This window comes from Schistocerca americana, chromosome 8, assembly GCF_021461395.2.
Source record: "Schistocerca americana isolate TAMUIC-IGC-003095 chromosome 8, iqSchAmer2.1, whole genome shotgun sequence".
NCBI lineage: Eukaryota > Metazoa > Arthropoda > Insecta > Orthoptera > Acrididae > Schistocerca > Schistocerca americana.
In genome coordinates this window covers 75899459-75969096 of record NC_060126.1, presented here as the reverse complement: position 1 = coordinate 75969096, position 69638 = coordinate 75899459, and positions in this window count along the sequence as shown.

The window sequence follows — 69638 nt, the reverse complement described above, 5'->3', positions numbered from 1 at the left end:
GATTGCCGGCTGGCGAAAGGTGCGCCATCGGCGGGGTGGGTCGCCGGCACAAGTAGAGGCGGCGGCGTTGTTGCTGTTGTTGTGTGGTGTTTGTTTTGTTCGGCTGTGTCGGCGAGCTGTGTTGCGGTGCGTGTGAATGGTGGTGCAAAAGTGCTGGCGTTGGGGCTGCGGCTGCGACGGCGGCGAGCCGCGGGCGCGCATGATAGTGATGTTGTGAACAGCGGCTGTGTACGGTAGTGGTGTTGTTGTAGCACGACGTGCATCCGGGCCGGCGCGGAAAGCGCAGTTGCGGGCGGTTGCCCTTCGGTGCCAGCCATGTCGCGTGAGCGGCGGGTTGCTCTGGTGTCGACACGTGGTGCTCTGGGTTGTTGTGTGGTGCCCTTTGGCCGGTGGGGGTGGTTCGCGTGTGTCTCGTTCGCGCTCGGTATCTGGTCGTGGTCGTGCTGCTCCCCCGTCTGTCGGCGGTTTTCGACGTCGTCTGTACGTTTTTGTTCGTTTGCGGCGTGCCTGCCGACGTCGTCCCGTCGCGACCTTTCAACCGAAAGTGTGGCGCCCGAAGGTGAACGAACGTAACCCTGACCTCGGCGCTTTACGCTGAGCCGAGCGAACCGAACCTAACCCGTGGTGTGGCGAGGTGAGCTCAGCCTGTGAGCCCCTAACGTCTACGTAAGGTAAGCTGTCCGGCTCACGCCTCACGTTTGAACGCTTTTTTTTTTTTTAACCTACGTTTGACGCTTCTTAACCTAGCACTGACCCCTTAACCTAACGTGTAACCTAACCTAACCTAACCTAACCTAGCCTGTGACGCCTGACGTGTTTGAATGCTTAACCTAAGTTTGACGCTTAACCTAACCCAAGTCCCCTTAACCTAACCCACGTCCACCTAACCTAACCTAACCTAACCTAACCTAACCTAGACGTGTAAACGTAATGTGTAACGCGTAACGTGTAAGGTCGGCTGTCGTGTGTGCTGACGGCAGATTGGGTTGGTCTGTAGATTCGGATTGCGGTTTGCCTCGGTCGAGGGGTTGGGTCGGAAGCGGCGAGGGGCGGCGGCGCCTGTTGCGCAGGCGGCGTCCGTTTGCGGCGGGCAATTGTTGAGAAACGGCTGTGAATGTTGGCGGGCGAGAGGAGGAGGACGGCGCGCGATGTGGCCCGACGGCTGCGGGCCGATCGGGAAACGGCGGGAGGGCGACGGAAGGCGATGGGGCGGCGGAGGCGCGTTTGCACGGCCGTCATCGCCGCACGCCTCGGCTTGTGTGGCTGTGGCGCCGGCCGCGCTGGCCGGGCTGCCGCGGCGACGGTGTGGGAGTTTTGCCGAAGGTTTGGCCATTGTGGCGGGTCGTCGGCTGGGGCTGTGGGGGCGGCATTTGGGCGGGGGCGGCGATTCTCGGCGGGCCGACCCAGGCTGTAGCGCGCGGTAGCTGCAGTTTGGCCGTGGTTTGCGGCGCTGCCGTGGCGACTGGTTGGCGACTGTGGTGTGGCTGTGTGTAGCCCCATCCTCGGTGGTTTGAAAGGCGCGGGCGGTTGTGGCGCAGGTTTGGGGCTGCTCCGCACAGGCTGTCGGACGTTGGGCGGTAGCAAGCGCGGGAGGCGCGGCGCGGCGGCGCGCAGAGTGGCGGCCGCTCTCTCGGCCGTCCGCGCCCGCCCGCGACACTGGCTGGGCCTTGTGATTCTCTGCTCTCTGCTGCTGTGCTGTGCTTGCGTGCCTGCCTGCCGTCCCGCTCGCTCTCGCTGTGTGTTACGCGCGTCGTCGAAATGGCAGATCAGGCGGCTACGAACGAGACTGCTGCGGCACCCGCCGCCACCGGCACTACGAAGAAGGCCAAGTCTGCGTCGTCTGCGAAGAAGCCGCGCGCCAAGCCTGCGCACCCGCGCACCTCTGAGATGGTGACGGCCGCCATCAAGAGTCTGAAGGAGCGCGGCGGGTCGTCGCTGCAGGCGATCAAGAAGTACATAGCCGCGCACTACAAGCTGGACGCGGAGAAGCTGGCGCCGTTTATCAAGAAGTACCTCAAGTCGGCCGTCGTGGCGGGCGAGCTGGTGCAGACGAAGGGGAAGGGCGCGTCCGGCTCGTTCAAGCTTGCCGGCGCCGGCGGCGGGGGGGCGGCCGAGGGCGGCAAGGCTCGTGCTGGCGGTGCCAAGAAGAAGCGCGCCGCTCCGGCCAGCAAGGAGAAGAAGGGCGCCCGTGCGGCCGGCGGAAAGAAGGCTGGTGGCGTGAAGGCGGCGACCGGTCGGAAGGCGGGCGCCGCCAAGAAGGCGTCTGCGCCGTCGGCCGCTCCCGCGGGTGCGAAGAAGGCGGCTGCGGCCAAGCCGGCCAAGGCCAAGTCGCCGTCGAAGGCGAAGAAGGCCGCCAAGGTTCCGACGAAGAAGCCGAAGGCGCCGCGCCCGAAGAAGGCGACGACGCCGTCTAAGGCGAAGGCTTCGCCCAAGAAGAAGAAGTAGAGTAGAGGAGAAAGAGATGGGAGAAAGGAAGGGTTTGGCGCTTGACTCCGTCGTCCCCACCCCCCATCGTCGTCTAGTGGCGCGCAAGAGACGCGCGGCCCAAAACGGCCCTTCTCAGGGCCATCAAAGCACGTCGGGGAAGGTTTTGATTGTCGTGTTGCGTCTGGTGTGGGTGTCTGTCTGTCTGGCGTTTCTGTATGCCCGTGGGGATGCTGTTTGCGTGCCGTGGTGGTTGGATTGCGGGGGTCGGTGGCGGGTGTGGGCGGCGGTAGCGGTAAGCGGTGTTGTTGTTGTTGTTGTCGTGGTTGATTGTCGCCGTGTTTGTGGCGGCGGCCGACGGTTGGTTTTCTGTCACGTTGTTTTGTTTGAATACGTTGGTTGGCTTGCCTGCGTTCGTTCTTCTCGGATGTCTGTCTTGTCGAGTCGTGTCTGGTCTTTGTTTTGTTTCTTTGTGTGTGTGTGTGTGTGTTATGTTTTGCAACGGGGGGCACGTTGAGATGTGGAAGGAGTCGGCGGGGGATTTCGGTGGCGTGTAGAGCGAGCGAGCGCGCCTGCCTGGCCGTTGGCCGTCGGAGTTGGAGTGCGGGTTTTTTTGTTTTCGAAACGAAAGCGGCGGCCGGCCAGCCACCCACCCGTGCGGTGTGACGTCGGCCGTTGGGTATTGTGCGCTTTGAGCGCCGGGGAGGGATGATGTGTGATTGTTGCGCGCTGCTAGCAGGCAGGCAGAGTGAGCGGGTGTGGCGGACGGACGGGAAGTGGTGGTTTTTGTTTTTGGGTTGCGGGGCGAGAGGCAGGCGACCGACAAAGTTTGCTCGCGACGGAGAGATGTTAGTGGCCCTGAAAAGGGCCGTTTTTGTTTGTGCGGTGCGGTGCCGCGGCGCGGTTTAGGCGCGCTCGCCGCGGATGCGGCGCGCGAGCTGGATGTCCTTGGGCATGATGGTGACGCGCTTGGCGTGGATTGCGCACAGGTTGGTGTCTTCGAAGAGGCCGACGAGGTAGGCCTCGCTGGCCTCCTGCAGGGCCATGACTGCGGAGCTCTGGAAGCGCAGGTCGGTCTTGAAGTCCTGGGCGATCTCGCGCACTAGGCGCTGGAATGGCAGCTTGCGGATGAGCAGCTCTGTGCTCTTCTGGTAGCGCCTGATTTCTCGCAGGGCGACGGTGCCCGGCCTGTAGCGGTGGGGCTTCTTGACGCCTCCGGTGGCGGGCGCGCTCTTCCTCGCCGCCTTGGTGGCGAGCTGTTTGCGCGGCGCCTTTCCGCCGGTGGACTTGCGGGCCGTTTGCTTTGTGCGGGCCATAGCGGTAGCGGTAGCGGAGCGGCGTGCGTGGAGGTTAGGTGCGGCGCGGCGTCCGGTGCTGCCTTGACAACGGGCCCGCTCACTCACTCACTCACTCACTTTTACTTGCGAGCGTTCCTTTGCTCGTGAAGGGGCAGGGTGAGCATCGGGTGCTATTCCTGCTAATATTTACTTATAAGATGTGGGAGGGAACTGGCTTATTTCGGGCTGGCCTATCGGATGCGTTGCATCCATTGGTTGTTGCAAGGTTTTTATGCTTGCAACAGGTCGGGCCAACGTGTGGTCGGCCTGTGGTGGATTTGGTGGCCCAGTGCCTGGATGAGCCTATTGTGAGACCTGTGGGCCTCTTGATAAAACTGTCGCGCTGATTGTCGGAAGCGATCTCTCAGCAGAGGTATACCAGTTTGTTGGTGTAGCTGGGCAGTTGGGTAGCGCCAGGGTAGACGGAGGGCGAGCCGAAGTGCTCGGTTCTGCACCCTCTGGAGCTCAACAATGTGGGTTTCAGCCGCATTTCCCCACACCACGGCAGCGTACTCCAGCACCGGGCGAACCAGTGCCAGGTATAGGGTGATGCCGTGGCGAGGGGGAAGCGTCGAAGTCGGGTTGAGTAGAGGGTACAGGACACGAAGACGCCCTGCAGCCCTACCCTTTGCCTCCTGTATGTGGGGGCGCCATGTTAACCGCTGGTCTAAGGTTACCCCGAGGTATTTCGCGGTTTTACACCACGGGATGGGGCCTCCCGTGATCGTCACCGGCTCTAAGTCACGAGGCAGCATTCTCTTTGTGAATATTACTGCCTGACTTTTGGCAGCATTAAATTTCAGCCGCCATTTCGTCGACCAGCTTCCTAAAGCCTCACACCCTAGCTGGAGACGCCGTCTCATTTCTTGCAGGTTCATGCTCCGGACGAGCAGCGCAGTGTCGTCGGCATATAATGCGAGCGACACCCGCGCCACTCGCGGAGCATCTGCGGTGTAGAGGGAGTACAGCAGGGGGCCGAGTACGGACCCCTGCGGCACTCCAGCCTGGATCGGTCGTTGAGTAGACACACCCTCCTCAAGGCGCACATGAAAGGTCCGGTCTTCGAGGTAGGATTTCAGTAGCACCCCGTGCGACGTCGGGATCCCGTGCACGAATAGTTTGTACACGAGCCCGTCGTGCCACACGGAGTCAAATGCCCTAGAGACGTCCAGGAACACCGCCCCAAGGTATTCCCGGGTCTCCAGGGCTCTCATGGCTTCCTCCACGACACGCATGAGTTGGTGTACTGTGGAGTGGCCCCTGCGAAAACCGAACTGTTCATCTGGAAGCAGATGTTCGGCCTCCACGTGCCTGAGGAGGCGTTTGGCGTAGAGGCGCTCGAATACTTTCGAGAGTGTGGGCAGGAGGCTGATCGGGCGGTAGGAGGCCGCCAGACGGGGGTCCTTGTCTGTCTTAGGGATTGCTACCACTTCCGCGTGTTTCCACTCGGAAGGGTAGATTCCCGTGCGTAGGATGGTGTTGAAGATGTCTGCGAGCGTCTGGTATGCCTCTGCTGGGAGTTCGCGCAGGAGGATGCCGACGATGCCATCATCCCCTCCCGCCTTTTTTGGGCTGATTGTCTGTAGCTGCAGGGCCACTTCTTCCACTGTTATCAGCTCAATGTTGTCTCCGTCTTCTCTGGCCGCTAGGAAGGTGGGGAGCTGTGTTTCTACCAGGCGAACGTGATCGGCGTCCACGACGTCCGCCACGGGCGTGAAAGACGCCGCGAAGTGGTCGGCCAACACGTTCGCCTTTTCATCGGGGTGGCTGAAGACCTCCTGGCCTACCTGAATTGGTGGGACGCGCCTACGTCGTCTCAAAAATGATTTTGCGACGCGCCAGGCGTTGCCGTCAGCAGGGTCAAGGGTTTCCACTAGGGCCGCCCATTCCCTGTTTCGGTGGGCCTCGACTGCAGCCTTGATCTCCCGGCGCATGTGGTTCAGCCGGGCCTTCGTGTGACGTTGGCGTGTAATTTGCCACTCTCGGAAGAGCCGGTTTTTCTCCCGGATCGTCTCCCTGATTTCGGGCGGGAGGCGACGGGAGTTTACCAGTGGATGTTGTGCGGGAGGCGGTGAGGCTGCCTCGGCGGCCTGGAGCAGTTTTTCGCTCAGGTACTGCAGGGCAGTGTCCGTGCCAACCTCAGAAGGGTCTGGGGCGTCTGTCAGGAGAGGGAGGACCTCCTCCTGATAGCGCTCTCGATTTAGGTGCCTGAAGTTCGGACGACGTGGCGGGAGGGCCGCACCGACGATGTCCACGTCATAGATCACTGGGACGTGATCTGATGACAGTGCACAGCGCGTCGATGCGGAGATGTGGTGCCCTATACCTTTGAGAATTGCTATGTCCAGCACATCAGACAACAGATCCTGGCGAGCTGGGAAGATGGTATGTTCGAATGGTCCCAGAGCTATGGCGCCGTTTCTCTGGGCAGCTCTGAGGAGACGGCGGCCATTGGCATTTGTGAGGCGGGAGTTCCATTCCGCGTGCTTCGAGTTGAAGTCACCCGCAATGAAAACCCGCCCCCCAGCCGCCAGTAGCGCGTCGATATCCTGGTCGGCAAGAGTAGCGCGTGGGGGCTTATAGGCAGCAACGAAGGTTATCTGTCCTATTGCGGTGGACACGCTGACTGCTGTGGCTTCCACCGATACTAGGTCAGGGAGGTGGGTGGTATGGTGCATCAGTGCACGTCGAACATACACAGCTGTCCCACCACCGGCAGTCGGCCTATCATAGCGGTAACAGGCGTAATTGGCTGCCCTGACTTGGACTCCAGGCTTAAGGTGGGTTTCGCAAACGAGACATATATCAACTGCTTCGTCCTGCAGAAAGTTGCGAAACTCACCTTGTTGCCTTACCAGGCCGTTTGCGTTGAATCCGCAGACGGTTAGCCCATGTATGTGCGGGTTATCCATGGTGTGGGGCTGGGACGGTGCTGGCCTGGAGGGCCGCCGTGACTGCCTGCACTAGTACTGGGAGTTGCTGGAGCATTGACGTCAGCGAGTGCATGAGGGCATTTAGCTGTGTTGTCTCCAAACAGGGTTTATTGTGGGGTTCAGGAATGGCTGTTGCAGTATTCCGAACCGGTGGGATGTGTGCAGCAGGTGCTGCGCGACTGGCCACCTGTGCGTTTGCCTGACATGTTTGGTGTGGGGAGCTGGGGGTGGGACGCAGTGGGCCCTGACTGCAGTCTTTGGTGCTTGTTGTGGGTGGTGTGGGGCCTGGCTGGGCTGCTGGTGACTGGTTTGTGGCAGCCGGCTTGTTCGTGGCGTCTGGGGGTGCTTGCTGTCGCTCCTGGTGGGCTGGGGCCGCGCCTTTTGCGGCTGTGGCATAGCTGGTGCCTTGCTGGACTGGGCGTGACGTTCCACGTCCGCGTCCGCGGCGCCTGGTCTTTTTAAATAGGTTGCAGCCCCTGTAGCTGGCCACGTGTTGTTCGCTGCAGTTGCAGCATTTCGGCGGTTCATCTTTGCTCTTTTTGCAGTCTCTGCTTTGATGGGAGCCCGCGCATTTGACGCAACGGGCAGGCATTGTGCAGAAGTGTGCCACATGATCCAGGCCTTGGCACGAGAAGCACTGTGCTCTTCGCCCCTTGGCCCGGAGCGGCTCAACTTCTACGTCAACTGTGGCTATTGTTTTAAGTTGAAATATCTTTCTGGCCTCGATGCTGTCCACCAGGACAACGAGGAACAGTGGCATGTCCCTCCGTGTCCTGGGTGACTTCATGAGGCCTGCTGATCTAACGCTGTACCCCAGGGCGAGGAGTTCCTCCTTGAGGTGATCAGGTTCCATACTCATGGGCAAACGGCGGAAGACTACCTTCAGGAGAGGGAGCCGCTCTGCATCATGAGTGTAGCAGAACAGCCCCTCCTCCCGAATCTTACTCATGGTTGCGCGGTAGTCGTCCATGTTTGCAGGTGTGATGCGCAACATCTCGCGCCCAAGGGACTTTATTTTGGGTGGTGCAGACACACCATCAGAGAATTTTTCTAGGAAGGCTCGAAAGGTGTCCTTCCAAAGGACATTGATTGGTGGTGGGGCCACCCTTTTGGGCGGCCTTGGCGCTTCATCCATAGCCTCGGTGTCGATTTGGGCGGACTCGAACGAGTTTGCCGTCGGGAGCGGCTGAACCTGCTCGAGCTTCCTTGCCCGAGCCGTGTGCTTCCGCTTGGGGACGACAAACTCATCTTCTTCCTCCTCTGCGGCTTCAATGTCTTCTGTGGCGCCTTCAGGCGCGGTTTGCTTCTTCTTCTGCTGCGGCATTCTGTGGGCAGAAGAAGGGGTGTTTTCGGACGACTCATCGTCGTCCGCCGGCCTTTTTCGCGATGGGAGTGAGACTTCCATAGCCTCGCCATCGTGGATTAATTTTTCCAGGTTGGCTTCTGGAATAACGTCCTCGTGAGGTGCTGCTGGCAGGTCAGCAGCCTCTTGACTGGCCTGTACCGTGGGGGGAGCCAGCAGGGCAGTGGGTGCATGAGACGCCACGCCTGGTGGCTCCGCTCCCTTCGGGGCCGCCTCCGGCAGTGCAGTGTCCTCTTGCGTGGACACGCCTGGCGGGGCTCCCGGCGGTACCTTGGCCTCTTCACTGGCTGCGCCTGGCAGTGCGGCGGCGAGGTCGTACTGTAAGAACCTTATGTAAGCCTTTTCCGCGGCCTCGCGTTCTGAGGCGGTGGCGGCTTTGGCCATGCGGTTCATTACAACAAAGAGTTCGACCGGTGTGAGTGGGCGATACCCTGGAGGAGCGGTCGCGGGGATCGGGGCATTGGAGGCCGCCGCCAGAGCGTGCTCTGACGCGGCGACCACCGCCGCGACGTTCGCAGCGATGTTATTGCCTTCCATGGGGAAGACAGGAGCTCTTGTGGGTGGGTGCTAAGCGAGTGAGCGCGGACTGGTCCCACGTGAAGGGGGTCCTGACTCACGGCGTGCCCTAACAGTCCCTAGGCGCAATACAAATTGATACTGATCAATTTGTATTGCAGCCACGATAAACGTAACACACAATTTTGCCGCTAGACGAACTCGCAAGCGAGTCGTTAGCTGGAAAAGTCCGCTACCGCTTCTGCCACGTGGCCGCCTTCGGCCCGCGTGCCTTGACAAAGGCGCGCGGAAACAAAGGCGCTCGTGAACAAAGGCGCGCGACGGACAAAGCGCTGCGAGGAGCCCAAGCGACCTGACGCTGCGGCGGCTCGGCGCAGACTGCGTGCGTGTGTGACAACGGGCCCGCGCGCCTCCGTGCTGCGCTTATATGCCCTCGGTTGCGCGTGGTGGGGGGAGGGCGGGCCAGAGTCTATATAGGGGGGCGGCGGGCGCGCTGGGCGCAGACCGTAGCCGACTCGCCAGCCGCTGCAGCTGCTGTTTGTGCACGTTTTGCTTTGCCCGAGGAAGGAAGGATGACAGGCCGCGGCAAGGGAGGAAAGGGGCTCGGCAAGGGTGGCGCCAAGCGGCACCGCAAGGTGTTGCGCGACAACATCCAGGGCATCACGAAGCCCGCCATCCGCCGCCTGGCTCGCAGGGGCGGCGTGAAGCGCATCTCTGGTCTGATCTACGAGGAGACCCGCGGGGTGCTGAAGGTGTTCCTGGAGAACGTGATCCGCGACGCGGTGACGTACACTGTGCACGCCAAGCGCAAGACTGCGACGGCCATGGACGTGGTGTACGCCCTGAAGAGGCAGGGGCGCACCCTGTACGGTTTCGGCGGTTAGGCTGCGTCGCAGCGGGCGCTGGCCTTCCCGCGGCCGTGCTTGTGGGTGGGAGAGACTAGAAAACGGCCCTTTTCAGGGCCACCACACTGTTCGGAAGTTGAAAAGTGCGAAAGAGTCTGTGTTGTTGTTGCTGCGTGTGTGCGCTGTGTTGTTTGTTTCTTTCCGTTTGAGCGACGTGATGTGGCTGGGAGGGGAGAAGGAAAGGAAACGTGTCATGTGGCTGGCTGGCTGTGTGTGTGTGTGTGTGTGTGTGAGAGTGGAGCTGCTTCGTTTGTGTGTTTGTTATTGTGTGTCTTTGTATCGATCGCGATGGAGATGGCGGGCTGTGTGTTGTTGTGCGAGAGGCGGTGATTATTTGCTTGCGTGGTTTGGCTCTGTGTGTTAGGCGTGTGGGCATAGGCGGCCGGATCAGCTGTTTCGTTCGTGTCGACGGCCGTTGCGGCGCGCGGGAGTGGAGGGCGGTGTGTCGACACGCCTCCCTTTAACAATGGTCATTATTGCTGCCGTTGTCGTTTGGAAGGCGACTGCGACCGTGCAAAATGTGTGTGTGTGTGTGTGTGTGTGTGTTGGGCCACACGGGCTGTGTGGACGACAAGATGGCGGACGTGCGCCGGCGGCGGCTGTGCTGTGAAAGTGCAAAGTTAAAAACAAAACAAGGTGCGGCGAGGACGACTGAAATTTTGCTTTGGACGTAGGTTTGTGTGGTGGCCCTGAAAAGGGCCGATTGTTGTGGGCCGAGCCGAGCCGGCAAAGCGCGTTGCGTGCAGGGGAGCACGCGGCGCTGCGATTGCCTGGCCTCCTTTAGGCCTTCTTCTCGGTCTTCTTTGGCAGCAGGACGGCCTGGATGTTGGGCAGGACACCACCCTGTGCGATGGTGACGCCCGACAGGAGCTTGTTGAGCTCCTCGTCGTTGCGGATGGCAAGCTGCAGGTGGCGCGGGATGATGCGCGTCTTCTTGTTGTCGCGGGCCGCGTTTCCGGCCAGCTCGAGCACCTCAGCCGCGAGGTACTCCATGACGGCGGCGAGGTAGACGGGCGCCCCGGCGCCGACGCGCTCTGCGTAGTTTCCCTTGCGCAGGAGGCGGTGGATTCTGCCGACCGGGAACTGGAGCCCAGCCCTGCTTGAGCGGGACTTTGACTTGCCCTTGACTTTGCCTCCCTTTCCGCGTCCGGACATGGCGATTGGGCTAGCGACGGTGCACACGAAACGGAAACGGAAACGAAAACGACCGGTGCGAGCGGCAGCGAGTCGAGCAGCGGAGTGCGCGCCGGCGCAGCAGGGGTGGGGGTGCTTTATGGGCTCGGGTGCGGCGGCCGGTTGCGCGCGCGCCCCATTGGTCGGCGGCCGCAACAGGGCGAGCTGGTAAAGGTGCGGCGGCGGCTGGCGGCGGGTGCCACTGTGTGGGGAGACGCTGACTAGAGCGGAGCGCTTGCTACTGGTGTTGCTGCTGCCGTACGTTCGTTCGAGATGCCGCCCAAGACTAGCGGGAAGGCCGCCAAGAAGGCTGGCAAGGCGCAGAAGAACATTTCGAAGGGCGACAAGAAGAAGAAGCGCAAGAGGAAGGAGAGCTATGCCATCTACATCTACAAGGTGCTGAAGCAGGTGCACCCTGACACGGGCATCTCGTCGAAGGCGATGAGCATCATGAACAGCTTCGTGAACGACATTTTCGAGCGCATTGCGGCCGAGGCTTCTCGCCTGGCGCACTACAACAAGCGCTCGACCATCACGTCCCGCGAGATCCAGACCGCTGTGCGGCTGTTGCTGCCTGGCGAGCTGGCCAAGCACGCCGTGAGCGAGGGCACGAAGGCGGTGACCAAGTACACGAGCTCCAAGTAAGGAGGTGGCTCTGGAATGGAAGGATGGAGAAGGCTCCTCCGTTGCGAGAGCGGCAAAACGGCCCTTTTCAGGGCCACCAACTTGCCTTTTGCGGGAAGGGCGGAATTGTTGTTGTTGTTTGTGTGGACGGCTGTGATGTATGTGTGCATTTTGATTGTGGGTGGGGGGGGGGGGGGCGCGTCAAAGCGTGTTGCGGGGTACGGCCACGAGGTTGGTCGCCGTGGCGTGGAATGGTGGCACGCCTCGTTGGAGTGGTTTTTGACCCATTGGTGTTGGGGTGTGTGTGTGTGTTACCTGTCTGCGAGGGGGGACAGTGCGATCGGCGACTTTTGTGTCGCCGTAACGACGGCCGTTTGCGGGTTTGTTTTTTGCACATCATACATGGCGAGGGTGAAATGTGAAATGTTTTTGTTTGGTTGTTTTTGCCGCCCACTATTCCCTTTGCTGTACGCCGAGTTTGACAATGGTGCGACGCAACTGCAGCGTGGAGGTGTGTGAGTGACGTTGAAATGAACGTGCCATTAAGACGCATTGTTGTTGTATTGTACTGTACGTGTACGGCGACACGCACGATGATGTACCATTCGACTCTGATTTTTGATAGCCGTGTCTGACTGATTGCGTACGACGCACGCACACCGATGTCGTCATTCAAGATGCACGCGTGTCCAGTGCAGTACAGTAAGCGCGACGCTAGACGACGACGACGGCGGCGGCGGTCGTCGTTTGTTTGGCGAATGTCTGTACACGTGTTTGTCTGTGTCCATCCGGTATGTATGTATTTGTTTGTTTGAAAGTGTTTTGTGTGTCGGTGACGTGGTCCGATCCGTCGCCCCCTGAGTAACTGTCGATCGGCGCGATAGACCGGCGTCACGCAACTGAACCGAAGTCTTGGGCACACCCGTCATACTGTTGTACACCGTCGCGCTGAGAACGGTAACGAAAGGTTGACTTTGATCGGTCGAATGTCTGGGCAGAACGTGAGGAATGAGGCAAGAGTGCAAGGAGGAAAGGACAGAGGGGGGGCAAAAGAGAGAGGAAGGGAAAAAGGGGAGAAACGCATTCGTAGAGCAACGGAACGTTCCCGCGTCGGAGGCGTATTGGAGCCGCACTGAAATGCGTTTAACGGCGGCGCGGCTGCAAGTGTCTGCCGTGGTGAACGTTACCTTTGACGGCTGCATTGGGCTTTGCCTTTGCTTTCGCTTTCGCTTTCGCTTTCCCGGATGTACGTAACGTTTGTTGATATGGTTCTGAGGAAGAGTGTATGACAGTGCCGTGCCGTCCATGTTCGTGTGCCCTCCCATTGTGTGTATGCTATTGTCTGTGTACTTGAATGATGTATGTAGGTGTTGGTGGACATGTTGTACCAGTGGGGGGAAATGGATCGTCGATAGTTGCCGTCACTCTGTCACGGTCGAGATGACGCACCCTCCGTACAGAAAGGTGTCGAGAAAGTGTGTGTGTGTGTGCGTCCGTGAATTGGCAGTGTTTGGAGGTGGGCGTGCCCTGCATGTGGCCCGGAAGGCTGTTCGTTTGGCGGTAGTGTTGTGTGGACAGGGGAGGGGCATGCGTAACGCTGCTGGCATGGCATTTCGGGAGATGGGAGGGGGCAAACGAGGAAACGAGGAGCGGCGGCCAACGACGGGACGGGGAGGGGCGCGGTGTGGGTGGCTTGCGCCTGTGCTCGGCGTTGTGGTTTGTGCAAAAGAGGAGGAGAAAAACAATGAGTTGCCAGGGAGGGGAGCGGTGTTGTGGTGTAGCCGCAGACGCGGCTGTCAGTGAACGTGGCGAGACGGACGGATATGCGCGGAGGGGCGGGGGCGGCGCATTTCGCCGGTGCCGTGCCGTGCCTGAAAGCCGCGTGGTCGCTGTGTTGTTGGTGGCGTGGGGGCGAGGAGAGTACCGTACGGGTGTGCTTGTGCGCCGGAAATGGCACACTGCGCCTGCCCGTCTTGGAGGCTGATGGCTGTGGTGTGGAAATGGGGCGCGGTGATGTTGAAGCAGTTGAAGAACAGAAAAGAAACCAAGAAAACGGAAGGCGTGATGCGGCGGTGGTGGTGAGAGCGGGAAAAACAAAACAAAAAAAAACAACAAAAAAAAAAGAAGGAAAAACAACAAGAAACAAAAAAGAACACAAAACGTCTATCAATATTAAAATGTAAATGGAAATGGAAATGGACCCAGGTATAACCTCCCTGCACAAATAGCAGAGAGTCCGATGATAATAAAAATGTGCCAGAAGAATGTTAACGTCCCTACAAAACAAACCCAACGATAAGATTAATGAAAGAATGAACCGTATGTAACATTGCAACAGACATAATGAAACGTGATAAATTGTGTAAGGGCAGCAGCGTTGACCTTTGGCCCTGTATTCAGAATAAAAAGAGCCAAAGATCGTTACCCCAATGAAAAAGACACTGAAACACGTATGTAATGTAACATAGCAGCGATGGCGAGACATTGTAGCATCTGTGACCAGAGAGTTTGCGCTGGACCGCGCGAGTGTTGCGAGCGGTTCTCAGTCAGTCAGTCAGTCAGTCAGTCAGTCGTTGCGAGTCTGTAGCTCTGTCTAGTTGAGGGCTGTACTCTGTCAGTAGTCGTCGCGTGCAGTACGCTAATAGTCGTCATGCAGAGCGGTCGGTCAGTAGTAGCAGCCGAGTGCGGTTGTGTGATGTAGGCGGTCGGCAACACTGGTCAAGATGGTGAATAAGGTATACTGTTAATTAATATAATCATTAGATAATGAAGAATTTTATTTATTGTAATTATTCTCCAACAAGTTCCCCAATAATAATTTCTATTTCAAAAGCATTTTTCAAACATTTAATTTTTTTATTGAACTAAAGAGTTCGTTGCACTTCACATTTCATTCCACTTCTTTGAAGAAAAATTTCACTAGAATCACAAAAAAAGAGAATATTATTATTTGCAATGCAGTTCCTCCAAGCGCTGCGCAACAACAAGAGCAGAAATGTGACATCCATTTATTCTGAGGTAAGACTTTAATTCTGATTGTTTTGCACAGGGCCAAAGACCGATATTTCGGTTTAATTGAAGTTTCCTGTCGCTGAACGGACTTTAAATGTTGTGAAGAATTTATATTTGAGTCAGATTGCGAATGTCACATTTTTGTTGCCATTTTCAATACCTCTCATTGTGGGCGAGGTTACAATTAGCGCAATGTCCATTAGCGTCCGTAAATAACATTGTCCATTAGTTTAAATTTTGCGGGGAGGTTACAACACACAAAAAAAAAAAAAAAAAAAAAAAAAAAAAAAAAAAAAAAAAAAAAAATTGCATTTATATCCGCCCCTCAATTGTAGATACCCCTTACACAGCTGTGTGCAATGAATGAGTGCTGGCTGGTAATTAATTGCACTCCTTGGAGGGAAATGCCATAGGAAGTAGTCTTTAAAAAGTGAATGTTTTTCGTTAAAAGACAAGAGTTACTTTAGAAAAAAGTAATAGTGGGGCTTTTGTTGTTGAACAAAATAAGTACAATGAACATACGTTATCAGATTTGCGCAATGCAGCTTCACACTACCTTTTGATTATAACACAATATACTATACATCGTCCCGAACCGTGACCAGAGTCGCGAGACGAGCAGAGCACGCCGCCGACGCCCGCTCAGTACAACCGTCCACCCGCTACTACTGTCGACCGACTACTACCTCTCCCGACTCGCGCTACAATATATATAACAACTGTTCCTGGCGACCCGGTGCGTGCCACTACTGTCGTCTGGCGCGGTCCAAGCGCCGACTAGCAACGATAAATAACTCTCTGGTCAGACAGAGATGCTGTCATGCCTCGCCATCGCTCTGGTAATGAATACGTACGTGTTGCAGCGTGCGTACCACCGGAACACGCAGTGGCGGAGCCAAAGACTGTGTTGTCGAGGTCGAGTGCGAGCGGGAAGAGAGGCAGCGCCGGCACGGAGATGCAAGCGAGCGCGAGACGCACGGGGGCTGCGGCGTGGCGCGTTTGCGGTCGGCGCCTTTGGTGGCAACGGCCGGGACAAGCAGCGGTGTATGGTGTGGTGCGGGGCGGACAGGGGCGGCGGTGGACGGGGAGGAGGCGGCGCGACGACGGCATGGGGGCGAAAACGGGACGGGGGACGGCGGATGTTGAGAGGCGTCACGCGCGGACAGGACACAGAGACACACAGATTGGAAAGGGAGGGTGCGCGGTAGTAGTTGGGAATGTGCGTACCGTGCGGGATGGGAGTGGGCGAGGAACACGGTCGTGGCCCCTGTTTTGGGTGCGTGTGGTGACGTCGGTGTGTTGTGGGAAGGGAAGGTGCTGTGGCGGCGGCGCGTAATGGGCGTAGGCCGAAAAGAGAAAGGAACGTGGGCAGTGTGTTGGCAAGCGTCGGTTCGACTGCGACGTTGATGGGCAGGGCAGGGCAAGGTTAATGGTGGTAGGAGTAGGCTTGTGGGCGCAAAAAATCTGCCGCTGCAGGCGGTGCCGTAACCGCCATGGCGGGAAGGAGAGAGGGCCAAAGAAAGAAAGAAAGAAAGAAAGAAAGAAAGGAAGAAAGAAGAAAACAAAAAAAACAAAAAAAAGGAGGGGGGGGGGGCGAAAGTGGAGAGGCGGTGGTGTGAGAAGGGCGGGGGCGGAAGGAAGGCAGGAAGGACAAGAGGAGAGGCGACGGCTTGCTTTGTGTACCGGTCGGTCTCTGGCTATGCTTCGTTTTCTGCAGCAGGGTCGGTGCGCGGCGTGGCTCGCGGCAGTGGGAACGCCTGGCGGCTGGACGGCCAGCAATGCGGTTGGATGGGCGGCCACAGCACCGCACCTGTGCCCGAGGAGGAGACGCTGGCGGCGGGCCCTGAGGTGAGGCCGGCTCGGCTGGGGCTGTGGATGTGTAGGTGTGCGCCGCTGCTGCAACAACGAGTAAAAACGCGAGAAGAAGGGGTGGCGGTAGAGAGGAAAAAAAAAAAAAAGGTCGTGTTGTGTTGATGCGCAGGCAGACGCGTACAGAGAGACGAGCCCGGTCTGCAGCAGGGTGTGGCCGTGCCGAGTGCAGAGCAGCGGCGGCCCGGTTCGGTTCGGTTCGGCCCGGCCCGGCGGGCCGCGCTGTTGTCGCGGACGTGAGCGCCCCCTGGCGGGTGGCCGGAGGCGGCGCGGCGTGTTGGACGTGTGGCTGGTGGCAGTGCACAATTTGCGAGTGGCTGGCGGTGTGGTGTGGCGGTTGGCGCGTCGGGCGGCGGAGAGAGAGAGGGAGGAGAGGTATGTGTTGCGGGCGCCCTTTGCTGCGCTGCGTCGTTGCGTGTGCCGTACAGGGCGGGCGCTTGTCGACTGTGTGGGCGGTGTGGCGAATTGGCGTGAAACGGCTGCCGAGAGGTGTGTGGTAGCGAGCCGGTCGGTGTCAGTGCGAAGGGGAATGTGCGTGCGTTTGGCGGTTTCGGTGTGCTTTTTGCGGCGTGAGAGTGGGAATTAGTGGGGCCGGCTGTTGTGTTGGTTCCTTGTGTCTTGTGTCGCGTAGCTTGATGGCAACGTGGAAGGACGCCGGTTTCGTTTCGAGCCGTGCGTGTGGTTGTCGACGTTGACTGGTTGGCGTGTGCCGATGCACGTGCATGTGTGGGTCGCGAGTGCGTTTTTGGCTGGCTGTGTGTGTGTGTGTGTGTGTGTGTGTGTGTGTGTGTGTGTGTTTTGGGGGGGAAGGGGGAGGCGGTGGTGGAAGTGCAGTCGTTGCCACGGGCGTCGTCGGGTGGGGCTGGGGCTGTGCGTCGTGGCGGAAAGGTGGTAGGTTGCGGGAAGCGAGCCCGTCGTTGACGGTGTCGCGTGAGTTGTGAATCGAGTGGGGCGCGGGGCGCGGGACAGGAGCAGCGTGCCGCTGCGTCGTGGTCGTCAGCAGAGGCTGTGCGTGTGCTTGTCCTTTTTGTGGGCGGTTCGTGCGAGGCGTTTTTGTTTTGTGTTGCCCTAGTTGTTAGTTTATTTTGTTTGTGTTTGTTATTTTGAGACGACGACTGGTTGGTGGCGTGCGCGCGAAGTGGCGGTGTGCGCTTCCCGTGTCGTTTGTGTTGTTTTGTTTTTGTTGTGTTTTTTTGTTTTTGTGTGTTTTTTTTTTTTTTTGCACTGGGCCCCGGGGGGGTGGGTGGGTGGGTGGGTGGGTGCGTGTGTGTCGATTGCCGGCTGGCGAAAGGTGCGCCATCGGCGGGGTGGGTCGCCGGCACAAGTAGAGGCGGCGGCGTTGTTGCTGTTGTTGTGTGGTGTTTGTTTTGTTCGGCTGTGTCGGCGAGCTGTGTTGCGGTGCGTGTGAATGGTGGTGCAAAAGTGCTGGCGTTGGGGCTGCGGCTGCGACGGCGGCGAGCCGCGGGCGCGCATGATAGTGATGTTGTGAACAGCGGCTGTGTACGGTAGTGGTGTTGTTGTAGCACGACGTGCATCCGGGCCGGCGCGGAAAGCGCAGTTGCGGGCGGTTGCCCTTCGGTGCCAGCCATGTCGCGTGAGCGGCGGGTTGCTCTGGTGTCGACACGTGGTGCTCTGGGTTGTTGTGTGGTGCCCTTTGGCCGGTGGGGGTGGTTCGCGTGTGTCTCGTTCGCGCTCGGTATCTGGTCGTGGTCGTGCTGCTCCCCCGTCTGTCGGCGGTTTTCGACGTCGTCTGTACGTTTTTGTTCGTTTGCGGCGTGCCTGCCGACGTCGTCCCGTCGCGACCTTTCAACCGAAAGTGTGGCGCCCGAAGGTGAACGAACGTAACCCTGACCTCGGCGCTTTACGCTGAGCCGAGCGAACCGAACCTAACCCGTGGTGTGGCGAGGTGAGCTCAGCCTGTGAGCCCCTAACGTCTACGTAAGGTAAGCTGTCCGGCTCACGCCTCACGTTTGAACGCTTTTTTTTTTTTTTAACCTACGTTTGACGCTTCTTAACCTAGCACTGACCCCTTAACCTAACGTGTAACCTAACCTAACCTAACCTAACCTAGCCTGTGACGCCTGACGTGTTTGAATGCTTAACCTAAGTTTGACGCTTAACCTAACCCAAGTCCCCTTAACCTAACCCACGTCCACCTAACCTAACCTAACCTAACCTAGACGTGTAAACGTAATGTGTAACGCGTAACGTGTAAGGTCGGCTGTCGTGTGTGCTGACGGCAGATTGGGTTGGTCTGTAGATTCGGATTGCGGTTTGCCTCGGTCGAGGGGTTGGGTCGGAAGCGGCGAGGGGCGGCGGCGCCTGTTGCGCAGGCGGCGTCCGTTTGCGGCGGGCAATTGTTGAGAAACGGCTGTGAATGTTGGCGGGCGAGAGGAGGAGGACGGCGCGCGATGTGGCCTGACGGCTGCGGGCCGATCGGGAAACGGCGGGAGGGCGACGGAAGGCGATGGGGCGGCGGAGGCGCGTTTGCACGGCCGTCATCGCCGCACGCCTCGGCTTGTGTGGCTGTGGCGCCGGCCGCGCTGGCCGGGCTGCCGCGGCGACGGTGTGGGAGTTTTGCCGAAGGTTTGGCCATTGTGGCGGGTCGTCGGCTGGGGCTGTGGGGGCGGCATTTGGGCGGGGGCGGCGATTCTCGGCGGGCCGACCCAGGCTGTAGCGCGCGGTAGCTGCAGTTTGGCCGTGGTTGCGGCGCTGCCGTGGCGACTGGTTGGCGACTGTGGTGTGGCTGTGTGTAGCCCCATCCTCGGTGGTTTGAAAGGCGCGGGCGGTTGTGGCGCAGGTTTGGGGCTGCTCCGCACAGGCTGTCGGACGTTGGGCGGTAGCAAGCGCGGGAGGCGCGGCGCGGCGGCGCGCAGAGTGGCGGCCGCTCTCTCGGCCGTCCGCGCCCGCCCGCGACACTGGCTGGGCCTTGTGATTCTCTGCTCTGCTGCTGTGCTGTGCTTGCGTGCCTGCCTGCCGTCCCGCTCGCTCTCGCTCTCGCTGTGTGTTACGCGCGTCGTCGAAATGGCAGATCAGGCGGCTACGAACGAGACTGCTGCGGCACCCGCCGCCACCGGCACTACGAAGAAGGCCAAGTCTGCGTCGTCTGCGAAGAAGCCGCGCGCCAAGCCTGCGCACCCGCGCACCTCTGAGATGGTGACGGCCGCCATCAAGAGTCTGAAGGAGCGCGGCGGGTCGTCGCTGCAGGCGATCAAGAAGTACATAGCCGCGCACTACAAGCTGGACGCGGAGAAGCTGGCGCCGTTTATCAAGAAGTACCTCAAGTCGGCCGTCGTGGCGGGCGAGCTGGTGCAGACGAAGGGGAAGGGCGCGTCCGGCTCGTTCAAGCTTGCCGGCGCCGGCGGCGGGGGGGCGGCCGAGGGCGGCAAGGCTCGTGCTGGCGGTGCCAAGAAGAAGCGCGCCGCTCCGGCCAGCAAGGAGAAGAAGGGCGCCCGTGCGGCCGGCGCAAAGAAGGCTGGTGGCGTGAAGGCGGCGACCGGTCGGAAGGCGGGCGCCGCCAAGAAGGCGTCTGCGGCGTCGGCCGCTCCCGCGGGTGCGAAAAAGGCGGCTGCGGCCAAGCCGGCCAAGGCCAAGTCGCCGTCGAAGGCGAAGAAGGCCGCCAAGGTTCCGACGAAGAAGCCGAAGGCGCCGCGCCCGAAGAAGGCGACGACGCCGTCTAAGGCGAAGGCTTCGCCCAAGAAGAAGAAGTAGAGTAGAGGAGAAAGAGATGGGAGAAAGGAAGGGTTTGGCGCTTGACTCCGTCGTCCCCACCCCCCGTCGTCGTCTAGTGGCGCGCAAGAGACGCGCGGCCCAAAACGGCCCTTCTCAGGGCCATCAAAGCACGTCGGGGAAGGTTTTGATTGTCGTGTTGCGTCTGGTGTGGGTGTCTGTCTGTCTGGCGTTTCTGTATGCCCGTGGGGATGCTGTTTGCGTGCCGTGGTGGTTGGATTGCGGGGGTCGGTGGCGGGTGTGGGCGGCGGTAGCGGTAAGCGGTGTTGTTGTTGTTGTTGTCGTGGTTGATTGTCGCCGTGTTTGTGGCGGCGGCCGACGGTTGGTTTTCTGTCACGTTGTTTTGTTTGAATACGTTGGTTGGCTTGCCTGCGTTCGTTCTTCTCGTATGTCTGTCTTGTCGAGTCGTGTCTGGTCTTTGTTTTGTTTCTTTGTGTGTGTGTGTGTGTTATGTTTTGCAACGGGGGGCACGTTGAGATGTGGAAGGAGTCGGCGGGGGATTTCGGTGGCGTGTAGAGCGAGCGAGCGCGCCTGCCTGGCCGTTGGCCGTCGGAGTTGGAGTGCGGGTTTTTTTGTTTTCGAAACGAAAGCGGCGGCCGGCCAGCCACCCACCCGTGCGGTGTGACGTCGGCCGTTGGGTATTGTGCGCTTTGAGCGCCGGGGAGGGATGATGTGTGATTGTTGCGCGCTGCTAGCAGGCAGGCAGAGTGAGCGGGTGTGGCGGACGGACGGGAAGTGGTGGTTTTTGTTTTTGGGTTGCGGGGCGAGAGGCAGGCGACCGACAAAGTTTGCTCGCGACAGAGAGATGTTAGTGGCCCTGAAAAGGGCCGTTTTTGTTTGTGCGGTGCGGTGCCGCGGCGCGGTTTAGGCGCGCTCGCCGCGGATGCGGCGCGCGAGCTGGATGTCCTTGGGCATGATGGTGACGCGCTTGGCGTGGATTGCGCACAGGTTGGTGTCTTCGAAGAGGCCGACGAGGTAGGCCTCGCTGGCCTCCTGCAGGGCCATGACTGCGGAGCTCTGGAAGCGCAGGTCGGTCTTGAAGTCCTGGGCGATCTCGCGCACTAGGCGCTGGAATGGCAGCTTGCGGATGAGCAGCTCTGTGCTCTTCTGGTAGCGCCTGATTTCTCGCAGGGCGACGGTGCCCGGCCTGTAGCGGTGGGGCTTCTTGACGCCTCCGGTGGCGGGCGCGCTCTTCCTCGCCGCCTTGGTGGCGAGCTGTTTGCGCGGCGCCTTTCCGCCGGTGGACTTGCGGGCCGTTTGCTTTGTGCGGGCCATAGCGGTAGCGGTAGCGGAGCGGCGTGCGTGGAGGTTAGGTGCGGCGCGGCGTCCGGTGCTGCCTTGACAACGGGCCCGCGCGCCTCCGTGCTGCGCTTATATGCCCTCGGTTGCGCGTGGTGGGGGGAGGGCGGGCCAGAGTCTATATAGGGGGGCGGCGGGCGCGCTGGGCGCAGACCGTAGCCGACTCGCCAGCCGCTGCAGCTGCTGTTTGTGCACGTTTTGCTTTGCCCGAGGAAGGAAGGATGACAGGCCGCGGCAAGGGAGGAAAGGGGCTCGGCAAGGGTGGCGCCAAGCGGCACCGCAAGGTGTTGCGCGACAACATCCAGGGCATCACGAAGCCCGCCATCCGCCGCCTGGCTCGCAGGGGCGGCGTGAAGCGCATCTCTGGTCTGATCTACGAGGAGACCCGCGGGGTGCTGAAGGTGTTCCTGGAGAACGTGATCCGCGACGCGGTGACGTACACTGAGCACGCCAAGCGCAAGACTGTGACGGCCATGGACGTGGTGTACGCCCTGAAGAGGCAGGGGCGCACCCTGTACGGTTTCGGCGGTTAGGCTGCGTCGCAGCGGGCGCTGGCCTTCCCGCGGCCGTGCTTGTGGGTGGGAGAGACTAGAAAACGGCCCTTTTCAGGGCCACCACACTGTTCGGAAGTTGAAAAGTGCGAAAGAGTCTGTGTTGTTGTTGCTGCGTGTGTGCGCTGTGTTGTTTGTTTCTTTCCGTTTGAGCGACGTGATGTGGCTGGGAGGGGAGAAGGAAAGGAAACGTGTCATGTGGCTGGCTGGCTGTGTGTGTGTGTGTGAGAGTGGAGCTGCTTCGTTTGTGTGTTTGTTATTGTGTGTCTTTGTATCGATCGCGATGGAGATGGCGGGCTGTGTGTTGTTGTGCGAGAGGCGGTGATTATTTGCTTGCGTGGTTTGGCTCTGTGTGTTAGGCGTGTGGGCATAGGCGGCCGGATCAGCTGTTTCGTTCGTGTCGACGGCCGTTGCGGCGCGCGGGAGTGGAGGGCGGTGTGTCGACACGCCTCCCTTTAACAATGGTCATTATTGCTGCCGTTGTCGTTTGGAAGGCGACTGCGACCGTGCAAAATGTGTGTGTGTGTGTGTGTGTTGGGCCACACGGGCTGTGTGGACGACAAGATGGCGGACGTGCGCCGGCGGCGGCTGTGCTGTGAAAGTGCAAAGTTAAAAACAAAACAAGGTGCGGCGAGGACGACTGAAATTTTGCTTTGGACGTAGGTTTGTGTGGTGGCCCTGAAAAGGGCCGATTGTTGTGGGCCGAGCCGAGCCGGCAAAGCGCGTTGCGTGCAGGGGAGCACGCGGCGCTGCGATTGCCTGGCCTCCTTTAGGCCTTCTTCTCGGTCTTCTTTGGCAGCAGGACGGCCTGGATGTTGGGCAGGACACCACCCTGTGCGATGGTGACGCCCGACAGGAGCTTGTTGAGCTCCTCGTCGTTGCGGATGGCAAGCTGCAGGTGGCGCGGGATGATGCGCGTCTTCTTGTTGTCGCGGGCCGCGTTTCCGGCCAGCTCGAGCACCTCAGCCGCGAGGTACTCCATGACGGCGGCGAGGTAGACGGGCGCCCCGGCGCCGACGCGCTCTGCGTAGTTTCCCTTGCGCAGGAGGCGGTGGATTCTGCCGACCGGGAACTGGAGCCCAGCCCTGCTTGAGCGGGACTTTGACTTGCCCTTGACTTTGCCTCCCTTTCCGCGTCCGGACATGGCGATTGGGCTAGCGACGGTGCACACGAAACGGAAACGAAAACGACCGGTGCGAGCGGCAGCGAGTCGAGCAGCGGAGTGCGTGCCGGCGCAGCACCTGCCTGCTGCTCCTTTTTCTGACTTCCTCACTGTGAGGAGGTTCAGGTGGAAGTCTGTGGCCTGTTGGCCTTTACTCCCCTGGGATGATTGATGAGTCTTCTTACTTGACTTGTAGGTTGTTCTGTACTGGCAAGGAGTGCCGATAACCTATTTTCTGTATTTGTCGGTGTGACGACTTTTCTTTTTCTTCTTGGCTGTTGTTGAGGGCCCTTCCTCGGTTGGGATGTTGTGCAAAATGCATCCCGCTTTATCATACTCCCCGTTGACGAGAGCGATGATGATACAGCGCATCTGCGCATCTGTGAAGATAGGGTAGGAGTCAATCAGATTGAACTCCTCCCTAGAAAGGCCCAGAAGGCCTTCAGGATACCCGAGTGGGCGATGCGGGAGTTGTGGTTTAGGATGGTTAGGAGGAACGAAGGGATAAGGGTTGTCGTGGTGGGGGTAAGTACCGTCGCGAAGCGATGCAGCGATCTTCTGCGTCACAGCGCTTGCGCTGTACATGTCCGGAAGCGGGAGGAATGGGACTTCTTCCCACTCGTCTTCGTGCGCTGCTGCCTCGGTGTCCGTCTTGGGCTCCCCTTCGGCAGGCACGTCGGTCTGCGTGGCCACCGTCGAAAACTTCTTCTCTCGTGGAGGAGTCGTCTGGCTGGCGGTGTCGACCGCTGTGGCGGAAGCTGCCTTGGCTGAGCGAAGCTCCTGCGTCAGCTCAGCAATCTGACGCCGAGCCTCGCCCAGTTCCGCCAGCATGGCCGCCCTCTCTTCCGCCATGGCGGATTTGAAGGCGGACATGGCTTCTTCAACGGCGTCGTTGAGGCGCCTGGTGATGACGTCTTCTGATCGAGTGACCACCTCTTCGCGTGTGGTGGTCACTTGCTTCTGCGTCTTCTCTGGTCCGCGCCAATTTCTCCTGTAAGCGCAGGAACGGGCGTTAGCCGCGTGTGCGCCACCGCAGTTGGCGCATGTGCAGGGGGCGTCCTTCGGCTTCTTGCAGTCGCGTGTGTCGTGTGCTTGCGCACACTTCAAACACGCGACTGCTCCGCTGCAGTGCTTGGCGACGTGGCCAAGCTTTTGGCAGCGAAAGCACTGCGGTGTAGACTTCTTCTTCTTCTTCCCGGCTGGTCCTGCTAACGTGAGCAGCAACTCAGCCAAGGCAGCAGCTTTGCGTCCACTTCCGCGTCCCGACATCACGATAAGCAACAGCGACAACGAACTAACGTGTACTCTCCGCGGCGTGAGCGGGAATGCCGGCGCAGCAGCCGCGCTCGCACCTTTTGTACCCTGGCCTTCAGGGTGACTAGTGGTGAAGTTTTTGTCCTTGGACATTTACTTCGAATTGGGAATGTGTGATTGTTGTGTTGTGTCTTTACTTTTGCGGTATGTCTTGTGTGTTTATGTGCGTATTTGCTACTTAACTTGTACTGCCTGATCTATGGCGGTTTTTGGGTGATGATGTTGGCGAGTTGATGGGGGCTGAGAGAGGGTGATGTGATGGTGGGCGAGTGTGTGTTCAGTCATAGAATATTGACCTGGGAGTTTTGTGACGCTTGATGGTGGGGTCATATTGACCCAGTGAATTGATGAGGGGGTTTGTTGACCTGCTGGCTGTTTCGTAGAACGCTTTAGCCAGGTCAGCAAAGCGCTGTTGTAGTCGAATTACGTCCGCAGACGCGTGTAGGTCGTCTGTGGGGAATCGGGAGGGGAGGTGTAAGGCTCGTTTGAGGGCCCTATTTTGAACCCTTTGGAGTTTGAGTACGTGCGTCTTGGCCGCATAGCCCCATACTGGGCACGCGTATTCCATTATGGGGCGTATGAGGGTGCAGTAGACGCGTACTCCTAGGTCTGCTGTTAGCGCACTACTGGTATTAAGGACTGGGTATAGTACGCTCAAGCGAGCGCTGGCTCGGCGGCGCAGGTCATCGATGTGCGCCTGCCATGTCAGCCTCTTATCTAAGGTCACCCCTAGATACTTTGCGGTGTTTCGCCAAGGGAGTTCTTGGCCGTTTAATCTTAGATTTAAGGGTGGTCGCCTGCGTGGTCCTCGCGGTCCTAATCGGCGCGTAATCACAATTGCCTGCGTTTTCCCGCTGTTTATTGTGATGCGCCACCTTTTGGACCATTCCTCTGTGGCGTTGAGAACTCTTTGGAGGCGTCTTGTGACCAGATCCCTGTTTGGGTTGCGGGTGAAAAATGCTGTATCATCTGCATATTGTGCAGTGTGCACCAGGGGTGAGGTGGGTGTGTCTGCCGTGTACAGGCTGTACAGGACAGGCCCTAGCACCGATCCCTGGGGCACCCCTGCACGTATGCGTCTTTTTGTTGACAGGGAGTTGTCAACCCTGACGGAAAATGTCCTATTCGAGAGATAGCTTTTCAGCAGCTTTACTATCGTCCCGGGGAAGCCTTGTGTGTATAGTTTGTACAATAACCCATTGTGCCATACGGAATCGAAGGCCTTGGCTACATCAAGTAGCACTATCCCACAGTAGCTTCTGCGGTTGAAGGCCTCGGTGGCTGCTTCAACGACTCTCATGATCTGTTGGGGGGCGGAGTGTTTCTGCCTGAATCCAAACTGGAAATCAGGCAGAACTTGCTCTCTGGAGATGTGTTGCTCAATAGGTGTGATTAGGAGGCGCTCGTAGATTTTACTGAGAGTGGGCAGAAGACTAATCGGTCTGTAGTGCTGTGGGAATAATGGGTCCTTTTTTCTTTATTCTCAATATTCTTATATCATACAAACAACCCACCACCTTATACAATTAGTGGGTCCTATTTGATACATTTGAATTTTATATTAGTACTACAGCTAACACAATTTGTTACTTTTCTGTTGCTCACACTATGGGCACTTCTGTCTATTTTCCTACATTGTTATATTCTACTTATGCTAAGCTACTTCTACCTGCAGCGTTTACATTTGTGCCAGAATAGTATAAACCTACATTGTTGGCCTTGTTCACCGAGCTAATCCCGGTGAACGTGCCCCTGGCACCAGGCTGGCCGGAGTTTCAATACGCTGCAGTACTATACTAATGGTTTCTATCCTAGCTTATCCTACGTCTACTCTATCTTAACCTAGTGTCGAAGTTGGTGAGTGTCTCAATCGGTAGTTGGGCGCACCCTACCTCCTAATCCCAGGCATGGCGGATTCCAGCCGTAAAGCGGCTGGCCAAGTCCTCGCCTCGGCGGAACAGGTTAGAATGCGCAGAGTCTAATTTGGGAATAGTTAGGTCTTAATTGTTGTTCCTTAAATAGTCCCTTATCACTTTGAGTGATATTTCGTTAGATAATTTATTCAGGATTGTAAAGTGGTCCTCATGCCTGAGCAGGTGATACGTGTCGTGATTTGGTAATTGCTGACGAAGTTGCGCGGCTACATCGTCGAAGAGGTGGCACTCATACACCACGTGTTCCGGGGTGCCTGGTGTGGCCCCACAGTCACACGCTGGTGTCGCCTGTTTCCCAAACCGGCATAGATATGCCGGGTAGGGTCCATGACCTGTGAGGAAGTGCAGCAGTCCTCGTGATGGTGTGAAGTGCTTTAGTTGTAACCTTTCCCTAATATTGGGCAGCAGTTCATGTGTTCGCCGACCGGTTTCCTCTTTATCCCATTGTTCTTGCCAAAGTTCTTCCCCCCTTCGTTTGATTTCAATTTTGTTCCCCACGTATATCCCCATCAATTCAACTACTTTGTCCCTGTTTCCCTTTTTTATCCAGTACCATGCTGCCTGCTCCCGGATTTTAATGTCGAGCGGGCAGAGCCCCATCAGTACTGTTAGGGCTCCTCCAGGTGTAGTTCTGTATGCTCCCACTGATCTTAGTAACATGCTCCGCTGCACTCTTCTCACAGCCATGGCAGGCATAACCCTCGTGAGTCTGTGGGCCCAGATTCCTGATCCATATCCTACAATTGAAGTCAATATGCTATTATGATATAATTTGATTAGTTCTGGTGGTAGGTGAAATCGCTTGTGTCCAATTGCAATGAGATGATTTAATGTTTCCAAGGATTTTTGTGTAACGGTATCTATGTGTGATGTATATGTCCACCTCTCATCGACGACTACGCCCAGGTATCGCGCTTCATGGCGTCGAAGAACTGGTGAGCCGTCTATCCTCACAGTTGGATTTCTAACTAGTTGTCCTTTTAAGAGTAGATATGTAGATTTTGTTGGAGAAATCTTCATTTTGGACAGGTGGCACCATGTACTTAGGATTGTTATGGCCCTTTCAATTTTCGGCTCTAAGTCTTCGCGGCTACGGCCACCAACCAGCAGGAGGAGGTCGTCCGCGTAGGCTATGCCCTCTAGCACATCGTCGCTGTTCTGAAGGTTGTCCAAAAGAGGTTCCATATTAACATCCCAAAAGAGTGGCCCCAGGACTGACCCCTGTGGACACCCCTTGGTGATCTTTTTGCTTACTCTTCCGCTAGGGGACGATAGCCAGACCTCCCTATTCTCACAATAGCTCCTGAGACAGCCATATAGCGACGCTGGGCACTCCTTCTCTCGCAATCGAGAGAAGAGCGAGGGCCACCACAGGCTGTCAAAGGCGCCACTGATATCCACCATGATGCCGACCACGTATTTGTGCGGGGTAGAGGCGCAGACCTCAGCAGCCAGGGCGATGGCGTCAGACGCCGATTTCCCTGTCCTGAAACCGAATTGTCTGTTACTCATCCCGCACAACACTCGATGTGCTGCCAGTCTGTCTGCCAGCAACCTCTCAAAAAGTTTCCCCAGTGTGTCTAATAGACATATGGGCCTGTAGGATTTGGGTTCTCGTGGATCTTTGTCTCGACTTTTCTTGATTATTACAACTGTAGCCCTTTTCCATATTTGGGGGAATTTCCCGAGCCGCAGACACTCGTTGTACAACTTTGTGAGAGGTGCCACCAATTGGGGAGCCAGGAATTGCACCACCTCTGCGGTGATGCCGTCTGGGCCTGGAGCCTTGCCTCTTTTAAGGGCTTTTATTTGTGTAGCTACTTCTTCCTCGGAGAAGGGATATACCATATTGTTGTTTCGGTATTCCTCTAGATCTTGTCTCCGAATCTGCTGTTGTGCCTCAGAGTCCTCATTTTCGCCATCGTCAGGCAGCAGGACACGGAGGAGGACCTCAGCAGTCTCCTGCCAGGTTTCCGTCATCCTGCCCTGATCCCTGACGGTGGACAACACCATGGGTGACCTGATCTTTTCCCGCACCAACTTATATGGTACACCCCATGGGTCTGTAGCTAGTTGCGTTTGTACATACTTTTCCCAGCTCTGTAGCCTCACGGCTTTGAGCTCTTGCTGAAAGTGCTCCTTGGCCTCTCTATATCTCAGCAGCCAACGTTGCTTTTCTTCCCAGACGACACTTCGCTGGTAGTACCTCCTGGCCCTCCTGACAGACTGGCGCATCTGTCCCAGCTCGGTTGACCATGGTGACGGAGAGGCCGCTACGGCTCTCCTCCTGGTTGGTACAGCGGCCTTTACCGCCCTTACGACTGCTTTCACCAGCTCCTCTGCGTATCCCTCGACATTTTCGTCACCGTCGGGCAATGTCGGTATTTCACACTCCCTTGCCAGGCGATCCCAGTCAGCTCTGTTGTAGTTTAGCTGTGTCTCCCACCCCATGTCCCAGCGGCATTCTTCGTCTCCCAATGAGAATGTGATAAGATTGTGGTCACTGGTTGTTACCTGGTCCCAGACCATCCAGTTTGTTACTTTGGTGGCGAGATTGGGCGTGACCAATGTAACGTCAATGTTGGTGCCCTCGCCCCCACCTCCTGCGTAGGTGGGCGGGTTTCCTTGCTTATTGGCGACCATTAGCTGTAGCGCCATGATGGTCTCTTCAGCCTTTTCTCCTCGGTCATCTCGTGTGCCGCTGAACCACAGGGGGGACTTGGCATTTATGTCTGCTGTAATAACACATCGACGTCCCCGCAACGCCGTGGTTACTTGTGTAAGCTTGTCAAGGAATTCATCTATTGTCCGGCCGTACTGGAAGTACATGTTTATGATGTATAGTACTCCAGCTGGTGTTTGTAGTTCCACGACGTTGCAGTGATCGTCGGAAAACTGGGAGAGAACTGTGGCTCTTAGCGCTTTGTTGATGATCATTATAGCTGCTCTGGGTTCTGCTCCACTGTGAATGACCTGCCAACTTGCTGCCGCAAATGGGATTCGCCCAGCCAGGGAGTATGGTTCCTGCAAACAGAGCACATCCAGACTCCTCTCCTCCACGACTCTGCGGAGTTCCTGCATGACTAATTTGCTGTTATGTGAGTTAATCTGTCCTACGTTTAAATGGGTCTCGTGCATAATATGTTCTTATATGTGATTCGGGCCAGTTCTTATTCCAGTCGTGGGCTATTCTTCCATTTGTTATGACAGATTGACTGTAGAGTTCATCTAGATCAAATTTCTCATTTCGTCTGTCAAATACTTTTTTGATCAGGTCACGCAGGGCTCCAAAGTCGGTGGGGAGATTCATTGTCTTCAGCTGTATTCTGTCGACAGCCTCCATCACCGAGAAGGTGACGTCTCTGCCGTATTCATGACCGACACGTACCACATGCCTCAGGGCTGTGGTGAGGACCGCCGGCTCCTCCAGGCGTGCTAATTGTAGTGCGTGTTCTAGGTTGGGGTATACCCTTTTGGGATCTACGCCCAGACCTTTTTGTATACCAGAGTTGGTAGAGGAAAATGTACTGTCTATTACATTGACTTGTATGTCTTGTTTCTCTGGTACGTTCGTCTGTGGTTTTGCCACAGGATGCCCTTTTGGTCGTTCTAGCTCTTTAAGCGACCCTAGTCCCCGTCTTGAGGGAGAGGAAGCACCAATGTAACCACAGGGGTCCGTTTGTACACCAGCATCTTTCGTGTCTACTTTCATGATTCGGATATTGGTAACTCCTTGTAAGAACTCCCTAAATCTGCTGGCCCTTAGTGCATCCCTCGCCCTTTTACTCGGAGACTTTCTCTTAGGCTTCCTGCCGCCTGATATGGACTCAGCCATAATCAGTTCTCGAGATAAGTCTCTGTTCTAGTAACCTATATGTGGGGCAATTTCTTCCCGTGGCATTACAGTTCTTTTTTCCTCGTCTTGTACAAGGGATACATATCCCTGTTTTGCCACACGTTTTCCTGGTGTGATCTTCTGCACCACACCTGGAGCAAGCCGGCTTTCGCTCACAGTGTTTGTGGACATGATCGAGGTCTCCACAATTATGACACCGGGGAACTACAAGGTAGTCCCTAACGTTTATGGAGTGGAACCCCATGTAGATTCTGCCCATAGTAGTGAGCTTACGCCACATATTCCCCGAAACTTCAGCTACATGGTGTACAACATCGCGCTCTCTGGGTCCAGTTCTAAATCGTAATTTGAACTCTTTTTTGAAATCGTCCAGACTCATGTTCTCAAAATTTTGTTGATTTATTGTCTCATAGATGTCGTTTTCGTTTATTGCAGTGGGTACGTCGTATAGGATTACTAAGGGATTCCGCTTTTTGGGCGGTTCACACTTGACAACCTTTTTGAGTTTTTCATGTTTTAATATTTTGTCCCTGTCCTCTTCAGTCGCAACATCTACTATAACAACGTTTTTTGTTGCCTTTACCTTGTTTATTTTTATTTTGTCTGCTGCAGGATTTATGGTAGTTGTAAATAATTCCTGTACTTTTTTGATATCCTGGCCTGGCAGGGGTCTTAAGAAGACAGCCGTGTCAGGCTTTTTGGATACCTTTTCAATTGTCTCTTTTGTGGATTGTGCTTTGGTGGCCGCTTGTGCGACCACTCCTGCCCACGTTTTGGTGGGCTGTTTCCGTAGTCGTTCATTTTCCTTTTCCAATTCCTCGAGTCGTCCCTCGAGCTTCGCGCTAGCGATAGCCCAGGCGGCGAGCTCCTTCTTAATTGAGAGTACTGCTGTGTTACTAATTTTACCGTTTTTGATACTAGTGTCCAACAATTGATTTATCTTAGTATGCCATTCTGTCACGTTCTCTGCGTTCTGCCCCAGGCCCTCTTCAGGGGTGGGAACAGTAAGTGTCGAACACCTCGAAATAACACTCGACTCACTCGTCTCTTGGTCAGCCATGATTTATTGACGAGTGAAAAAGTTGGGAGCCCGTCTCTTGCCCCGGACCGGCTCCTCTGGCATGGGGGGGGACTGTTGCAGCTCGCCCACCGACCTCGCCCCTAGGTCAAGGGCATTCCTGAGCTGCAGGGTTCAGCGCGCCGTTGCCAGCGCACTGGTCCCCGTCGAAGGCCTCGTCGTCGACGATTTCACTCGACGCTCCTCGGCAAGTGCACCCCGCACTCCGGAGAGGCGGATGCACCCCTCGCCCTTCGCCGCCTACTAGCCCGAGTTTCCACCTGAAGGCCAAGGACCCACTCCTACTCAGGTGGTGGGTCGGTCCCCCAGTCGTTCGGCGGTCTGGGCCCATCTAACCTAGCCCAGGCGATGTCACCACCTCCTGGGTTTGGCAGAACACGCCCCGGTTACCCAGGGGCGCGGCGAAGCACCCTTGCCGACTCGCGCCGCGATCCCGCGCCGATGAACGAGGTCGCCGGCATGCAGAGCACCTGCTGGTCTGTGCCCTGCGAACAGAAAGGGACTGGTGTTCGGTCCCTCGACACAGCTCCCCCTGTGCCACGCACCCTTCGCTTTCGCATCGGGTTGGGTCGCAGCTCTCCCTTTTGACGCAAGGCAGAATGCCGAGCTTGACGTCTGGCACCACGGGAAGGCGGAAAGAGCTACTTGGGAAGGAGAGGCTGTAAGAGACGCTTCACTTCCCCGAGTGAGGACTGCCGCGGCACGCCCGACTGGAAAGCGATACGCCCCAGTGCGAGCCTCCGTGCCTTACGGCGCGCCGGCAACGGGCGGGCCCGCGCCGAAACGCGCCGTCAAGCGACTGACCTCACGCCAGACAATAATGGGTCCTTACCGGGTTTAGCTATCGCGACCACCTCCGCGTGTTTCCAGCACGCTGGAAACTCGCGGGATCGAGTAATCTCGTTGAAGACGTTCGCGATGTGTGTGATTGCCAGTGGCGGGAGGTTCTTAACTAACTGGTTTGTGAGCCGGTCGTGGCCTGGGGCCTTTTTGTTGGGCAGGGACCTAATGACTTTTGCCACGTCTTCTGGGGCGAAAAGTGGAGTGTGTTCATTCTCGTCGTCTTCAGCTGCAAGGAATACTGCAAGCTGCTGACGGACTATGATTTCGTGGTCCTCGTCCTGCGCCTCTGCTGGTTGAAACTGTTGTTCGAACGAGTCGGCGAGCGCGTTGGCCTTGTCGACAGGGCTGAAGACAAGGCTTCCACGCTCGCCGTGCAGAGGTGGCATACGCGCGCGTGTACGTGTGAATTGCTTGGTAGCTTGCCATAGGCTGTTGTCGTCTACTTTGAGGGCTGATAGGCGGGCAGACCATTGCTGGTTGCGGTGCTCATTGAGTGCTACTTTCAACTCTCTCTGTAGACGGTTGAGCAGCCTCCTAGTTGCCGGATTTCTTGTTATTTTCCATTCTTTTGCGACCCTGTTTTTGTGCCTAATTTGCGCAAGCAGGTGCTCCGGGAGTTGTATTTGAGGAGGAGGGCCTTCCCGCTGCCGGGGTGTGGCCTCCTCAGCAGCCTGCAGGATCGTGTTGGTAAGGTCTTTAAGCGCCTGTTCTGCAGTATCTGCAGTTGGAGGCGGGGCGCGAGCTATTTCAGAAGCGACATTTACCTGAAAGTGCTCCCAGTTCGTGTGCTTATACGACACCTGGTGTTGTGGGAGAGCTACCCTTTCTCCCACGTCGACCTCGATTATAACTGGGTTGTGATCGGAGGACATTCTATTTATTGTTCTCGCAGTCACGAAGCCTGTTATTCTCCTTGTGAGAGCTATGTCAAGGACGTCTGGCCGGCCTCCGTTTTTAGGGAAGTGTGTCGGCTCTTCTGGGCCCCAGACGTCGAACTGGTGGTCTCGCGCGAGTCGCTGCAGTTGACGACCGGCTCTGGTCGTGAGTCTAGAATGCCAGTCTGCGTGTTTTGCATTGAGGTCTCCTCCTATTAGGAGCTTGCCTCTGATTTGTGCTAGTGCGGGAATGTCGTCCTCATCTAAGGTTGGGGTCGGTTGGCGGTAAGCTGCAACGACTGTGAGGGGGCCTGTAACTGTGGCTATTTCCACAGCTACCGTTTCTAACGAGCGGGTAGCTGGGGGGAATATCTGGTGATGGGGGATCCCTCTCTTTACGTATATGGCCACCCCGCCTCCTGCGGTTGGCCTGTCTCGTCTGTAACTGTTATAGTTTGGGACTGCCGCTTTTACTCCCGGTTTTAGGTGTGTTTCTGACATCATGCAAACGTCGATATTAAGCTCCTTCATGAGCTCTCGGAACTCCATGACTTGGTTGAAGATGCCGTCTGCGTTAAAGACGCACATTTTCAGACCTTGGATATGGGGGCGTCTATCCATGTTTGGCTGTTGTTGTTGCTTGGGAAGTCGCTGAGGGATGCGACTGCTTAACTGCTGCTTGTAGGGCGGCGAGGATCTGTGCATTTTGCTGCTGAATCTCCCGCATCATCTGCGCGAGAAGATTCAGAGTTTGGGACATGACTCCCAGCACAGGATCGTCTGTGGAGGGCGAGGGCGCAGCTTCGCTCAGACTTTGAGTGACAGGATGTCTGCCAGCGGTCTGACGGTCCGCGCCCTCTGCCCGCCGCAGACTGGTCTTTGGGGCAGGGGTTAGGACTTCCCTAGGGCATTCTCCGTCGTCAGGGATCTGGTCAAGGAGAGGAGTGTCCTGGGTTGTTTCCGGGGAGCGTCGGCCGCAAGATTCCGGTCCCATCTCGGCCGGCAGAGGGGCGCTACTGCGCGCCTCAGTGTCGGCCGCGATGTTTGCGAACGTCGCTGCGGCCGTCACCTCACGCGATTTGCCTCTGTAGGGCGGCCTATCTCGTCTTGTGATTTCAGGTCGGTTTGGGGGTTTAGCTTGGGGTTTGTTTGGGGGTGCATTCGAGCCTCGCCAGCGTTGGGCGTAGTTCTTATGAACCCTGCATCCCAGGTAGCTGGCGGTGTGCCCTTCGCCGCATAGCACACACTTTATTCTTGGGTCTTCTATTTTAATTTGACAGGTCCTGGAGTCGTGTCCCTCCGCACACTTCCTGCATCGTACAGGCATGTCGCAGTGTGAGGCCACGTGTCCCAGTCCCTGGCACCTAAAGCATTGTTGAGACCGATTTTTCTTTTTTAGCAACTCGGTGGTTATGGGTATCTGCAGGACACTCCTCATAGGCTTTTTGTTTATCGGTATGTCTGGCATTACGGCGAGGTAGAGGGGCCACTTGTTATTTGAACCGGGTGGTTTCATTTGTGTGACTGTTTTAACATCGAAATTTTGGCGGATCAGGTCTTCCTTTATCGCTGAGGGCGATAGTTTGCGCGGTAGGTCGCGGATAACTATATTTAGGTTCCTGATCCTTTCGGTCGGGAAAGTGTAGTGCGGTATTTTCTTATCTCTCAGGAGTTGTTTTACCGCCATGTATTCATCCATGGAGTGGAGGGTGAGCTTTATTTTATCGCCCCCTGCCGGTTTGGCTTTGAATCTATCACCTACTGAGCTCTTCACTAGATCATAGAGCTCCTTGTAATCCTTGTCAAATTCAGCGACGATTGGGGGGAGGTATGCTCGTTTCTGCGAGCCCACTGGTTGTTGGGGTGGCGCTTCATTGGTCGTGGGTTCGTCGTCTATGGCGGAAAAACGGTTAGATGTTGGTGCAGCCTCCGTGGCCGGCGGGGGTGTGGGTTGGCGGATGGTTTTTCTGGCTAGTTGGAAGCCGTCGCCTTCACCGCTAGTAGCGGTTTCCCCTATCTCGTTTTCCTGCTCCTGCCTGGACTCATCGATAACCAGAGGGCTATCTGATTCGGAATCGTGTTCCTTTTGTTTGTTCTCAGCTTCCGGAGATTGGCTGGAAGCTTTGAGTCGCTTTACGAGGTTTTTACGCCTGCCTCGGTTCTTTTTCTGGGTCCTGGAAAGTTTAACTTTAGGGGACGGTGGGAGGGTGGATTTGAGGTTGGGAGTGGTTTTGCGGGTAGGTTTGGGTTGGGCTTTGGAAGAGGGTTTCGGGAGAATTTTTACTGGGAGACGATTCCCTTTTTCACGCCTGCGGGACGCAAGATAAGGGAGGAGGTTATTCTGTGCGTTTTCTAGTAGTAGTCTGTCAACGTCTGGATTTGGGGAATTAGTGGCGCTGCTCATACTGACAATGAAAGACGTAGTGCTGGTTTGTTGTTTGACGGCGTTAGGCGCCCTATTGATCTCGTTGGGGGCGGAAGTGGAAGCAAAGTCGAGGGCTGCCTTGGGTATGCCAGACGCCGCCTTCGTTGCCGACACCGTTAGGTTTCCGGCGGCTGTGCTTGGCCCTAACAAACTGGCAGGCGCGGGACACTGGCCAGTGACCAGGCCCTGACCTGCAGAGTCCCTAACACTCGGGGGAGCAGAGCATGGCTCTGCGGCAGCAGAAGTACCCGAACCGCCCGGAAAAGCGGCCCGCGACATCGAGGAGACGACATCGACGCCGCCAGCAGCGAGCTGCTGGGACCCCGAATCGTCACCGCAGATTGAAACCGCACACGACAATTTGCTCATCGTGCAGCCTGACCGTGCTGCGCTTCGACGTGTGCACCCGTCAACGCTTTAATAAAAGCGAAGCCGAAGAAGCACCTGGATTGTCACCCGTGCAAGCGGGGGCCTATGGCTTTGCGTAACAGACGCACGGAGACTAGCTCAACGTTCGACTGCCGCTCGGCGAGTGCCGGCGCAGCAGGGGTGGGGGTGCTTTATGGGCTCGGGTGCGGCGGCCGGTTGCGCGCGCGCCCCATTGGTCGGCGGCCGCAACAGGGCGAGCTGGTAAAGGTGCGGCGGCGGCTGGCGGCGGGTGCCACTGTGTGGGGAGACGCTGACTAGAGCGGAGCGCTTGCTACTGGTGTTGCTGCTGCCGTACGTTCGTTCGAGATGCCGCCCAAGACTAGCGGGAAGGCCGCCAAGAAGGCTGGCAAGGCGCAGAAGAACATTTCGAAGGGCGACAAGAAGAAGAAGCGCAAGAGGAAGGAGAGCTATGCCATCTACATCTACAAGGTGCTGAAGCAGGTGCACCCTGACACGGGCATCTCGTCGAAGGCGATGAGCATCATGAACAGCTTCGTGAACGACATTTTCGAGCGCATTGCGGCCGAGGCTTCTCGCCTGGCGCACTACAACAAGCGCTCGACCATCACGTCCCGCGAGATCCAGACCGCTGTGCGGCTGTTGCTGCCTGGCGAGCTGGCCAAGCACGCCGTGAGCGAGGGCACGAAGGCGGTGACCAAGTACACGAGCTCCAAGTAAGGAGGTGGCTCTGGAATGGAAGGATGGAGAAGGCTCCTCCGTTGCGAGAGCGGCAAAACGGCCCTTTTCAGGGCCACCAACTTGCCTTTTGCGGGAAGGGCGGAATTGTTGTTGTTGTTTGTGTGGACGGCTGTGATGTATGTGTGCATTTTGATTGTGGGTGGGGGGGGGGGGGGGCGCGTCAAAGCGTGTTGCGGGGTACGGCCACGAGGTTGGTCGCCGTGGCGTGGAATGGTGGCACGCCTCGTTGGAGTGGTTTTTGACCCATTGGTGTTGGGGTGTGTGTGTGTGTTACCTGTCTGCGAGGGGGGACAGTGCGATCGGCGACTTTTGTGTCGCCGTAACGACGGCCGTTTGCGGGTTTGTTTTTTGCACATCATACATGGCGAGGGTGAAATGTGAAATGTTTTTGTTTGGTTGTTTTTGCCGCCCACTATTCCCTTTGCTGTACGCCGAGTTTGACAATGGTGCGACGCAACTGCAGCGTGGAGGTGTGTGAGTGACGTTGAAATGAACGTGCCATTAAGACGCATTGTTGTTGTATTGTACTGTACGTGTACGGCGACACGCACGATGATGTACCATTCGACTCTGATTTTTGATAGCCGTGTCTGACTGATTGCGTACGACGCACGCACACCGATGTCGTCATTCAAGATGCACGCGTGTCCAGTGCAGTACAGTAAGCGCGACGCTAGACGACGACGACGGCGGCGGCGGTCGTCGTTTGTTTGGCGAATGTCTGTACACGTGTTTGTCTGTGTCCATCCGGTATGTATGTATTTGTTTGTTTGAAAGTGTTTTGTGTGTCGGTGACGTGGTCCGATCCGTCGCCCCCTGAGTAACTGTCGATCGGCGCGATAGACCGGCGTCACGCAACTGAACCGAAGTCTTGGGCACACCCGTCATACTGTTGTACACCGTCGCGCTGAGAACGGTAACGAAAGGTTGACTTTGATCGGTCGAATGTCTGGGCAGAACGTGAGGAATGAGGCAAGAGTGCAAGGAGGAAAGGACAGAGGGGGGGCAAAAGAGAGAGGAAGGGAAAAAGGGGAGAAACGCATTCGTAGAGCAACGGAACGTTCCCGCGTCGGAGGCGTATTGGAGCCGCACTGAAATGCGTTTAACGGCGGCGCGGCTGCAAGTGTCTGCCGTGGTGAACGTTACCTTTGACGGCTGCATTGGGCTTTGCCTTTGCTTTCGCTTTCGCTTTCGCTTTCGCTTTCGCTTTCCCGGATGTACGTAACGTTTGTTGATATGGTTCTGAGGAAGAGTGTATGACAGTGCCGTGCCGTCCATGTTCGTGTGCCCTCCCATTGTGTGTATGCTATTGTCTGTGTACTTGAATGATGTATGTAGGTGTTGGTGGACATGTTGTACCAGTGGGGGGAAATGGATCGTCGATAGTTGCCGTCACTCTGTCACGGTCGAGATGACGCACCCTCCGTACAGAAAGGTGTCGAGAAAGTGTGTGTGTGTGTGCGTCCGTGAATTGGCAGTGTTTGGAGGTGGGCGTGCCCTGCATGTGGCCCGGAAGGCTGTTCGTTTGGCGGTAGTGTTGTGTGGACAGGGGAGGGGCATGCGTAACGCTGCTGGCATGGCATTTCGGGAGATGGGAGGGGGCAAACGAGGAAACGAGGAGCGGCGGCCAAAGACGGGACGGGGAGGGGCGCGGTGTGGGTGGCTTGCGCCTGTGCTCGGCGTTGTGGTTTGTGCAAAAGAGGAGGAGAAAAACAATGAGTTGCCAGGGAGGGGAGCGGTGTTGTGGTGTAGCCGCAGACGCGGCTGTCAGTGAACGTGGCGAGACGGACGGATATGCGCGGAGGGGCGGGGGCGGCGCATTTCGCCGGTGCCGTGCCGTGCCTGAAAGCCGCGTGGTCGCTGTGTTGTTGGTGGTGTGGGGGCGAGGAGAGTACCGTACGGGTGTGCTTGTGCGCCGGAAATGGCACACTGCGCCTGCCCGTCTTGGAGGCTGATGGCTGTGGTGTGGAAATGGGGCGCGGTGATGTTGAAGCAGTTGAAGAACAGAAAAGAAACCAAGAAAACGGAAGGCGTGATGCGGCGGTGGTGGTGAGAGCGGGAAAAACAAAACAAAAAAAAAACAACAAAAAAAAAGAAGGAAAAACAACAAGAAACAAAAAAGAACACAAAACGTCTATCAATATTAAAATGTAAATGGAAATGGAAATGGACCCAGGTATAACCTCCCTGCACAAATAGCAGAGAGTCCGATGATAATAAAAATGTGCCAGAAGAATGTTAACGTCCCTACAAAACAAACCCAACGATAAGATTAATGAAAGAATGAACCGTATGTAACATTGCAACAGACATAATGAAACGTGATAAATTGTGTAAGGGCAGCAGCGTTGACCTTTGGCCCTGTATTCAGAATAAAAAGAGCCAAAGATCGTTACCCCAATGAAAAAGACACTGAAACACGTATGTAATGTAACATAGCAGCGATGGCGAGACATTGTAGCATCTGTGACCAGAGAGTTTGCGCTGGACCGCGCGAGTGTTGCGAGCGGTTCTCAGTCAGTCAGTCAGTCAGTCAGTCAGTCGTTGCGAGTCTGTAGCTCTGTCTAGTTGAGGGCTGTACTCTGTCAGTAGTCGTCGCGTGCAGTACGCTAATAGTCGTCATGCAGAGCGGTCGGTCAGTAGTAGCAGCCGAGTGCGGTTGTGTGATGTAGGCGGTCGGCAACACTGGTCAAGATGGTGAATAAGGTATACTGTTAATTAATATAATCATTAGATAATGAAGAATTTTATTTATTGTAATTATTCTCCAACAAGTTCCCCAATAATAATTTCTATTTCAAAAGCATTTTTCAAACATTTAATTTTTTTATTGAACTAAAGAGTTCGTTGCACTTCACATTTCATTCCACTTCTTTGAAGAAAAATTTCACTAGAATCACAAAAAAAAGAGAATATTATTATTTGCAATGCAGTTCCTCCAAGCGCTGCGCAACAACAAGAGCAGAAATGTGACATCCATTTATTCTGAGGTAAGACTTTAATTCTGATTGTTTTGCACAGGGCCAAAGACCGATATTTCGGTTTAATTGAAGTTTCCTGTCGCTGAACGGACTTTAAATGTTGTGAAGAATTTATATTTGAGTCAGATTGCGAATGTCACATTTTTGTTGCCATTTTCAATACCTCTCATTGTGGGCGAGGTTACAATTAGCGCAATGTCCATTAGCGTCCGTAAATAACATTGTCCATTAGTTTAAATTTTGCGGGGAGGTTACAACACACACAAAAAAAAAAAAAAAAAAAAAAAAAAAAAAAAAAAACAAAAAAAAAATTGCATTTATATCCGCCCCTCAATTGTAGATACCCCTTACACAGCTGTGTGCAATGAATGAGTGCTGGCTGGTAATTAATTGCACTCCTTGGAGGGAAATGCCATAGGAAGTAGTCTTTAAAAAGTGAATGTTTTTCGTTAAAAGACAAGAGTTACTTTAGAAAAAAGTAATAGTGGGGCTTTTGTTGTTGAACAAAATAAGTACAATGAACATACGTTATCAGATTTGCGCAATGCAGCTTCACACTACCTTTTGATTATAACACAATATACTATACATCGTCCCGAACCGTGACCAGAGTCGCGAGACGAGCAGAGCACGCCGCCGACGCCCGCTCAGTACAACCGTCCACCCGCTACTACTGTCGACCGACTACTACCTCTCCCGACTCGCGCTACAATATATATAACAACTGTTCCTGGCGACCCGGTGCGTGCCACTACTGTCGTCTGGCGCGGTCCAAGCGCCGACTAGCAACGATAAATAACTCTCTGGTCAGACAGAGATGCTGTCATGCCTCGCCATCGCTCTGGTAATGAATACGTACGTGTTGCAGCGTGCGTACCACCGGAACACGCAGTGGCGGAGCCAAAGACTGTGTTGTCGAGGTCGAGTGCGAGCGGGAAGAGAGGCAGCGCCGGCACGGAGATGCAAGCGAGCGCGAGACGCACGGGGGCTGCGGCGTGGCGCGTTTGCGGTCGGCGCCTTTGGTGGCAACGGCCGGGACAAGCAGCGGTGTATGGTGTGGTGCGGGGCGGACAGGGGCGGCGGTGGACGGGGAGGAGGCGGCGCGACGACGGCATGGGGGCGAAAACGGGACGGGGGACGGCGGATGTTGAGAGGCGTCACGCGCGGACAGGACACAGAGACACACAGATTGGAAAGGGAGGGTGCGCGGTAGTAGTTGGGAATGTGCGTACCGTGCGGGATGGGAGTGGGTGAGGAACACGGTCGTGGCCCCTGTTTTGGGTGCGTGTGGTGACGTCGGTGTGTTGTGGGAAGGGAAGGTGCTGTGGCGGCGGCGCGTAATGGGCGTAGGCCGAAAAGAGAAAGGAACGTGGGCAGTGTGTTGGCAAGCGTCGGTTCGACTGCGACGTTGATGGGCAGGGCAGGGCAAGGTTAATGGTGGTAGGAGTAGGCTTGTGGGCGCAAAAAATCTGCCGCTGCAGGCGGTGCCGTAACCGCCATGGCGGGAAGGAGAGAGGGCCAAAGAAAGAAAGAAAGAAAGAAAGAAAGAAAGGAAGAAAGAAGAAAACAAAAAAAACAAAAAAAAGGAGGGGGGGGGCGAAAGTGGAGAGGCGGTGGTGTGAGAAGGGCGGGGGCGGAAGGAAGGCAGGAAGGACAAGAGGCGAGGCGACGGCTTGCTTTGTGTACCGGTCGGTCTCTGGCTATGCTTCGTTTTCTGCAGCAGGGTCGGTGCGCGGCGTGGCTCGCGGCAGTGGGAACGCCTGGCGGCTGGACGGCCAGCAATGCGGTTGGATGGGCGGCCACAGCACCGCACCTGTGCCCGAGGAGGAGACGCTGGCGGCGGGCCCTGAGGTGAGGCCGGCTCGGCTGGGGCTGTGGATGTGTAGGTGTGCGCCGCTGCTGCAACAACGAGTAAAAACGCGAGAAGAAGGGGTGGCGGTAGAGAGGAAAAAAAAAAAAAAGGTCGTGTTGTGTTGATGCGCAGGCAGACGCGTACAGAGAGACGAGCCCGGTCTGCAGCAGGGTGTGGCCGTGCCGAGTGCAGAGCAGCGGCGGCCCGGTTCGGTTCGGTTCGGCCCGGCCCGGCGGGCCGCGCTGTTGTCGCGGACGTGAGCGCCCCCTGGCGGGTGGCCGGAGGCGGCGCGGCGTGTTGGACGTGTGGCTGGTGGCAGTGCACAATTTGCGAGTGGCTGGCGGTGTGGTGTGGCGGTTGGCGCGTCGGGCGGCGGAGAGAGAGAGGGAGGAGAGGTATGTGTTGCGGGCGCCCTTTGCTGCGCTGCGTCGTTGCGTGTGCCGTACAGGGCGGGCGCTTGTCGACTGTGTGGGCGGTGTGGCGAATTGGCGTGAAACGGCTGCCGAGAGGTGTGTGGTAGCGAGCCGGTCGGTGTCAGTGCGAAGGGGAATGTGCGTGCGTTTGGCGGTTTCGGTGTGCTTTTTGCGGCGTGAGAGTGGGAATTAGTGGGGCCGGCTGTTGTGTTGGTTCCTTGTGTCTTGTGTCGCGTAGCTTGATGGCAACGTGGAAGGACGCCGGTTTCGTTTCGAGCCGTGCGTGTGGTTGTCGACGTTGACTGGTTGGCGTGTGCCGATGCACGTGCATGTGTGGGTCGCGAGTGCGTTTTTGGCTGGCTGTGTGTGTGTGTGTGTGTGTGTGTGTGTGTGTGTGTGTTTTGGGGGGGAAGGGGGAGGCGGTGGTGGAAGTGCAGTCGTTGCCACGGGCGTCGTCGGGTGGGGCTGGGGCTGTGCGTCGTGGCGGAAAGGTGGTAGGTTGCGGGAAGCGAGCCCGTCGTTGACGGTGTCGCGTGAGTTGTGAATCGAGTGGGGCGCGGGGCGCGGGACAGGAGCAGCGTGCCGCTGCGTCGTGGTCGTCAGCAGAGGCTGTGCGTGTGCTTGTCCTTTTTGTGGGCGGTTCGTGCGAGGCGTTTTTGTTTTGTGTTGCCCTAGTTGTTAGTTTATTTTGTTTGTGTTTGTTATTTTGAGACGACGACTGGTTGGTGGCGTGCGCGCGAAGTGGCGGTGTGCGCTTCCCGTGTCGTTTGTGTTGTTTTGTTTTTGTTGTGTTTTTTTGTTTTTGTGTGTTTTTTTTTTTTTTTGCACTGGGCCCCGGGGGGGTGGGTGGGTGGGTGGGTGGGTGCGTGTGTGTCGATTGCCGGCTGGCGAAAGGTGCGCCATCGGCGGGGTGGGTCGCCGGCACAAGTAGAGGCGGCGGCGTTGTTGCTGTTGTTGTGTGGTGTTTGTTTTGTTCGGCTGTGTCGGCGAGCTGTGTTGCGGTGCGTGTGAATGGTGGTGCAAAAGTGCTGGCGTTGGGGCTGCGGCTGCGACGGCGGCGAGCCGCGGGCGCGCATGATAGTGATGTTGTGAACAGCGGCTGTGTACGGTAGTGGTGTTGTTGTAGCACGACGTGCATCCGGGCCGGCGCGGAAAGCGCAGTTGCGGGCGGTTGCCCTTCGGTGCCAGCCATGTCGCGTGAGCGGCGGGTTGCTCTGGTGTCGACACGTGGTGCTCTGGGTTGTTGTGTGGTGCCCTTTGGCCGGTGGGGGTGGTTCGCGTGTGTCTCGTTCGCGCTCGGTATCTGGTCGTGGTCGTGCTGCTCCCCCGTCTGTCGGCGGTTTTCGACGTCGTCTGTACGTTTTTGTTCGTTTGCGGCGTGCCTGCCGACGTCGTCCCGTCGCGACCTTTCAACCGAAAGTGTGGCGCCCGAAGGTGAACGAACGTAACCCTGACCTCGGCGCTTTACGCTGAGCCGAGCGAACCGAACCTAACCCGTGGTGTGGCGAGGTGAGCTCAGCCTGTGAGCCCCTAACGTCTACGTAAGGTAAGCTGTCCGGCTCACGCCTCACGTTTGAACGCTTTTTTTTTTTTTTAACCTACGTTTGACGCTTCTTAACCTAGCACTGACCCCTTAACCTAACGTGTAACCTAACCTAACCTAACCTAACCTAGCCTGTGACGCCTGACGTGTTTGAATGCTTAACCTAAGTTTGACGCTTAACCTAACCCAAGTCCCCTTAACCTAACCCACGTCCACCTAACCTAACCTAACCTAACCTAACCTAACCTAGACGTGTAAACGTAATGTGTAACGCGTAACGTGTAAGGTCGGCTGTCGTGTGTGCTGACGGCAGATTGGGTTGGTCTGTAGATTCGGATTGCGGTTTGCCTCGGTCGAGGGGTTGGGTCGGAAGCGGCGAGGGGCGGCGGCGCCTGTTGCGCAGGCGGCGTCCGTTTGCGGCGGGCAATTGTTGAGAAACGGCTGTGAATGTTGGCGGGCGAGAGGAGGAGGACGGCGCGCGATGTGGCCCGACGGCTGCGGGCCGATCGGGAAACGGCGGGAGGGCGACGGAAGGCGATGGGGCGGCGGAGGCGCGTTTGCACGGCCGTCATCGCCGCACGCCTCGGCTTGTGTGGCTGTGGCGCCGGCCGCGCTGGCCGGGCTGCCGCGGCGACGGTGTGGGAGTTTTGCCGAAGGTTTGGCCATTGTGGCGGGTCGTCGGCTGGGGCTGTGGGGGCGGCATTTGGGCGGGGGCGGCGATTCTCGGCGGGCCGACCCAGGCTGTAGCGCGCGGTAGCTGCAGTTTGGCCGTGGTTTGCGGCGCTGCCGTGGCGACTGGTTGGCGACTGTGGTGTGGCTGTGTGTAGCCCCATCCTCGGTGGTTTGAAAGGCGCGGGCGGTTGTGGCGCAGGTTTGGGGCTGCTCCGCACAGGCTGTCGGACGTTGGGCGGTAGCAAGCGCGGGAGGCGCGGCGCGGCGGCGCGCAGAGTGGCGGCCGCTCTCTCGGCCGTCCGCGCCCGCCCGCGACACTGGCTGGGCCTTGTGATTCTCTGCTCTGCTGCTGTGCTGTGCTTGCGTGCCTGCCTGCCGTCCCGCTCGCTCTCGCTCTCGCTGTGTGTTACGCGCGTCGTCGAAATGGCAGATCAGGCGGCTACGAACGAGACTGCTGCGGCACCCGCCGCCACCGGCACTACGAAGAAGGCCAAGTCTGCGTCGTCTGCGAAGAAGCCGCGCGCCAAGCCTGCGCACCCGCGCACCTCTGAGATGGTGACGGCCGCCATCAAGAGTCTGAAGGAGCGCGGCGGGTCGTCGCTGCAGGCGATCAAGAAGTACATAGCCGCGCACTACAAGCTGGACGCGGAGAAGCTGGCGCCGTTTATCAAGAAGTACCTCAAGTCGGCCGTCGTGGCGGGCGAGCTGGTGCAGACGAAGGGGAAGGGCGCGTCCGGCTCGTTCAAGCTTGCCGGCGCCGGCGGCGGGGGGGCGGCCGAGGGCGGCAAGGCTCGTGCTGGCGGTGCCAAGAAGAAGCGCGCCGCTCCGGCCAGCAAGGAGAAGAAGGGCGCCCGTGCGGCCGGCGCAAAGAAGGCTGGTGGCGTGAAGGCGGCGACCGGTCGGAAGGCGGGCGCCGCCAAGAAGGCGTCTGCGGCGTCGGCCGCTCCCGCGGGTGCGAAGAAGGCGGCTGCGGCCAAGCCGGCCAAGGCCAAGTCGCCGTCGAAGGCGAAGAAGGCCGCCAAGGTTCCGACGAAGAAGCCGAAGGCGCCGCGCCCGAAGAAGGCGACGACGCCGTCTAAGGCGAAGGCTTCGCCCAAGAAGAAGAAGTAGAGTAGAGGAGAAAGAGATGGGAGAAAGGAAGGGTTTGGCGCTTGACTCCGTCGTCCCCACCCCCCGTCGTCGTCTAGTGGCGCGCAAGAGACGCGCGGCCCAAAACGGCCCTTCTCAGGGCCATCAAAGCACGTCGGGGAAGGTTTTGATTGTCGTGTTGCGTCTGGTGTGGGTGTCTGTCTGTCTGGCGTTTCTGTATGCCCGTGGGGATGCTGTTTGCGTGCCGTGGTGGTTGGATTGCGGGGGTCGGTGGCGGGTGTGGGCGGCGGTAGCGGTAAGCGGTGTTGTTGTTGTTGTTGTCGTGGTTGATTGTCGCCGTGTTTGTGGCGGCGGCCGACGGTTGGTTTTCTGTCACGTTGTTTTGTTTGAATACGTTGGTTGGCTTGCCTGCGTTCGTTCTTCTCGGATGTCTGTCTTGTCGAGTCGTGTCTGGTCTTTGTTTTGTTTCTTTGTGTGTGTGTGTGTGTGTTATGTTTTGCAACGGGGGGCACGTTGAGATGTGGAAGGAGTCGGCGGGGGATTTCGGTGGCGTGTAGAGCGAGCGAGCGCGCCTGCCTGGCCGTTGGCCGTCGGAGTTGGAGTGCGGGTTTTTTTGTTTTCGAAACGAAAGCGGCGGCCGGCCAGCCACCCACCCGTGCGGTGTGACGTCGGCCGTTGGGTATTGTGCGCTTTGAGCGCCGGGGAGGGATGATGTGTGATTGTTGCGCGCTGCTAGCAGGCAGGCAGAGTGAGCGGGTGTGGCGGACGGACGGGAAGTGGTGGTTTTTGTTTTTGGGTTGCGGGGCGAGAGGCAGGCGACCGACAAAGTTTGCTCGCGACGGAGAGATGTTAGTGGCCCTGAAAAGGGCCGTTTTTGTTTGTGCGGTGCGGTGCCGCGGCGCGGTTTAGGCGCGCTCGCCGCGGATGCGGCGCGCGAGCTGGATGTCCTTGGGCATGATGGTGACGCGCTTGGCGTGGATTGCGCACAGGTTGGTGTCTTCGAAGAGGCCGACGAGGTAGGCCTCGCTGGCCTCCTGCAGGGCCATGACTGCGGAGCTCTGGAAGCGCAGGTCGGTCTTGAAGTCCTGGGCGATCTCGCGCACTAGGCGCTGGAATGGCAGCTTGCGGATGAGCAGCTCTGTGCTCTTCTGGTAGCGCCTGATTTCTCGCAGGGCGACGGTGCCCGGCCTGTAGCGGTGGGGCTTCTTGACGCCTCCGGTGGCGGGCGCGCTCTTCCTCGCCGCCTTGGTGGCGAGCTGTTTGCGCGGCGCCTTTCCGCCGGTGGACTTGCGGGCCGTTTGCTTTGTGCGGGCCATAGCGGTAGCGGTAGCGGAGCGGCGTGCGTGGAGGTTAGGTGCGGCGCGGCGTCCGGTGCTGCCTTGACAACGGGCCCGCGCGCCTCCGTGCTGCGCTTATATGCCCTCGGTTGCGCGTGGTGGGGGGAGGGCGGGCCAGAGTCTATATAGGGGGGCGGCGGGCGCGCTGGGCGCAGACCGTAGCCGACTCGCCAGCCGCTGCAGCTGCTGTTTGTGCACGTTTTGCTTTGCCCGAGGAAGGAAGGATGACAGGCCGCGGCAAGGGAGGAAAGGGGCTCGGCAAGGGTGGCGCCAAGCGGCACCGCAAGGTGTTGCGCGACAACATCCAGGGCATCACGAAGCCCGCCATCCGCCGCCTGGCTCGCAGGGGCGGCGTGAAGCGCATCTCTGGTCTGATCTACGAGGAGACCCGCGGGGTGCTGAAGGTGTTCCTGGAGAACGTGATCCGCGACGCGGTGACGTACACTGAGCACGCCAAGCGCAAGACTGTGACGGCCATGGACGTGGTGTACGCCCTGAAGAGGCAGGGGCGCACCCTGTACGGTTTCGGCGGTTAGGCTGCGTCGCAGCGGGCGCTGGCCTTCCCGCGGCCGTGCTTGTGGGTGGGAGAGACTAGAAAACGGCCCTTTTCAGGGCCACCACACTGTTCGGAAGTTGAAAAGTGCGAAAGAGTCTGTGTTGTTGTTGCTGCGTGTGTGCGCTGTGTTGTTTGTTTCTTTCCGTTTGAGCGACGTGATGTGGCTGGGAGGGGAGAAGGAAAGGAAACGTGTCATGTGGCTGGCTGGCTGTGTGTGTGTGTGTGTGTGTGTGTGAGAGAGTGGAGCTGCTTCGTTTGTGTGTTTGTTATTGTGTGTCTTTGTATCGATCGCGATGGAGATGGCGGGCTGTGTGTTGTTGTGCGAGAGGCGGTGATTATTTGCTTGCGTGGTTTGGCTCTGTGTGTTAGGCGTGTGGGCATAGGCGGCCGGATCAGCTGTTTCGTTCGTGTCGACGGCCGTTGCGGCGCGCGGGAGTGGAGGGCGGTGTGTCGACACGCCTCCCTTTAACAATGGTCATTATTGCTGCCGTTGTCGTTTGGAAGGCGACTGCGACCGTGCAAAATGTGTGTGTGTGTGTGTGTGTGTGTGTGTGTGTGTGTGTTGGGCCACACGGGCTGTGTGGACGACAAGATGGCGGACGTGCGCCGGCGGCGGCTGTGCTGTGAAAGTGCAAAGTTAAAAACAAAACAAGGTGTGGCGAGGACGACTGAAATTTTGCTTTGGACGTAGGTTTGTGTGGTGGCCCTGAAAAGGGCCGATTGTTGTGGGCCGAGCCGAGCCGGCAAAGCGCGTTGCGTGCAGGGGAGCACGTGGCGCTGCGATTGCCTGGCCTCCTTTAGGCCTTCTTCTCGGTCTTCTTTGGCAGCAGGACGGCCTGGATGTTGGGCAGGACACCACCCTGTGCGATGGTGACGCCCGACAGGAGCTTGTTGAGCTCCTCGTCGTTGCGGATGGCAAGCTGCAGGTGGCGCGGGATGATGCGCGTCTTCTTGTTGTCGCGGGCCGCGTTTCCGGCCAGCTCGAGCACCTCAGCCGCGAGATACTCCATGACGGCGGCGAGGTAGACGGGCGCCCCGGCGCCGACGCGCTCTGCGTAGTTTCCCTTGCGCAGGAGGCGGTGGATTCTGCCGACCGGGAACTGGAGCCCAGCCCTGCTTGAGCGGGACTTTGACTTGCCCTTGACTTTGCCTCCCTTTCCGCGTCCGGACATGGCGATGGGCTAGCGACGGTGCACACGAAACGGAAACGAAAACGACCGGTGCGAGCGGCAGCGAGTCGAGCAGCGGAGTGCGTGCCGGCGCAGCATCCTGCTGCTCCTTTTCTGACTTCCTCTCTGCGAGGAGGTTCAGGTGGAAGTTTGTGGCCTGTTGGCCTTTACTCCCCTGGGACTCTTGAATCTTCTTTCTTTGCTAATAGGTTTTTCTCAACTGGCAAGGAATGCCGATGTCCTATTTCTTGACTTTGTCGATATGACGGCTTTTCTTCTTCTTCTTCTTACTAGAGGGCTCTCCCTCGGTTGGGATAGTGGATATGGTGTATCCTGCTCTCTCGTACTCTCCGTGGACCAGAGCGAAGATGACGTAGCGCATTTGCCACTCAGTGAATATGGGGAAGGAATTGATCAGTTCGTAATCCTCCCTGGAAAGACCAACAAGGCCTTCTGGGTACGCAACTGGTTGGTGTGGGGGTGAAGGTTTAGAAAGGTTAGGAGGAACGAAAGGATAAGGGTTGTCGTGGTGGGGATATGTACCGTCGCGAAGCGATGCAGCTAGCTTCTGCGTCACAGCGCTTGCGCTGTACATGTCGGGAAGCGGGAGGAATGGGACTTCTTCCCACCCTTCTTCTTGCGCTTCTGCGTCCGTCTTGGGCAGTGTTGCCTCCCCTTCGGCAGGCACGTCGGTCTGCGTGGCCACCGTCGCCAACTTCTTCTCTCGTGGAGGAGTCGTCTGGCTGGCGGCGTCGACTGCTGTGGCGGAGGCTGCTTTGGCTGAGCGAAGCTCCCGCGTCAGCTCAGCGATCTGACGGCGAGCCTCGCCCAGCTCCGCCAGCATGGCCGCCCTCTCTTCCGCCATGGCGGATTTGAAGGCGGACATGGCTTCCTCCACGGCGCCGTTAAGGCGCCTGGTCACGTCGTCTTCTGTGCAAGTGACCACCTCTTCGTGTGTGGTGGTCACTTGCTTCTGGGTCTTCTTCGCCGGTCCCCGCCAGTTCCTTCTGTAGGCGCAGGAACGGGCATTTGCCGCGTGAGCGCCGCCGCAGTTGGCGCAAGTGCAGGGGGCGTCCTTCGGCTTCTTGCAGTCGCGTGTGTCGTGTGCTTGCGCACACTTCAAGCACGCGACTGCTCCGCTGCATTGCTTGGCAACGTGGCCAAGCTTTTGGCAGCGAAAGCACTGCGGTGTAGACTTCTTCTTCTTCTTCCCGGCAGGTCCTGCTAACGTGAGCAGAAACTCCGCCAAGGCAGCAGCTTTGCGTCCACTTCCGCGTCCCGACATCACGATAAGCAACAGCGACAACGAACTAACGTGTACTCTCCGCGGCGTGAGCGGGAATCCGCCGGCGCAGCAGGGGTGGGGGTGCTTTATGGGCTCGGGTGCGGCGGCCGGTTGCGCGCGCGCCCCATTGGTCGGCGGCCGCAACAGGGCGAGCTGGTAAAGGTGCGGCGGCGGCTGGCGGCGGGTGCCGCGGCCTGAGCTGGCGAGGCGAGCGCATCGCTGCTGTTGCGCGCTTCGCTTACTCGGCCGTTGAGAGCTCGTGAAGAGGTTTTCTGTGCTGTGGGCGCTGCGGAGAGCAAATTGTCGTGCGTTGTTTTGACAACGCGTGCAAATTGTCGTGTTCCGCGCCTCGCAGCATGGGAAAGAAGGGTGCGCAGAGGAAACCTGCCGCTACGAAGGGTCCTTCGGTTGTGCGACTCTCTGAGTCTGCCGACCGTGCAAGGAACTCCCGAGAAGACGAGTCGCGGCCTGTCCCCCCTTTGTACGTCAAGTGCAAAGGCGGGTGGACAGCGCTGTTCGACACCATGACGAAATGCGCTCGGAACGAGGTGGTCTACGAGTCTGTCGATACAGACTCGCCGATCTGCGTTCGAGCCGCAAACGTGGCCGACCACAGGGCGATCAAGGTCGCAGTGGCCGACCACATCGTCGACGCGCCGCCGGCGCGTGAGAAGGCACCTTCCGTAGGAAGGATGAAGACGACTAAGGCACTCCTCAGGGGGTTGCCTTGGTGCTGTGACGAGGCAGCGGTCCGGGAAGGGCTGCTGCGAGCCGGGTTTGGTAATGCAGCCGCAAGGTTGCACAACCGGACCAACAGGAAGAGGGCGCCGCTCTATGCCGTAACCGTGCAAACGGTCGACGGCGGGAGCGACATCTTCGACTTGCGGAAGTTGCTGGGCTTCCCGGTTACGACGGAAGCTCTCCCGACCGCCATGGATCCTCAGCCCCAGTGCTTCAGGTGCCAGGGCGAGGGCCATGTTGCGAAGTATTGCCGCAACGCGGCGCGGTGCGTCAAGTGCTCAGGTGAGCACGACAGCCGCGCCTGCGACCGCGGCAGCAACGCTCTGCCGACTTGTGTCCGGTGTGGCGGCCCGCACGTCGCCAGCTGGCGCGGTTGCGCGGCTTTCTCTAGCCGCAGCCGTGCCGGGGGCGGCGAAGCGGCCGCGGCCGCACCGACGCAGCAGCAGAAGAGAAGACGACGTCGGAAACGGCGTAGGGCGGAGAACAGCCCGGTGCAGCTGAGGGATGGCGCAGCAGCAGATCCACCTGCCAGGGGCGGGGACGGCCGCTCGGAAACGGGCCGCCAGGACGCAGCTCGCCCTCCCGCGAAGAGATGCGACCTCGAGCTCGGCATCGCCGTGAAGGAGGCCACAGCAGCCCTCAAAGCCGTAATGGCGGTGGAGAGGGCTGCCTTCGCAGCCGCCGTGGCTGCAGAGAAGGAAGAGGCCTTGAGGCAACTGCGTGCAGTCTTCGCCCAAGGCCTCAGTGCAGTCGTACCTGCGAACACTCCTGCGACCTCGCAGAAGGACGTTCGCGCGCCTGTCCCAGCGGTTGCCCCAGCAGCACCGCAGGTGAAAGGTGCAAAGAAGAAAACCGCCAGGGCAGTCTTCATCGCGCAAGCGTCGCCGCGCTGCCGCACCGAACTTTTGTGTTACAGGGAGTAAGCCACTGCGGCCGGCCCAGGAGACAACGAGGGAGCCCAGCCGCGGCACCGGACTGACCCAGCGAACGACCACGCAGTACATAGGTAACGTTGCACGATACCTCACGCTAACCCCCCTCACCTTGCATGCTCTGTCGCAGCTAGCAAACCGCTACTGCTCTTACTTCCCGTCCTACTGTCGCAGAGGTTTTTTTCCCTTGGCGCTGGCCTTGGCACTTTTTTTCCTCTGCTCTTACAACCGCTACCCTTCGATCGCTTTCGACCACTACTATCTCCTGATGGACCATGTTAATGAGTAGCCTTACCCAGACGCATGGATAACATCACAGCCTGCATCCTGTGACGCCTTGATTCAAAACTAACATGCATACGGAGGTGACAGTAGAACTTTTGTGTTGGTCACCACGTTGGTGCGGGCGTGGAGGGGCCCCATCCTTTATTATTATTATGGCGGCGGGTGCCACTGTGTGGGGAGACGCTGACTAGAGCGGAGCGCTTGCTACTGGTGTTGCTGCTGCCGTACGTTCGTTCGAGATGCCGCCCAAGACTAGCGGGAAGGCCGCCAAGAAGGCTGGCAAGGCGCAGAAGAACATTTCGAAGGGCGACAAGAAGAAGAAGCGCAAGAGGAAGGAGAGCTATGCCATCTACATCTACAAGGTGCTGAAGCAGGTGCACCCTGACACGGGCATCTCGTCGAAGGCGATGAGCATCATGAACAGCTTCGTGAACGACATTTTCGAGCGCATTGCGGCCGAGGCTTCTCGCCTGGCGCACTACAACAAGCGCTCGACCATCACGTCCCGCGAGATCCAGACCGCTGTGCGGCTGTTGCTGCCTGGCGAGCTGGCCAAGCACGCCGTGAGCGAGGGCACGAAGGCGGTGACCAAGTACACGAGCTCCAAGTAAGGAGGTGGCTCTGGAATGGAAGGATGGAGAAGGCTCCTCCGTTGCGAGAGCGGCAAAACGGCCCTTTTCAGGGCCACCAACTTGCCTTTTGCGGGAAGGGCGGAATTGTTGTTGTTGTTTGTGTGGACGGCTGTGATGTATGTGTGCATTTTGATTGTGGGTGGGGGGGGGGGGCGCGTCAAAGCGTGTTGCGGGGTACGGCCACGAGGTTGGTCGCCGTGGCGTGGAATGGTGGCACGCCTCGTTGGAGTGGTTTTTGACCCATTGGTGTTGGGGTGTGTGTGTGTGTTACCTGTCTGCGAGGGGGGACAGTGCGATCGGCGACTTTTGTGTCGCCGTAACGACGGCCGTTTGCGGGTTTGTTTTTTGCACATCATACATGGCGAGGGTGAAATGTGAAATGTTTTTGTTTGGTTGTTTTTGCCGCCCACTATTCCCTTTGCTGTACGCCGAGTTTGACAATGGTGCGACGCAACTGCAGCGTGGAGGTGTGTGAGTGACGTTGAAATGAACGTGCCATTAAGACGCATTGTTGTTGTATTGTACTGTACGTGTACGGCGACACGCACGATGATGTACCATTCGACTCTGATTTTTGATAGCCGTGCCTGACTGATTGCGTACGACGCACGCACACCGATGTCGTCATTCAAGATGCACGCGTGTCCAGTGCAGTACAGTAAGCGCGACGCTAGACGACGACGACGGCGGCGGCGGTCGTCGTTTGTTTGGCGAATGTCTGTACACGTGTTTGTCTGTGTCCATCCGGTATGTATGTATTTGTTTGTTTGAAAGTGTTTTGTGTGTCGGTGACGTGGTCCGATCCGTCGCCCCCTGAGTAACTGTCGATCGGCGCGATAGACCGGCGTCACGCAACTGAACCGAAGTCTTGGGCACACCCGTCATACTGTTGTACACCGTCGCGCTGAGAACGGTAACGAAAGGTTGACTTTGATCGGTCGAATGTCTGGGCAGAACGTGAGGAATGAGGCAAGAGTGCAAGGAGGAAAGGACAGAGGGGGGGCAAAAGAGAGAGGAAGGGAAAAAGGGGAGAAACGCATTCGTAGAGCAACAGAACGTTCCCGCGTCGGAGGCGTATTGGAGCCGCACTGAAATGCGTTTAACGGCGGCGCGGCTGCAAGTGTCTGCCGTGGTGAACGTTACCTTTGACGGCTGCATTGGGCTTTGCCTTTGCTTTCGCTTTCGCTTTCGCTTTCGCGGATGTACGTAACGTTTGTTGATATGGTTCTGAGGAAGAGTGTATGACAGTGCCGTGCCGTCCATGTTCGTGTGCCCTCCCATTGTGTGTATGCTATTGTCTGTGTACTTGAATGATGTATGTAGGTGTTGGTGGACATGTTGTACCAGTGGGGGGAAATGGATCGTCGATAGTTGCCGTCACTCTGTCACGGTCGAGATGACGCACCCTCCGTACAGAAAGGTGTCGAGAAAGTGTGTGTGTGTGTGCGTCCGTGAATTGGCAGTGTTTGGAGGTGGGCGTGCCCTGCATGTGGCCCGGAAGGCTGTTCGTTTGGCGGTAGTGTTGTGTGGACAGGGGAGGGGCATGCGTAACGCTGCTGGCATGGCATTTCGGGAGATGGGAGGGGGCAAACGAGGAAACGAGGAGCGGCGGCCAAAGACGGGACGGGGAGGGGCGCGGTGTGGGTGGCTTGCGCCTGTGCTCGGCGTTGTGGTTTGTGCAAAAGAGGAGGAGAAAAACAATGAGTTGCCAGGGAGGGGAGCGGTGTTGTGGTGTAGCCGCAGACGCGGCTGTCAGTGAACGTGGCGAGACGGACGGATATGCGCGGAGGGGCGGGGGCGGCGCATTTCGCCGGTGCCGTGCCGTGCCTGAAAGCCGCGTGGTCGCTGTGTTGTTGGTGGCGTGGGGGCGAGGAGAGTACCGTACGGGTGTGCTTGTGCGCCGGAAATGGCACACTGCGCCTGCCCGTCTTGGAGGCTGATGGCTGTGGTGTGGAAATGGGGCGCGGTGATGTTGAAGCAGTTGAAGAACAGAAAAGAAACCAAGAAAACGGAAGGCGTGATGCGGCGGTGGTGGTGAGAGCGGGAAAAACAAAACAAAAAAAAAACAACAAAAAAAAAAGAAGGAAAAACAACAAGAAACAAAAAAGAACACAAAACGTCTATCAATATTAAAATGTAAATGGAAATGGAAATGGACCCAGGTATAACCTCCCTGCACAAATAGCAGAGAGTCCGATGATAATAAAAATGTGCCAGAAGAATGTTAACGTCCCTACAAAACAAACCCAACGATAAGATTAATGAAAGAATGAACCGTATGTAACATTGCAACAGACATAATGAAACGTGATAAATTGTGTAAGGGCAGCAGCGTTGACCTTTGGCCCTGTATTCAGAATAAAAAGAGCCAAAGATCGTTACCCCAATGAAAAAGACACTGAAACACGTATGTAATGTAACATAGCAGCGATGGCGAGACATTGTAGCATCTGTGACCAGAGAGTTTGCGCTGGACCGCGCGAGTGTTGCGAGCGGTTCTCAGTCAGTCAGTCAGTCAGTCAGTCAGTCGTTGCGAGTCTGTAGCTCTGTCTAGTTGAGGGCTGTACTCTGTCAGTAGTCGTCGCGTGCAGTACGCTAATAGTCGTCATGCAGAGCGGTCGGTCAGTAGTAGCAGCCGAGTGCGGTTGTGTGATGTAGGCGGTCGGCAACACTGGTCAAGATGGTGAATAAGGTATACTGTTAATTAATATAATCATTAGATAATGAAGAATTTTATTTATTGTAATTATTCTCCAACAAGTTCCCCAATAATAATTTCTATTTCAAAAGCATTTTTCAAACATTTAATTTTTTTATTGAACTAAAGAGTTCGTTGCACTTCACATTTCATTCCACTTCTTTGAAGAAAAATTTCACTAGAATCACAAAAAAAAGAGAATATTATTATTTGCAATGCAGTTCCTCCAAGCGCTGCGCAACAACAAGAGCAGAAATGTGACATCCATTTATTCTGAGGTAAGACTTTAATTCTGATTGTTTTGCACAGGGCCAAAGACCAATATTTCGGTTTAATTGAAGTTTCCTGTCGCTGAACGGACTTTAAATGTTGTGAAGAATTTATATTTGAGTCAGATTGCGAATGTCACATTTTTGTTGCCATTTTCAATACCTCTCATTGTGGGCGAGGTTACAATTAGCGCAATGTCCATTAGCGTCCGTAAATAACATTGTCCATTAGTTTAAATTTTGCGGGGAGGTTACAACACACACAAAAAAAAAAAAAAAAAAAAAAAAATTGCATTTATATCCGCCCCTCAATTGTAGATACCCCTTACACAGCTGTGTGCAATGAATGAGTGCTGGCTGGTAATTAATTGCACTCCTTGGAGGGAAATGCCATAGGAAGTAGTCTTTAAAAAGTGAATGTTTTTCGTTAAAAGACAAGAGTTACTTTAGAAAAAAGTAATAGTGGGGCTTTTGTTGTTGAACAAAATAAGTACAATGAACATACGTTATCAGATTTGCGCAATGCAGCTTCACACTACCTTTTGATTATAACACAATATACTATACATCGTCCCGAACCGTGACCAGAGTCGCGAGACGAGCAGAGCACGCCGCCGACGCCCGCTCAGTACAACCGTCCACCCGCTACTACTGTCGACCGACTACTACCTCTCCCGACTCGCGCTACAATATATATAACAACTGTTCCTGGCGACCCGGTGCGTGCCACTACTGTCGTCTGGCGCGGTCCAAGCGCCGACTAGCAACGATAAATAACTCTCTGGTCAGACAGAGATGCTGTCATGCCTCGCCATCGCTCTGGTAATGAATACGTACGTGTTGCAGCGTGCGTACCACCGGAACACGCAGTGGCGGAGCCAAAGACTGTGTTGTCGAGGTCGAGTGCGAGCGGGAAGAGAGGCAGCGCCGGCACGGAGATGCAAGCGAGCGCGAGACGCACGGGGGCTGCGGCGTGGCGCGTTTGCGGTCGGCGCCTTTGGTGGCAACGGCCGGGACAAGCAGCGGTGTATGGTGTGGTGCGGGGCGGACAGGGGCGGCGGTGGACGGGGAGGAGGCGGCGCGACGACGGCATGGGGGCGAAAACGGGACGGGGGACGGCGGATGTTGAGAGGCGTCACGCGCGGACAGGACACAGAGACACACAGATTGGAAAGGGAGGGTGCGCGGTAGTAGTTGGGAATGTGCGTACCGTGCGGGATGGGAGTGGGCGAGGAACACGGTCGTGGCCCCTGTTTTGGGTGCGTGTGGTGACGTCGGTGTGTTGTGGGAAGGGAAGGTGCTGTGGCGGCGGCGCGTAATGGGCGTAGGCCGAAAAGAGAAAGGAACGTGGGCAGTGTGTTGGCAAGCGTCGGTTCGACTGCGACGTTGATGGGCAGGGCAGGGCAAGGTTAATGGTGGTAGGAGTAGGCTTGTGGGCGCAAAAAATCTGCCGCTGCAGGCGGTGCCGTAACCGCCATGGCGGGAAGGAGAGAGGGCCAAAGAAAGAAAGAAAGAAAGAAAGAAAGAAAGGAAGAAAGAAGAAAACAAAAAAAACAAAAAAAAGGAGGGGGGGGCGAAAGTGGAGAGGCGGTGGTGTGAGAAGGGCGGGGGTGGAAGGAAGGCAGGAAGGACAAGAGGCGAGGCGACGGCTTGCTTTGTGTACCGGTCGGTCTCTGGCTATGCTTCGTTTTCTGCAGCAGGGTCGGTGCGCGGCGTGGCTCGCGGCAGTGGGAACGCCTGGCGGCTGGACGGCCAGCAATGCGGTTGGATGGGCGGCCACAGCACCGCACCTGTGCCCGAGGAGGAGACGCTGGCGGCGGGCCCTGAGGTGAGGCCGGCTCGGCTGGGGCTGTGGATGTGTAGGTGTGCGCCGCTGCTGCAACAACGAGTAAAAACGCGAGAAGAAGGGGTGGCGGTAGAGAGGAAAAAAAAAAAAAAGGTCGTGTTGTGTTGATGCGCAGGCAGACGCGTACAGAGAGACGAGCCCGGTCTGCAGCAGGGTGTGGCCGTGCCGAGTGCAGAGCAGCGGCGGCCCGGTTCGGTTCGGTTCGGCCCGGCCCGGCGGGCCGCGCTGTTGTCGCGGACGTGAGCGCCCCCTGGCGGGTGGCCGGAGGCGGCGCGGCGTGTTGGACGTGTGGCTGGTGGCAGTGCACAATTTGCGAGTGGCTGGCGGTGTGGTGTGGCGGTTGGCGCGTCGGGCGGCGGAGAGAGAGAGGGAGGAGAGGTATGTGTTGCGGGCGCCCTTTGCTGCGCTGCGTCGTTGCGTGTGCCGTACAGGGCGGGCGCTTGTCGACTGTGTGGGCGGTGTGGCGAATTGGCGTGAAACGGCTGCCGAGAGGTGTGTGGTAGCGAGCCGGTCGGTGTCAGTGCGAAGGGGAATGTGCGTGCGTTTGGCGGTTTCGGTGTGCTTTTTGCGGCGTGAGAGTGGGAATTAGTGGGGCCGGCTGTTGTGTTGGTTCCTTGTGTCTTGTGTCGCGTAGCTTGATGGCAACGTGGAAGGACGCCGGTTTCGTTTCGAGCCGTGCGTGTGGTTGTCGACGTTGACTGGTTGGCGTGTGCCGATGCACGTGCATGTGTGGGTCGCGAGTGCGTTTTTGGCTGGCTGTGTGTGTGTGTGTGTGTGTGTGTGTGTGTGTGTGTTTTGGGGGGGAAGGGGGAGGCGGTGGTGGAAGTGCAGTCGTTGCCACGGGCGTCGTCGGGTGGGGCTGGGGCTGTGCGTCGTGGCGGAAAGGTGGTAGGTTGCGGGAAGCGAGCCCGTCGTTGACGGTGTCGCGTGAGTTGTGAATCGAGTGGGGCGCGGGGCGCGGGACAGGAGCAGCGTGCCGCTGCGTCGTGGTCGTCAGCAGAGGCTGTGCGTGTGCTTGTCCTTTTTGTGGGCGGTTCGTGCGAGGCGTTTTTGTTTTGTGTTGCCCTAGTTGTTAGTTTATTTTGTTTGTGTTTGTTATTTTGAGACGACGACTGGTTGGTGGCGTGCGCGCGAAGTGGCGGTGTGCGCTTCCCGTGTCGTTTGTGTTGTTTTGTTTTTGTTGTGTTTTTTTGTTTTTGTGTGTTTTTTTTTTTTTTTGCACTGGGCCCCGGGGGGGTGGGTGGGTGGGTGGGTGGGTGCGTGTGTGTCGATTGCCGGCTGGCGAAAGGTGCGCCATCGGCGGGGTGGGTCGCCGGCACAAGTAGAGGCGGCGGCGTTGTTGCTGTTGTTGTGTGGTGTTTGTTTTGTTCGGCTGTGTCGGCGAGCTGTGTTGCGGTGCGTGTGAATGGTGGTGCAAAAGTGCTGGCGTTGGGGCTGCGGCTGCGACGGCGGCGAGCCGCGGGCGCGCATGATAGTGATGTTGTGAACAGCGGCTGTGTACGGTAGTGGTGTTGTTGTAGCACGACGTGCATCCGGGCCGGCGCGGAAAGCGCAGTTGCGGGCGGTTGCCCTTCGGTGCCAGCCATGTCGCGTGAGCGGCGGGTTGCTCTGGTGTCGACACGTGGTGCTCTGGGTTGTTGTGTGGTGCCCTTTGGCCGGTGGGGGTGGTTCGCGTGTGTCTCGTTCGCGCTCGGTATCTGGTCGTGGTCGTGCTGCTCCCCCGTCTGTCGGCGGTTTTCGACGTCGTCTGTACGTTTCTGTTCGTTTGCGGCGTGCCTGCCGACGTCGTCCCGTCGCGACCTTTCAACCGAAAGTGTGGCGCCCGAAGGTGAACGAACGTAACCCTGACCTCGGCGCTTTACGCTGAGCCGAGCGAACCGAACCTAACCCGTGGTGTGGCGAGGTGAGCTCAGCCTGTGAGCCCCTAACGTCTACGTAAGGTAAGCTGTCCGGCTCACGCCTCACGTTTGAACGCTTTTTTTTTTTTTTAACCTACGTTTGACGCTTCTTAACCTAGCACTGACCCCTTAACCTAACGTGTAACCTAACCTAACCTAACCTAACCTAGCCTGTGACGCCTGACGTGTTTGAATGCTTAACCTAAGTTTGACGCTTAACCTAACCCAAGTCCCCTTAACCTAACCCACGTCCACCTAACCTAACCTAACCTAACCTAACCTAGACGTGTAAACGTAATGTGTAACGCGTAACGTGTAAGGTCGGCTGTCGTGTGTGCTGACGGCAGACTGGGTTGGTCTGTAGATTCGGATTGTGGTTTGCCTCGGTCGAGGGGTTGGGTCGGAAGCGGCGAGGGGCGGCGGCGCCTGTTGCGCAGGCGGCGTCCGTTTGCGGCGGGCAATTGTTGAGAAACGGCTGTGAATGTTGGCGGGCGAGAGGAGGAGGACGGCGCGCGATGTGGCCCGACGGCTGCGGGCCGATCGGGAAACGGCGGGAGGGCGACGGAAGGCGATGGGGCGGCGGAGGCGCGTTTGCACGGCCGTCATCGCCGCACGCCTCGGCTTGTGTGGCTGTGGCGCCGGCCGCGCTGGCCGGGCTGCCGCGGCGACGGTGTGGGAGTTTTGCCGAAGGTTTGGCCATTGTGGCGGGTCGTCGGCTGGGGCTGTGGGGGCGGCATTTGGGCGGGGGCGGCGATTCTCGGCGGGCCGACCCAGGCTGTAGCGCGCGGTAGCTGCAGTTTGGCCGTGGTTTGCGGCGCTGCCGTGGCGACTGGTTGGCGACTGTGGTGTGGCTGTGTGTAGCCCCATCCTCGGTGGTTTGAAAGGCGCGGGCGGTTGTGGCGCAGGTTTGGGGCTGCTCCGCACAGGCTGTCGGACGTTGGGCGGTAGCAAGCGCGGGAGGCGCGGCGCGGCGGCGAGCAGAGTGGCGGCCGCTCTCTCGGCCGTCCGCGCCCGCCCGCGACACTGGCTGGGCCTTGTGATTCTCTGCTCTGCTGCTGTGCTGTGCTTGCGTGCCTGCCTGCCGTCCCGCTCGCTCTCGCTCTCGCTGTGTGTTACGCGCGTCGTCGAAATGGCAGATCAGGCGGCTACGAACGAGACTGCTGCGGCACCCGCCGCCACCGGCACTACGAAGAAGGCCAAGTCTGCGTCGTCTGCGAAGAAGCCGCGCGCCAAGCCTGCGCACCCGCGCACCTCTGAGATGGTGACGGCCGCCATCAAGAGTCTGAAGGAGCGCGGCGGGTCGTCGCTGCAGGCGATCAAGAAGTACATAGCCGCGCACTACAAGCTGGACGCGGAGAAGCTGGCGCCGTTTATCAAGAAGTACCTCAAGTCGGCCGTCGTGGCGGGCGAGCTGGTGCAGACGAAGGGGAAGGGCGCGTCCGGCTCGTTCAAGCTTGCCGGCGCCGGCGGCGGGGGGGCGGCCGAGGGCGGCAAGGCTCGTGCTGGCGGTGCCAAGAAGAAGCGCGCCGCTCCGGCCAGCAAGGAGAAGAAGGGCGCCCGTGCGGCCGGCGCAAAGAAGGCTGGTGGCGTGAAGGCGGCGACCGGTCGGAAGGCGGGCGCCGCCAAGAAGGCGTCTGCGGCGTCGGCCGCTCCCGCGGGTGCGAAGAAGGCGGCTGCGGCCAAGCCGGCCAAGGCCAAGTCGCCGTCGAAGGCGAAGAAGGCCGCCAAGGTTCCGACGAAGAAGCCGAAGGCGCCGCGCCCGAAGAAGGCGACGACGCCGTCTAAGGCGAAGGCTTCGCCCAAGAAGAAGAAGTAGAGTAGAGGAGAAAGAGATGGGAGAAAGGAAGGGTTTGGCGCTTGACTCCGTCGTCCCCACCCCCCGTCGTCGTCTAGTGGCGCGCAAGAGACGCGCGGCCCAAAACGGCCCTTCTCAGGGCCATCAAAGCACGTCGGGGAAGGTTTTGATTGTCGTGTTGCGTCTGGTGTGGGTGTCTGTCTGTCTGGCGTTTCTGTATGCCCGTGGGGATGCTGTTTGCGTGCCGTGGTGGTTGGATTGCGGGGGTCGGTGGCGGGTGTGGGCGGCGGTAGCGGTAAGCGGTGTTGTTGTTGTTGTTGTCGTGGTTGATTGTCGCCGTGTTTGTGGCGGCGGCCGACGGTTGGTTTTCTGTCACGTTGTTTTGTTTGAATACGTTGGTTGGCTTGCCTGCGTTCGTTCTTCTCGGATGTCTGTCTTGTCGAGTCGTGTCTGGTCTTTGTTTTGTTTCTTTGTGTGTGTGTGTGTGTTATGTTTTGCAACGGGGGGCACGTTGAGATGTGGAAGGAGTCGGCGGGGGATTTTGGTGGCGTGTAGAGCGAGCGAGCGCGCCTGCCTGGCCGTTGGCCGTCGGAGTTGGAGTGCGGGTTTTTTTGTTTTCGAAACGAAAGCGGCGGCCGGCCAGCCACCCACCCGTGCGGTGTGACGTCGGCCGTTGGGTATTGTGCGCTTTGAGCGCCGGGGAGGGATGATGTGTGATTGTTGCGCGCTGCTAGCAGGCAGGCAGAGTGAGCGGGTGTGGCGGACGGACGGGAAGTGGTGGTTTTTGTTTTTGGGTTGCGGGGCGAGAGGCAGGCGACCGACAAAGTTTGCTCGCGACGGAGAGATGTTAGTGGCCCTGAAAAGGGCCGTTTTTGTTTGTGCGGTGCGGTGCCGCGGCGCGGTTTAGGCGCGCTCGCCGCGGATGCGGCGCGCGAGCTGGATGTCCTTGGGCATGATGGTGACGCGCTTGGCGTGGATTGCGCACAGGTTGGTGTCTTCGAAGAGGCCGACGAGGTAGGCCTCGCTGGCCTCCTGCAGGGCCATGACTGCGGAGCTCTGGAAGCGCAGGTCGGTCTTGAAGTCCTGGGCGATCTCGCGCACTAGGCGCTGGAATGGCAGCTTGCGGATGAGCAGCTCTGTGCTCTTCTGGTAGCGCCTGATTTCTCGCAGGGCGACGGTGCCCGGCCTGTAGCGGTGGGGCTTCTTGACGCCTCCGGTGGCGGGCGCGCTCTTCCTCGCCGCCTTGGTGGCGAGCTGTTTGCGCGGCGCCTTTCCGCCGGTGGACTTGCGGGCCGTTTGCTTTGTGCGGGCCATAGCGGTAGCGGTAGCGGAGCGGCGTGCGTGGAGGTTAGGTGCGGCGCGGCGTCCGGTGCTGCCTTGACAACGGGCCCGCGCGCCTCCGTGCTGCGCTTATATGCCCTCGGTTGCGCGTGGTGGGGGGAGGGCGGGCCAGAGTCTATATAGGGGGGCGGCGGGCGCGCTGGGCGCAGACCGTAGCCGACTCGCCAGCCGCTGCAGCTGCTGTTTGTGCACGTTTTGCTTTGCCCGAGGAAGGAAGGATGACAGGCCGCGGCAAGGGAGGAAAGGGGCTCGGCAAGGGTGGCGCCAAGCGGCACCGCAAGGTGTTGCGCGACAACATCCAGGGCATCACGAAGCCCGCCATCCGCCGCCTGGCTCGCAGGGGCGGCGTGAAGCGCATCTCTGGTCTGATCTACGAGGAGACCCGCGGGGTGCTGAAGGTGTTCCTGGAGAACGTGATCCGCGACGCGGTGACGTACACTGAGCACGCCAAGCGCAAGACTGTGACGGCCATGGACGTGGTGTACGCCCTGAAGAGGCAGGGGCGCACCCTGTACGGTTTCGGCGGTTAGGCTGCGTCGCAGCGGGCGCTGGCCTTCCCGCGGCCGTGCTTGTGGGTGGGAGAGACTAGAAAACGGCCCTTTTCAGGGCCACCACACTGTTCGGAAGTTGAAAAGTGCGAAAGAGTCTGTGTTGTTGTTGCTGCGTGTGTGCGCTGTGTTGTTTGTTTCTTTCCGTTTGAGCGACGTGATGTGGCTGGGAGGGGAGAAGGAAAGGAAACGTGTCATGTGGCTGGCTGGCTGTGTGTGTGTGTGTGAGAGTGGAGCTGCTTCGTTTGTGTGTTTGTTATTGTGTGTCTTTGTATCGATCGCGATGGAGATGGCGGGCTGTGTGTTGTTGTGCGAGAGGCGGTGATTATTTGCTTGCGTGGTTTGGCTCTGTGTGTTAGGCGTGTGGGCATAGGCGGCCGGATCAGCTGTTTCGTTCGTGTCGACGGCCGTTGCGGCGCGCGGGAGTGGAGGGCGGTGTGTCGACACGCCTCCCTTTAACAATGGTCATTATTGCTGCCGTTGTCGTTTGGAAGGCGACTGCGACCGTGCAAAATGTGTGTGTGTGTGTGTGTGTGTGTGTTGGGCCACACGGGCTGTGTGGACGACAAGATGGCGGACGTGCGCCGGCGGCGGCTGTGCTGTGAAAGTGCAAAGTTAAAAACAAAACAAGGTGCGGCGAGGACGACTGAAATTTTGCTTTGGACGTAGGTTTGTGTGGTGGCCCTGAAAAGGGCCGATTGTTGTGGGCCGAGCCGAGCCGGCAAAGCGCGTTGCGTGCAGGGGAGCACGCGGCGCTGCGATTGCCTGGCCTCCTTTAGGCCTTCTTCTCGGTCTTCTTTGGCAGCAGGACGGCCTGGATGTTGGGCAGGACACCACCCTGTGCGATGGTGACGCCCGACAGGAGCTTGTTGAGCTCCTCGTCGTTGCGGATGGCAAGCTGCAGGTGGCGCGGGATGATGCGCGTCTTCTTGTTGTCGCGGGCCGCGTTTCCGGCCAGCTCGAGCACCTCAGCCGCGAGGTACTCCATGACGGCGGCGAGGTAGACGGGCGCCCCGGCGCCGACGCGCTCTGCGTAGTTTCCCTTGCGCAGGAGGCGGTGGATTCTGCCGACCGGGAACTGGAGCCCAGCCCTGCTTGAGCGGGACTTTGACTTGCCCTTGACTTTGCCTCCCTTTCCGCGTCCGGACATGGCGATTGGGCTAGCGACGGTGCACACGAAACGGAAACGAAAACAACCGGTGCGAGCGGCAGCGAGTCGAGCAGCGGAGTGCGTGCCGGCGCAGCAGGGGTGGGGGTGCTTTATGGGCTCGGGTGCGGCGGCCGGTTGCGCGCGCGCCCCATTGGTCGGCGGCCGCAACAGGGCGAGCTGGTAAAGGTGCGGCGGCGGCTGGCGGCGGGTGCCACTGTGTGGGGAGACGCTGACTAGAGCGGAGCGCTTGCTACTGGTGTTGCTGCTGCCGTACGTTCGTTCGAGATGCCGCCCAAGACTAGCGGAAGGCCGCCAAGAAGGCTGGCAAGGCGCAGAAGAACATTTCGAAGGGCGACAAGAAGAAGAAGCGCAAGAGGAAGGAGAGCTATGCCATCTACATCTACAAGGTGCTGAAGCAGGTGCACCCTGACACGGGCATCTCGTCGAAGGCGATGAGCATCATGAACAGCTTCGTGAACGACATTTTCGAGCGCATTGCGGCCGAGGCTTCTCGCCTGGCGCACTACAACAAGCGCTCGACCATCACGTCCCGCGAGATCCAGACCGCTGTGCGGCTGTTGCTGCCTGGCGAGCTGGCCAAGCACGCCGTGAGCGAGGGCACGAAGGCGGTGACCAAGTACACGAGCTCCAAGTAAGGAGGTGGCTCTGGAATGGAAGGATGGAGAAGGCTCCTCCGTTGCGAGAGCGGCAAAACGGCCCTTTTCAGGGCCACCAACTTGCCTTTTGCGGGAAGGGCGGAATTGTTGTTGTTGTTTGTGTGGACGGCTGTGATGTATGTGTGCATTTTGATTGTGGGTGGGGGGGGGGGGGCGCGTCAAAGCGTGTTGCGGGGTACGGCCACGAGGTTGGTCGCCGTGGCGTGGAATGGTGGCACGCCTCGTTGGAGTGGTTTTTGACCCATTGGTGTTGGGGTGTGTGTGTGTGTTACCTGTCTGCGAGGGGGGACAGTGCGATCGGCGACTTTTGTGTCGCCGTAACGACGGCCGTTTGCGGGTTTGTTTTTTGCACATCATACATGGCGAGGGTGAAATGTGAAATGTTTTTGTTTGGTTGTTTTTGCCGCCCACTATTCCCTTTGCTGTACGCCGAGTTTGACAATGGTGCGACGCAACTGCAGCGTGGAGGTGTGTGAGTGACGTTGAAATGAACGTGCCATTAAGACGCATTGTTGTTGTATTGTACTGTACGTGTACGGCGACACGCACGATGATGTACCATTCGACTCTGATTTTTGATAGCCGTGTCTGACTGATTGCGTACGACGCACGCACACCGATGTCGTCATTCAAGATGCACGCGTGTCCAGTGCAGTACAGTAAGCGCGACGCTAGACGACGACGACGGCGGCGGCGGTCGTCGTTTGTTTGGCGAATGTCTGTACACGTGTTTGTCTGTGTCCATCCGGTATGTATGTATTTGTTTGTTTGAAAGTGTTTTGTGTGTCGGTGACGTGGTCCGATCCGTCGCCCCCTGAGTAACTGTCGATCGGCGCGATAGACCGGCGTCACGCAACTGAACCGAAGTCTTGGGCACACCCGTCATACTGTTGTACACCGTCGCGCTGAGAACGGTAACGAAAGGTTGACTTTGATCGGTCGAATGTCTGGGCAGAACGTGAGGAATGAGGCAAGAGTGCAAGGAGGAAAGGACAGAGGGGGGGCAAAAGAGAGAGGAAGGGAAAAAGGGGAGAAACGCATTCGTAGAGCAACGGAACGTTCCCGCGTCGGAGGCGTATTGGAGCCGCACTGAAATGCGTTTAACGGCGGCGCGGCTGCAAGTGTCTGCCGTGGTGAACGTTACCTTTGACGGCTGCATTGGGCTTTGCCTTTGCTTTCGCTTTCGCTTTCGCTTTCGCTTTCGCTTTCGCTTTCCCGGATGTACGTAACGTTTGTTGATATGGTTCTGAGGAAGAGTGTATGACAGTGCCGTGCCGTCCATGTTCGTGTGCCCTCCCATTGTGTGTATGCTATTGTCTGTGTACTTGAATGATGTATGTAGGTGTTGGTGGACATGTTGTACCAGTGGGGGGAAATGGATCGTCGATAGTTGCCGTCACTCTGTCACGGTCGAGATGACGCACCCTCCGTACAGAAAGGTGTCGAGAAAGTGTGTGTGTGTGTGCGTCCGTGAATTGGCAGTGTTTGGAGGTGGGCGTGCCCTGCATGTGGCCCGGAAGGCTGTTCGTTTGGCGGTAGTGTTGTGTGGACAGGGGAGGGGCATGCGTAACGCTGCTGGCATGGCATTTCGGGAGATGGGAGGGGGCAAACGAGGAAACGAGGAGCGGCGGCCAAAGACGGGACGGGGAGGGGCGCGGTGTGGGTGGCTTGCGCCTGTGCTCGGCGTTGTGGTTTGTGCAAAAGAGGAGGAGAAAAACAATGAGTTGCCAGGGAGGGGAGCGGTGTTGTGGTGTAGCCGCAGACGCGGCTGTCAGTGAACGTGGCGAGACGGACGGATATGCGCGGAGGGGCGGGGGCGGCGCATTTCGCCGGTGCCGTGCCGTGCCTGAAAGCCGCGTGGTCGCTGTGTTGTTGGTGGCGTGGGGGCGAGGAGAGTACCGTACGGGTGTGCTTGTGCGCCGGAAATGGCACACTGCGCCTGCCCGTCTTGGAGGCTGATGGCTGTGGTGTGGAAATGGGGCGCGGTGATGTTGAAGCAGTTGAAGAACAGAAAAGAAACCAAGAAAACGGAAGGCGTGATGCGGCGGTGGTGGTGAGAGCGGGAAAAACAAAACAAAAAAAAACAACAAAAAAAAAAGAAGGAAAAACAACAAGAAACAAAAAAGAACACAAAACGTCTATCAATATTAAAATGTAAATGGAAATGGAAATGGACCCAGGTATAACCTCCCTGCACAAATAGCAGAGAGTCCGATGATAATAAAAATGTGCCAGAAGAATGTTAACGTCCCTACAAAACAAACCCAACGATAAGATTAATGAAAGAATGAACCGTATGTAACATTGCAACAGACATAATGAAACGTGATAAATTGTATAAGGGCAGCAGCGTTGACCTTTGGCCCTGTATTCAAAATAAAAAGAGCCAAAGATCGTTACCCCAATGAAAAAGACACTGAAACACGTATGTAATGTAACATAGCAGCGATGGCGAGACATTGTAGCATCTGTGACCAGAGAGTTTGCGCTGGACCGCGCGAGTGTTGCGAGCGGTTCTCAGTCAGTCAGTCAGTCAGTCAGTCAGTCGTTGCGAGTCTGTAGCTCTGTCTAGTTGAGGGCTGTACTCTGTCAGTAGTCGTCGCGTGCAGTACGCTAATAGTCGTCATGCAGAGCGGTCGGTCAGTAGTAGCAGCCGAGTGCGGTTGTGTGATGTAGGCGGTCGGCAACACTGGTCAAGATGGTGAATAAGGTATACTGTTAATTAATATAATCATTAGATAATGAAGAATTTTATTTATTGTAATTATTCTCCAACAAGTTCCCCAATAATAATTTCTATTTCAAAAGCATTTTTCAAACATTTAATTTTTTTATTGAACTAAAGAGTTCGTTGCACTTCACATTTCATTCCACTTCTTTGAAGAAAAATTTCACTAGAATCACAAAAAAAAGAGAATATTATTATTTGCAATGCAGTTCCTCCAAGCGCTGCGCAACAACAAGAGCAGAAATGTGACATCCATTTATTCTGAGGTAAGACTTTAATTCTGATTGTTTTGCACAGGGCCAAAGACCGATATTTCGGTTTAATTGAAGTTTCCTGTCGCTGAACGGACTTTAAATGTTGTGAAGAATTTATATTTGAGTCAGATTGCGAATGTCACATTTTTGTTGCCATTTTCAATACCTCTCATTGTGGGCGAGGTTACAATTAGCGCAATGTCCATTAGCGTCCGTAAATAACATTGTCCATTAGTTTAAATTTTGCGGGGAGGTTACAACACACACAAAAAAAAAAAAAAAAAAAAAAAATTGCATTTATATCCGCCCCTCAATTGTAGATACCCCTTACACAGCTGTGTGCAATGAATGAGTGCTGGCTGGTAATTAATTGCACTCCTTGGAGGGAAATGCCATAGGAAGTAGTCTTTAAAAAGTGAATGTTTTTCGTTAAAAGACAAGAGTTACTTTAGAAAAAAGTAATAGTGGGGCTTTTGTTGTTGAACAAAATAAGTACAATGAACATACGTTATCAGATTTGCGCAATGCAGCTTCACACTACCTTTTGATTATAACACAATATACTATACATCGTCCCGAACCGTGACCAGAGTCGCGAGACGAGCAGAGCACGCCGCCGACGCCCGCTCAGTACAACCGTCCACCCGCTACTACTGTCGACCGACTACTACCTCTCCCGACTCGCGCTACAATATATATAACAACTGTTCCTGGCGACCCGGTGCGTGCCACTACTGTCGTCTGGCGCGGTCCAAGCGCCGACTAGCAACGATAAATAACTCTCTGGTCAGACAGAGATGCTGTCATGCCTCGCCATCGCTCTGGTAATGAATACGTACGTGTTGCAGCGTGCGTACCACCGGAACACGCAGTGGCGGAGCCAAAGACTGTGTTGTCGAGGTCGAGTGCGAGCGGGAAGAGAGGCAGCGCCGGCACGGAGATGCAAGCGAGCGCGAGACGCACGGGGGCTGCGGCGTGGCGCGTTTGCGGTCGGCGCCTTTGGTGGCAACGGCCGGGACAAGCAGCGGTGTATGGTGTGGTGCGGGGCGGACAGGGGCGGCGGTGGACGGGGAGGAGGCGGCGCGACGACGGCATGGGGGCGAAAACGGGACGGGGGACGGCGGATGTTGAGAGGCGTCACGCGCGGACAGGACACAGAGACACACAGATTGGAAAGGGAGGGTGCGCGGTAGTAGTTGGGAATGTGCGTACCGTGCGGGATGGGAGTGGGCGAGGAACACGGTCGTGGCCCCTGTTTTGGGTGCGTGTGGTGACGTCGGTGTGTTGTGGGAAGGGAAGGTGCTGTGGCGGCGGCGCGTAATGGGCGTAGGCCGAAAAGAGAAAGGAACGTGGGCAGTGTGTTGGCAAGCGTCGGTTCGACTGCGACGTTGATGGGCAGGGCAGGGCAAGGTTAATGGTGGTAGGAGTAGGCTTGTGGGCGCAAAAAATCTGCCGCTGCAGGCGGTGCCGTAACCGCCATGGCGGGAAGGAGAGAGGGCCAAAGAAAGAAAGAAAGAAAGAAAGAAAGAAAGGAAGAAAGAAGAAAACAAAAAAAACAAAAAAAAGGAGGGGGGGGGGGGGCGAAAGTGGAGAGGCGGTGGTGTGAGAAGGGCGGGGGCGGAAGGAAGGCAGGAAGGACAAGAGGCGAGGCGACGGCTTGCTTTGTGTACCGGTCGGTCTCTGGCTATGCTTCGTTTTCTGCAGCAGGGTCGGTGCGCGGCGTGGCTCGCGGCAGTGGGAACGCCTGGCGGCTGGACGGCCAGCAATGCGGTTGGATGGGCGGCCACAGCACCGCACCTGTGCCCGAGGAGGAGACGCTGGCGGCGGGCCCTGAGGTGAGGCCGGCTCGGCTGGGGCTGTGGATGTGTAGGTGTGCGCCGCTGCTGCAACAACGAGTAAAAACGCGAGAAGAAGGGGTGGCGGTAGAGAGGAAAAAAAAAAAAAAGGTCGTGTTGTGTTGATGCGCAGGCAGACGCGTACAGAGAGACGAGCCCGGTCTGCAGCAGGGTGTGGCCGTGCCGAGTGCAGAGCAGCGGCGGCCCGGTTCGGTTCGGTTCGGCCCGGCCCGGCGGGCCGCGCTGTTGTCGCGGACGTGAGCGCCCCCTGGCGGGTGGCCGGAGGCGGCGCGGCGTGTTGGACGTGTGGCTGGTGGCAGTGCACAATTTGCGAGTGGCTGGCGGTGTGGTGTGGCGGTTGGCGCGTCGGGCGGCGGAGAGAGAGAGGGAGGAGAGGTATGTGTTGCGGGCGCCCTTTGCTGCGCTGCGTCGTTGCGTGTGCCGTACAGGGCGGGCGCTTGTCGACTGTGTGGGCGGTGTGGCGAATTGGCGTGAAACGGCTGCCGAGAGGTGTGTGGTAGCGAGCCGGTCGGTGTCAGTGCGAAGGGGAATGTGCGTGCGTTTGGCGGTTTCGGTGTGCTTTTTGCGGCGTGAGAGTGGGAATTAGTGGGGCCGGCTGTTGTGTTGGTTCCTTGTGTCTTGTGTCGCGTAGCTTGATGGCAACGTGGAAGGACGCCGGTTTCGTTTCGAGCCGTGCGTGTGGTTGTCGACGTTGACTGGTTGGCGTGTGCCGATGCACGTGCATGTGTGGGTCGCGAGTGC